The sequence below is a fragment of the Protomyctophum bolini genome (assembly GCF_963924005.1).
Source record: "Protomyctophum bolini genome assembly, contig: SCAFFOLD_327, whole genome shotgun sequence".
NCBI classification, from domain to species: domain Eukaryota; kingdom Metazoa; phylum Chordata; class Actinopteri; order Myctophiformes; family Myctophidae; genus Protomyctophum; species Protomyctophum bolini.
In genome coordinates, this window is record NW_027665599.1 from 1 (window position 1) to 72,089 (window position 72,089).

The window sequence follows — 72,089 nt, forward strand, 5'->3', positions numbered from 1 at the left end:
TGACGTCGGCTATGGCTAAGACTGTCTACATAATTCATGAGTGAAAAACATTGTATGGGTATTATGAGGGCCCTCTCTCTCTCTCTCTCAATTCAATTCAATTCAATTCAATTCAATTCAACAGGCTTTATTGGCATGACGTTTTACAAGTGTTGCCAAAGCACACTCACAGATATTACAAATAACAACATAATATCAAAGACATGAAAAAATAAACTCTCTCTCTCTCTCACACACACACACACCGCGTCTCGCCGTTTTGCAGTTGCAATGGATGACGGATAGAGCCGATGCTCTTGGTAAATAAACAACTCTTCGCGTTCACAACAGCTATACACAGGCTAAAACATATCGATATAATCAACTTGGTATGATTGCTCAGATGCCCCGCGCACTTTACCCGCGCACAGAATCTGTGCCTTTCAATTCAATTCAAAGGGCTTTATTGGCATGAGAAAACATACGTTTACATTGCCAAAGCAGAAAGAACAATACAGCAATACAATCAAAACAAAAATTATGTACTTTGAAGGTCAAATCTTCAATAGATCAACTTCTATGTACCAAGATCACTCGATGCAGGTATAGTGCAGGAATATACACAATGATTAGTCTTTATCTCCATAGAAAAGTAAGGGCTTACAGCACACATTTTTTTGTACAGTATTTCACAAAGCCCACGTTGGAACAGATATTATACTCTTACTAGATCAAGTGGGGTGACGTTCATTTTAATACAAATGGATATATCGATATGTTTTAGCCTGTGTATAGCTGTTGTGAACGCGAAGAGTTGTGTTTATTATTTACAAAGCTTTGTCAAATTGTCACCCATGCGATCCTCCCTGAACCTGTGTGTGTGTGTGTGTGAGAGAGAGAGAGAGAGACCGCCCCCATATCGGTGTGTGAGAGAGAGAGAGAGAGAGAGAGAGAGAGAGAGAGAGAGAGAGAGAGAGAGAGAGAGAGAGAGAGAGAGAGAGAGAGAGAGAGAGAGAGAGAGAGAGAGAGAGAGAGAGAGAGGAGATGTGAGTGAGTGAGTGAGTGAGTGAGTGAGTGAGTGTGTGTGTGTGTGTGTGAGAGGGCTCAGGTAGCCTGGCGCAGTCACAGTGCCCGCTAGACAGGCAGACCAGTGTAAACTGGCTGTGAAGCTCCAGGGCTCCCGGCTCAGCACTTAGCCGTGGTTACGCATGGGGAGCGGGGAGACAGATAGACAAGATAGGTACAATGGAACCCGTCACGCGAAATTGCGATTATGCAACAGTTTTCCCTAAAACTTACACGTCAACTCGGTATCATTCTAAGAAGATTTTGGAAAAAAATTATAATTTTTCCACCAAACTTTTACCCAGCTATGAAGCTAAAAGTGACCTCAAAACCACTAGCATGAGTTGATAGCCACCAGGAACGCTAACTCGCAGAGCCCAGAGCCGCTCTGACATTTAGACCAGATACAAGATCAATTTTATTGGTCAAATTGAGCTGGCCCGACTTGACGTCACAATCTAGATGCTAGCGTTAATAGCCTTAATAGCTTCCCGAGAGGCGTGTCAGTCCCGCTTTAAGTCATCATTGAGAGCTAGTTATACATATAGGCCTACTATGTATATCATTTGCTGGGACGGTGCATACGCATCAAAATTGGCGGGACGGCTGGGACGGTGCATACGAGTCCCGGGCGAAACTAGTACTTGCACGCTCTTTGCTTGCGCAAGTAATGAAGGACCCCCAGTGGTCCTTCAGGGGGTCCCCAGTTAAACCCTTATGGGTCTATAACTCCGGGTCTACAATTGGACCAAAATGGACCCTTACGGCCGGATGTGTAACTCTGAGAGTGTACAAATGGACCGGCTAGATCGTTACGCATGATCCAAATGACACTGACCACATGCTGGATCATTACACACATGCCAGAAATGTGATCCCATAACCGTCAGTGCGCTGCATTAGTGTAGACAAATGACATGTACATGTGTCTTAACTATAGCGGCACTTATCATGAACCTCAAATATCATATCCCCCGTTGGTTTCACAATGAGCATTCCATCATTTACACCCAAATGAATGCAGTCACAGTGATCATGCAACACGGCATATAACACCACCCCTGTTATTATTTCCCTGTGATTAATTGCATTGTGTCTGGAGAGCGTAAATGCGCCATCAATAAAGCCCACTGCATGTGAACTTAAAACTCTGCCGCTCGTCCGTGTCGAGTGTGTGTGTGGGGGGGGGGGGGGGCGAGAGAGAGAGAGAAAGAGAGAGAGGGGAAAAGCCCAACACGCACATGCGTACCGTTCCGCGCGTCGATCCGATCCTAGGCTACAGTCCTTATCACTAACTCACCGATTTACTCGCCGGCATTCAAATCGTGTCTGGGGTAATCGTTACAAATAAAGCAGCGCGGCACGACAGCTTAAAATAATTTGTTATGTATACACTGTGTGTGTGTGTGTGTGTGTGTGTGGGGGGGGGGGGGTTGAAAAGTTCATTTAGCCCATTTACGCCGGGAACGCATCTGTGTTATTGTTTTAGACTTTAGGCGATATTTGACACCAATTGTCTTATACACTTTGGCTGTTAAGAAAATAGCAGAACTGTACAAGCTCATATCGGCGGCCGAGATACTACTATACTATATTTTTGGGGTGGTCCTCGACATGAAATGGTTTGAGGGGGGGGTTGGGGGCATGTGTTAGTCCGACTTCCCGTCTGACTGCGTGGCCGGTTAAGACTCGCCCGTGGCTTTTTCGAAACGTTATATGGGTAAGGGTTTGGGAATAGGGTTCCTGTGGTCGGAGTATTGGGTATAGTCGGACTTATGGGGTGTCGGATTATTGGGATGTCGGACTGACGCTGCACGTTTGAGAACCAGTTTCTGAACCACTGATGTTGCATATATAGCGTCAGGATTTAGAAGACGTTTCGTATATAGACTGCAGGGGTCTCCTCGGGTCTTAAGGGGTTAGGTCTATAGCTAGGCTCTCTCTCTCTCTCTCTCTCTCTTGCGGATCGCAACGGTACTGGATGTGCGGACCCACCGGGGGATACGGGGGGTGGGGGTGTGGGGGGGGAGCAGGAGAGGAGGGAGCTGGGTGGGGGGGGGGGGGGGGGGTGTTCGTGAGCCAAACCAAACAGCCACGCTGTTTTCCTTCAAGCTTGTGGTAGACTTGGCTCGCTTCCAGCTGAAATTAGGAAATATGATGGAAAGCGCAGATAAAGGGCTGGTATACTCGCATAGCGTCGGAGCCCAGGAATGGCTGTTTGCCAGCGAACAGGTTCCGTGGAGACCTGTATGTGTGTGCTGTAGTGTAGTGTAGTGTAGTGTAGTGTAGTGTAGTGTAGTGTAGTGTAGTGTAGTGTATTCATAATGGACTGGAAGACATGGAGGAAAGGAGAGGTCCGCTTTTTATTTGATCATTCAGCGACCCACGTGTTAAAGCCTCATGTGGTTCTCAAACTTTTTCATGCCCCCAAAGGACCTCCAAATTGATATATAAATACGTTTGGCCGCGGACCCGCATCTAACAATGTTTTGTGCCAAGAAACCCCCAGGAGAGATTTTATTTTGTGTGCGTTTGTACACTCTCAGAGTTTAAGGGGTCTTTGCAAATAAAACATTTGAGAACCACTAGTTGGACTCCAATAGAGTGTGTCGCAGTCCCGCCCCCTCGAGAGACCCGGAAAATAAATCGCCGTTCATTTTCCTCATAGGCATTTCTTTAAAGTATTTTTTTAAAGACAGTTACGCCGCGGACAAAGCCAACTCGGATCGTGACAAATCATGACAATGAACACAATATTTTGGGCCGATCAAATCATTAGAAAGAAGAAAATAAAGGCAGGAGACAACACTCTTTGTTTTGTTTTTCTTCTTATAAATTATTTGATCGGCCCAAAACATTGTGTTCATTGTCATGATTTGTCACGATCCGAGTTGGCTTTGTCCGCGGCGTAACCGTCGTTAAATAAATACTTTAAGAAATGCCTATGGGAAAAATGCATTGGGATTTATTTCCTGGGCCACTCGTTGTTCTGAAAGGGGGAGGGACGTCGCAGTCCCGCCCCCTTTCATGACGACGCCAGGCCCAGAAGAAAAACAAACAAAGAAAAGTGTTGTAACCTGCCGTTTTGTTCTTCTTTCCAATTATTTGTTCGGCCCAAAAAATTGTGTTTGTTGTCATGATTTGTCACGCCAAGAGTTGGCTTTGTACGAGGCTTAAAGGGACACTTCACCCTTTTTGCAAAAATATATATGTTAATGACGTTTAGAAGCTTTAGAACACTTTCCTGGGGGTCTTTATGTGTGGAATATGTGGTTTTAGATATTTTAGATTGTAGCAGTGAGCCTGTTGTCTCTGATGTCATGGACACTGGGCTCACTTCCTTCCTGGACTACATGTTGTCTCAGTAAGACAGCTCTCCCCCCTATCCACAAGGAGGAGCAGTGCACCAAAGAATTATGGGAATTGTAGTCCAGGAAGGTAGTGAGACCAGTGTTGATGACATCAGAGACAACAGGCTCACTGCTACAATCTAAAATATCCACATATTACACACATAAATACCCCCAGGAAAGTGATCTAAAGCTTCTAAACGTCATTAACATATATTTTTTTGCAAAAAGGGTGAAGTGTCCCTTTAAAAGGTCGTTAAATAAATACTTTTTGAAATGTCTATGTGGAAAATGAACGGAGAATGTCTTTTCAAATGGGGGTCCGCGGGCAAATAATTGTTCAGTTGGGGGTCCTTGACATGAACAAGTTGTCTAGAGGACTGGAGCTCCTCCACACAGCTGTGTTTTCACTGGGCCAGGAGGACGGGGCTCCTGGAGGGACCAGGCAGGCAGGCGGACCATTCTGACAGTGGTACTATATAGGACCCTTTCTGTCAGTAAGACAGTGCTTCCCAAACCTTTTTAACATAACTCCAAAATGATACTCATTATAGGGAACCTAGTGATATACGCTGTCATAGCACCCGTTTTAACTGTCAGCCGGTGTATGTACGTATGTGCCTGTGTGTGAAGACTGCAATCTGAAAACGTGTACTTTGGCAATCAATTCGGCCCAGTGGCAGAGCCTGATTGGTTGAGCCTCAATTGGCTAAGGCAGAGGCTGGAAATTGCACAGGTGCAAAGGCGTTGGCCTCATAAGGCCCACTGGCAGAGCCTGGCCCAGGTGAAAGGAGTTGGCCTCATTAGGCCCACTGCCAGAGCCATGGCCCAGGTGAAAGGAGTTGGCCTCATAAGGCCCGCTGGCAGAGCCTGGCCCAGGTGAAAGGAGTTGGCCTCATTAGGCCCGCTGGCAGAGCCATGGCCCAGGTGAAAGGAGTTGGCCTCATTAGGCCCACTGCCAGAGCCATGGCCCAGGTGAAAGGAGTTGGCCTCATAAGGCCCACTGCCAGAGCCTGGCCCAGGTGAAAGGAGTTGGCCTCATTAGGCCCACTGGCAGAGCCTGACCAGAGCCTTTTGTGGTGGTTCTGGAGAACCAGGGGTCCGACCGACTCGATACCTGGTGCACAAGTAGGGCCATGTATACAGTATGGCCTACTTGTGTGCAAGGCGCACGTTGGCACCTCGACAGAGTGCATTTCTAGTTGTCTATTGCTTCATTGTTAATGGGAATGTAACGTGTAGAACCGAAATAGCCAAAAAGTACAATATTTGCCTTGCAAATGTAGTGGAGTAGAAGTATTCATACGTAAGTTACTTTCCACCACCCACTGCTGAGGGGGGGTCACCTCCCATCTTTATTTACTCTCCCATCACAATGCTCCCTGCGCGGCTGCAGCCGGCCGCTCGGCGCAGAAGCAGTCAGCTGACCCCCTCCCCCCTGGTGTATACGTGCACCCCCCCCCTTCCCCCCCATCCGTCTGCAGATGTGTCCGGAGGTTTATTAGTGTTTAGAGAGCCTTTGTTTTGTTCAGTTGCATCGGGAAGCTGTGTGTCTCGACCAGAGGCATCGCATGCTGTGTTTTTTGTTGTTTTTTTAAGAGGGACAGCTGTCCCTGATGGGGCTCCTTACTGCGCCAGGAGGCCCCTGCGTGCGGGCCCTTTGCTGCTGCCTGTGTTCCAGGCCAGGCCAGGGGCCCCGCGGGGGGCCCTTTGCTCCATAATAGGCAGCCCTTTGCTGCCTGTGTGTTGCGCCAATCCAACATGACATCTCAACCTCCTAGACTCATGCAACTTTGGCTCGAATCAAAAACACTCCCTGACACCTGCGCCTTTCAAGGACGATTACTTCGTCTTCGTCGTCACACTTATCGTTGACACTGTCCTGGTTAAGGTATCTGATGTTTCTCTCTCACACACACACACACACACACACACACACACACACACACACACACACACAGGAACGCTTTCGATTCCCCCACAGTGAATTACACAAGTCTATGAAGACAGCACGATCTGCTACAAATTATGACGGAGCATCTGCCATTCCCTTTGAGGACGACGAGCTGTTGTCATTTTTGAGCAATGTTGACGTCCGGTGCACTCCAGTCCAGACTAGAGCAAGGACTTCTCCGACAGCGGGCCGTAGCCAATGACACGGTGAGGCAGGTGTACTGTCAGCCGCTGTTGATTTTGACATTGAGTTTTTGAGACTTTGCGGAAATCATCTCATTGATTGGTTTCAGGTGCGCTTCAGAGCAATGCCGGACTTAAGAGCCCTATATGCTTTTCTGGCCTGTTATGACCTGTCTGGCTCTTCTTATAGGCCATAACAAAAAGGAGGAAGTGTACACAAGCATACATTTATTTACAACATAACTTAATTGAAATATTCATCAAATGTGGTGTGCGTTAATCAGTAGATCAGAGTTTCAGAGTGTAAGTGAGTGGATGCGTGGTGTGGGCTGTTGAATGGTGCCAATCAAAGTGCTGCTGCTCTCAGGAAAGGAGAGACTGAGTGTGGCCACATCCGGCCTTTTATGTCTTGGGAACACTGGCCAGGTGCTTACAATGCACCTGATTGGCAACTCAGCAGAATCTGTGGGAAGCACATAACAAGACTATATAGGTCTACATAACCAACCACACAGGCCAACTAGCAACTACAGGGGCTGTGACAGGCCCTAATAGTAGGGCAACTACAGGGGCTGTGACAGGCCCTAATAGTAGGCCAACTACAGGGGCTGTGACAGGCCCTATAGTAGGCCAACTACAGGGGCTGTGACAGGCCCTAATAGTAGGCCAACTACAGGGGCTGTGACAGGCCCTGATAGTAGGCCAACTACAGGGGCTGTGACAGACCCTAATAGTAGGCCAACTACAGGGGCTGTGACAGGCCCTAATAGTAGGCCAACTACAGGGGCTGTGACAGGCCATAGTAGGCCAACTACAGGGGCTGTGACAGGCCATAGTAGGACAACTACAGGTTCTGTGACAGGCCCTATAGTAGGCCAACTACAGGGGCTGTGACAGGCCCTATAGTGGGCCAACTACAGGGGCTGTGACAGGCCCTATAGTAGGCCAACTACAGGGGCTGTGACAGGCCATAGTAGGACAACTACAGGGGCTGTGACAGGCCCTATAGTAGGCCAACTACAGGGGCTGTGACAGGCCCTATAGTGGGCCAACTACAGGGGCTGTGACAGGCCCTATAGTAGGCCAACTACAGGGGCTGTGACAGGCCCTATAGTGGGCCAACTACAGGGGCTGTGACAGGCCATAGTAGGCCAACTACAGAGGCTGTGACAGGCCCTATAGTGGGCCAACTACAGGGGCTGTGACAGGCCCTATAGTGGGCCAACTACAGGGGCTGTGACAGGCCCTATAGTGGGCCAACTACCATACACATAGACATATAAAGGTAGACGCCTTTTCCGCCTCTGGGCCGTCTGTATCTCAACGGAAAGCAACACGGAGGCAACGGAAGGCGACGGCGATGCGTGATTGGATTGCATTGGCAAGCTTTCCCGAGATTCCTTGCAAAGCATAACGGAAGGGGACGTTCGGTATAGGCCAATCCCTCTTTCCCGCAGCAGCACTTTGCCTTCCGAGATTCCGCTTGACTTCGTCCTCCTCCCGTTGGAGTCGGTCGGGTCTCTCCAGCGAAAGGGCAGCGACCAATAAGGCATCTATTATGTTTTTTCATGGCTGCGACAGGGCATAGAGGGGGGCGGGACAAACAACGACTGACGCCGACTTCCTATTGGTTTCCCACAACCATGCAGGCATGAGGTTTCCGACGGCGTCCGCACACAAACACCTCGCGTTCCGTCCCGTCCCGTCGCCCCGGGCGCGGGACGCCCCGCCACTGCCTCATGGGAACTGGAAGTCACACAATGTTTGAAGTTTATCCACCTGCCCCCGTGTTTCTGCCGGGACGACCCCCCCCCCACCGCTCTGCTGACAGGAGGCAAAGACCAGAGACTCAGAGAGAGGAGGGGGGGTTGGTTGTTGATTCAGCTTCGCCACTATAGCTAAACCGCAGATCTAGCATGGGGGTAAGTGTGTGTGACTGTGTGTGACTGTGTGTGACTGTGTGTGCGTGCGTGCGTGCGTGCGTGCGTGGATCAGACGGTGTCCTCGCCACAGGGGCTATACAGGTCAAGAGGTTTTAGGAGTCGGAGAGAATGAACTGACATTATGTTGTAGAGACACTGACTGCACTTCTTAACTCATTTACTGGCAGGTTGAGTTCTCGCTGCGTTTATGCAGTCACTTGTGTTTAATGTTAAATGTTGCTCTTTTTTTCAAGTCCATGCGTTTTAAACAAAAAATATGCATATAGATTTTTATTATCATGTGAATGATGGCTTCCATTTTTGCATTGAAACTTTTCTGGAATAGAAAGCCTGTACTTTCTATTATGGCTTGGATTCCCCATCGATGATGTCACTGGAGCACTGGCCCACAGCCCTCCTATGAGACACAGACTGGTTTCTGAACTGCCCACAGCCCTCCCATGAGACACAGACTGGTTTCTGAACTGCCCACAGCCCTCCCATGAGACACAGACTGGTTTCTGAACTGCCCACAGCCCTCCCATGAGACACAGACTGGTTTCTGAACTGCCCACAGCCCTCCCATGAGACACAGACTGGTTTCTGAACTGCCCACAGCCCTCCCATGAGACACAGACTGGTTTCTGAACTGCCCACAGCCCTCCCATGAGACACAGACTGGTTTCTGAACTGCCCACAGCCCTCCCATGAGACACAGACTGGTTTCTGAACTGCCCACAGCCCTCCCATGAGACACAGACTGGTTTCTGAACTGCCCACAGCCCTCCCATGAGACACAGACTGGTTTCTGAACTGCCCACAGCCCTCCCATGAGACACAGACTGGTTTCTGAACTGCCCACAGCCCTCCCATGAGACACAGACTGGTTTCTGAACTGCCCGTAGCCCTCCTATGAGACACAGACTGGTTTCTGAACTGCCCACAGCCCTCCCATGAGACACAGACTGGTTTCTGAACTGCCCACAGCCCTCCCATGAGACACAGACTGGTTTCTGAACTGCCCACAGCCCTCCCATGAGACACAGACTGGTTTCTGAACTGCCCACAGCCCCCCCATGAGACACAGACTGGTTTCTGAACTGCCCACAGCCCTCCCATGAGACACAGACTGGTTTCTGAACTGCCCACAGCCCTCCCATAAGACACAGACTGGTTTCTGAACTGCCCACAGCCCTCCCATGAGACACAGACTGGTTTCTGAACTGCCCACAGCCCTCCCATGAGACACAGACTGGTTTCTGAACTGCCCACAGCCCTCCCATGAGACACAGACTGGTTTCTGAACTGCATGCCCACAGCCCTCCCATGAGACACAGACTGGTTTCTGAACTGCCTACAGCCCTCCCATGAGACACAGACTGGTTTCTGAACTTCCCACAGCCCTCCCATGAGACACAGACTGAGTATAGATTATTTCATTATATTTATTTTTCTATTTTATCATGATTATTAGTAAGGATCAATTTATTTGAAGATAGGTGTCACAGTCCCAGGCAGGGCTGTGTTTTTCTTGTCTGTCTCTGTCTTGTCAGTGTCTGTGCTATGTGTGGGCGTGTGTGTGTGTGGGCGTAGGCTGGGCTCCATTTACCTCTTGGCTCACCTGTTTCCAGTCCCTTCATTCCAATCTACGCTCCTGCCTGCCATCAGCTCATCAACTCCAGCCTATAAAGACCCGGCCTTCCCACATCACCAGCGCCAGATTGTTAAATCAACCACAGTGGTATAGTAGAAGCTTCTAGCCAGTATACCAGTGTTTGTTCCCACCCAGTCACTATATTTTGAAATGGGGGGGTCAGCAGGCCCATTTTGGGGGGTCCTTGACATGAAAACGTTTGGGAACCACTGATCTAGCCAGCACGTTAACCTTTATGCGATAATCAGGCTTTGGCAGTACGAGTCCATTTTAAGACAAAAAAATCACATTGTCATTGAGAACACCTGCAGACAGCACCGAATCTCTTTGCCTATAAAACAGGAGATCTATACAAGATTTAATACGATTGGCTCAGGGTGACGTTGGGGGTGGATGACGACACTCGTCAGGAGCGTTTATATAACGCGGGTGGTGCGTCTGTTCCTGCTGGGGGTGAAGGAGGAGGGGGAGGAGCCTGTCGGTGGCGCCCTGGAGCAGGAGAGCCGGAGGCACGGCGACATCCTGCAGCAGGACTTCGTGGACTCTTACCGCAACCTGACCGCCAAGACGCTGATGGGCCTCAACTGGGTGGCGCGCCACTGCCCGCGCGCCGCCTACGTCATGAAGACCGACAGCGACGTCTTCGTCAACACCGAGTACCTCGTGCACGAGCTGCTCCGCTGGCGCCCCGACGGCGTGAGGCCCCGGAGGAGGAACGTGTTCACGGGCCACGTCATGAAGGGCGGGCCGCACCGAAACAAAGGCAGCAAGTGGTACGTGTCCGAAGTGGAGTACCCCTACTACTGCTCCGGGACGGGCTACGTGCTCTCGGGGGAGCTGGCGGCGCGGATCTACGGCGGCTCACTGGGCGTCCCCCACTTCCCCTTCGAGGACGTGCACGTGGGCATGGCGCTGGACAGGCTGCGTGTCCCCGTCACGCCGCCGCCGAGTCCCTCGCTGTTCCTCTACGAGGGACGTGGGCCCGTCGACGGCTACAGCCGCCTGGTCACCGCTCACCGCGTCACGCCCCACCAGATGCTGGACTTCTGGCGCCGCCTGCGCCCGGCGGCGGAGGCCCGATACCGCCGCAGCAGCGTCCTCGCTCAAAAACGCCACACGCTGACCTGAGGACGGACCCTGACCACACACCACGTCTGGGGTGTGACCCGAAGGACGGACCTGACCCCACCACGTCTGGGGTGTGACCCGAGGACGGACCTGACCACATACCACGTCTGGGGTGTGACCCGAGGACGGACCTGACCACATACCACGTCTGGGGTGTGACCCGAAGGACGGACCTGACCACACCACGTCTGGGGTGTGACCCGAGGACGGACCTGACCCCACCACGTCTGGGGTGTGACCCGAAGGACGGACCTGACCACACCACTTCTGGGGTGTGACCCGAGGACGGACCTGACCCCACCACGTCTGGGGTGTGACCCGAGGACGGACCTGACCCCACCACGTCTGGGGTGTGACCCGAGGACGGACCTGACCACATACCACGTCTGGGGTGTGACCCGAAGGACGGACCTGACCACACCACGTCTGGGGTGTGACCCGAGGACGGACCTGACCACACCACGTCTGGGGTGTGACCCGAGGACGGACCTGACGACACCACGTCTGGGGTGTGACCCGAGGACGGACCTGACCCCACCACGTCTGGGGTGTGCCGATATATCGTTGCTGTCGGGAGGAAACCTCGTAACTCCCTTTTTGAGGTTTGTGATATTTTTTTTTGTGGCATAAATCAGTGCTATTGAACATAACACCCTTCACGGTCTGTGTGTTGTCTCGAAAATATTAAACCAATGGAAAGTAGTATAAAAAGTGCTTTGTTTTATATGTTCTCTTGAATTTTATACGATTGAATTGCTTAATTTTATGTCAGTGTCCAGATTATTCCATAGATTCACCCCAAACAATGGCAGATAGACTGCTACAGTATAGGCCAGTGGTTCCCATACTTTTTCACGTCAAGGACCCCCCATTTGAAAAGATATGCCATGCAAGGACCCCCATAAGAGAAGATGTTTTTTTTTTTTATTACAACTCAGCAGTGTTTCTCAACCCCTTTTAATTTCAAGAACCCCCAGTTTGACATGCATTATGGCCCCCATTTAATTATATGACTTTCTATCTCACAATGCGTCAAACGCGACGCATTGTGAGCTTGTAGATTGGCTATTTGCAATAGCTTTTGTACACATTTTGAACTTGTGAAATGGGACATTCTGCAATATGACTACTATAGGTACATTTTGATGCCGATACTTTTGTACTTTTACTCAAGTACTTTTTCAATTATGTTGAGCCCTGTATGTCTTTTTGCATGTTGTTTGTGTATACTGACAGGCGGAAACGTGATGTTATGGCGCCCCCTACTGTTAACATAAAGCAGGTACAGTGTAAGTAAGTTGACTTTAATAACACAATTATAAAACACAAGTTACAACAGAGCAACATGAGAGCAGAAAAGGCGTCACAATGTGCAAATAAACAAGATAAAACATTGTTGTGATGTGGCTGAGTAGTTAAATGTTTTAAAAATACTATAACATCTATGAAAAGGTTTAATCTGCAACAAAACATTTATACAATATATAGTGGGGGTCCCTGCTGCATCTCTCTCTCTCTCTCTCTCTCTCTCTCTCTCTCTGAGCTTTTATACACTCTCATGAGTTCACCAATCATTTAAGCTGGGGACCCCCTACTAGCTGGGACCACTGGTCAGCAGTGTGTTAGATTAGAACAGTGGTTCCCAAAGTGGGGACCCCAGAGGTCCTTGAGGGAGTTCCAGGGGGTCCCCAATGCTAAATGATACTTTGGAACTAAATAGAGCCTTATATGGGTCTGTAACTCTGAGAGTTAAATTAACATTGATTTTACAATAATTATATACCAGAGATAGAAATGCCACTAAATGGGGGTCCGTATGACTAATATGCATGTCAAACTGGTCGGTCCTTGAAATTAAACTGCATGGTTGAGAATCTGTGCTAGAGCCGTGGAAATCTTCTCTTATGGGTCCCTGCATGGCACATCTTTTCAAATGGGGGGGTTCCACGGGCTATAGTTAGTGTCAATGTGGGGGTATACTTGACGTGAAAAGGTTTGGGAACCACTGGATTTAGAAGACAGTGAGCAGGGCGAACACGCCATACAGCAGGGCACAGGGGTACGCCACCAGCAGCTGCTGGTCCGTCATGGCCAGCGTGCTGATGAAGATCTTGGAGGCCGAGAGACTGCACCACGCTATCACCAACGCGGCTAGCAGGGTGCCCTGGTAGCCCCTGTTGAAAAGATGCAACAAGACTATCACGAACACAGCTATTAGCAGAGTGCCCCATGGTTAACCTGACTCCGCCAGATTGCAGTATAGTTCAGTAGTAACGTGAAATAAACAACAGTTCACTTGCCCAGCCGTGTTGCATCCTTTAATAACCCCTAGACACATAAGGGAATGTAACAAACATATTTTCGGATGGGGGTCGGCAGCCAATTACATAATATGTTTTGGGGGGGGGTCCTTATTAACATGAAAATGTTTGAGAACGACCGACATGGAAACATATGCGTGGCGTTTGTAGAATCGTCCTCATGGGTCTAAACATGTGCTATAAATAATGCCTATCCACACTTTTCCTGGGCTGTGTGTGCTCCAGTTCCTGTTGATTTCATTGGATATCATTGGTCATCTGACCAGTTTCATTGGCTTTCATTGGATCAAAGCGACAGGAACTGGAGCACACACAGCCCAGGAAAAGTGTGGATACATTGTAAATGATAATATACTCACTGTAGGGAGAAGAAGAGCGCAGAGCCAGCCAGCGCCACCATGGGCAGCAGGCAGTATCCCAGGACGCTGGCCACGCAGCCGAAGGACACGGCCAGGGGACACATGAGGTTGAGGAGGCTGTACAGGCCCGTGCAGCCCATGGCGCTGATCCCGTAGATGTAGCCAAAGTGGGCTTTACCTGCCTGGGTGGCGGCCGGGGCATGTGAGAGAAGCAGCTTCGTTTATTTACACATGACACATGAGAGACTCTATACGTTAAAGCTGTTTATATCCAGTGGTGGAGAGAAAAAAAAGTACTCAATAGTTTTACTTAAGTAAAAAGTACCAATACTGCAATTTAGAACTATTGTCTACTTCGTTACAAGTAAAAGTATGGAATTGAAAATGTACTTGAGTAAAAGTACAAAGGTATCGGCATCAAAATGTACTTAAAGTACTAAAAGTAAAAGTGCTCATATTGCAGAATGGGACATTTTCACAAGTTCAAAATGTGTGGAAAATCTATAGAAAATAGCAGATCTACAACTGACTGACTCACCATCAGTAAGGTGGCTCCCAGTGCCACACAGAACAGGAAGGGTCCTGTCAGGTCTGTCTCGTTCATGATGCTGCCATCTGCTGGCTTAAAAGGGTTCAGCACCGTCAGGGTCTTCTGCCAGATGTGGTCGAAATTGATGCCAAGCTCTGGAACATTTCAAGATTGCCAGAGTGTTTGTGACATTACATTTGTTTTGTCCTTTTTTAATACATATTTGAACGTTTACAGAATACTTGGGTCATGATTTAGGCCCGCCAAAAGACATTTTAGTCTACTAGAATCTTATGAGATTTAGTCGACTAAAACTAGACTAACACTAAAACATTCCAAGTGACCAAAATGTGACTAAAACTAAATAAACTATTCAAGAGACTATGACCAAATTTAAAAAAGAAATGTGCTGCAAAAAACAAACACTGCCTCACACGTCTCAATCATTTGCCATTGGCAATGAAATGAAAGGAGAAATTAGGTCAAATGTCCGCCAAATATGACGTAAATCTGTGGCAACACAAACATTAAATGCCATGGACAATGAAGGGAGATTTTACGTCATATGTCGGCGAGCAAATCGCCTAACCAATCGCATAAATGCAGTTGTTCATGAGATGATGTATGACTGTTGTATAATGATAAGAGCGCCCCTCTTATTATATATATTTTTTTACCTTCCATGAGCGGAGGCTCGTCTTCGTAGCCAGCGGTCCCTGCAGCGTCCCCAGGAGTCCCAGGGCTCATGGTAGGCTGGTAGATGTGGCCGTGGTAGGCCTGTCCCAGGGAAGGGTCATACATGCCAGGCATGGCTGCATCATCCATCTCCCTACACACCCACGGTAGCAAGAGAGGCACGTGTTTGTTAGCACCCAACAAACCTCACTTATACTTCATTGAGTTAAGGGCCTTGCAAACGGGGAGCGAGAAAACGCGCCTATAGTTCCTTTTCAATGAGACCTGCGCTTTTGCTCTGAGAAGTCGCGGTGCGACAACGCAAGCGTATTTACGTGAGCGCGGTCCCGTGAAATTGTTGTGCACAGTACGCCCGCGACTCACCAGACCTGGATTCTGTTTGGCTTTTTTTGTACGCTTGCCTTGTTGCAACCCTCTTCAACAGACCTGGAGGAGACGTGTGTTGATCCAGGCAACAACGCCTGCGTTCCTCGCTTCACGTTTGCAAGGCCCTTTACACTGAAAAATCACACCTGTGTGAACCAAGTGGTGCAACTCCCCTCTCTCTCTCTCTCTCTCTCATTAGAGACACAGCACTACCCCTCTCTCTGTTTCTGGCGCCCCCTACTGCTATTAATAAGTAACATACTCATGCTCATTGACACACATAAACACGTACACAAACAGGTACATGGACATTGCAAGCTGGTTGTAGAAGTGGTTGCACCACTTAAAAATCTGTGATAATTTTTTCTGTGCAATTGTGTTTTGGATATTATTATTACAGTATATTATTATCATAATAAAGACCAATCACAAGCCAATGTTTGTGTTCACACAGACCCAGAAAGCTGGGCATAGGAGGGGCTATAGCATCACTCAAAAACGGTGCTATGTTGTCCTTTAATGTCCAGGCGGACACCGTCTCATAGTGGTACTCAGGGCTGTGGGTGCTGAAAGGGTCACAGCTATAGAGCGTCGCAGTCCCGCCCCCTACCAGGGCCCAGGAAATGATACCCCGTTCATTTTCCTCATAGACATTTCAAAAGGTATTTATTTAAAGACCTTTTAAGCCTCGTACAAAGCCAACTCGAGTTGTGAGAAATCATGACAACAAACACAATGTTTCGGGCCGAACAAATAATTAGAAAGAAGAAGGAAACGGCAGGTTATACAACACTTTTTTTGTTGTTGTTTTTCTTCTTTGTAATTATTTGTTTGGTCCAAAATATTGTGTTTATTGTCATGATGTGTCAGTCACAACTCGAGTTGGCTTTGTACGACGCTTAAAAGGTCTTTAAATAAATACTTTTTAAAATGTCTATATGGGGAAAATGCACTGGGAATTATTTCCTGGGCCTGGCGTTGTCATGAAAGGGGGTGGTCACAGCTATACGAGTATATAATTATACTCACTCATGCTGGTACTCTGGGCTGTAGGGGGCGCTGTAAGGGTCACATCTATAGGAGCATATTAGTGATGGGAGATTAATCGTCAAACACTTCGGTATCGGCCAATTTTAGTCGTTTTTAGATTAATCGGCATCGGTTCGATTAATCGTCTTTACAGATAAACAAGCCCAAAGTAACAGCTTGAACAGATCTACAAGCTCACAATATTAAATATAAAGGTATTAAAGTTCAAATCTGACTTGCCTATGAGCATGCAGTGCAGACACCATGTCACACGCATTTTTCAGAATGGACATAAATTATTGTAATCTTTCAATACAGATCATATCGACATTGGTAATATCATAACCATAACAGCAATTAATTATATTGGATATCGATATCGGCCAAAATGTCTCATCGGCACATCCCCTAGAGCAGGGGTGCCCAAAAGGTAGATGGTGATCTACCAGTAGATCACAAGGGCTGTGCAGGTAGATCACATGACATGCCCCTTAAAAAAGTATAAAAAACATATTTTCGGCATCTGCTACTTGAATTAATGTGACTTGATTCATTGATTGATATAAAAAAAGGGCCTGTCAGCTTAAACCCACAATGCAATATTGTATAGTGTTGACTGTAATAGTGTTGCTGTGCACAAACATCAGTAGCATTACAGATTAAATACAAACTACCTAATACCTATTCCATTTCTCCATTCCAAGTGCATTTGTCTTATATGTAACACCAGCGCCACTATTCCATATATTGAAACTATTTTCAGCAATGGTATAATATTCTTTTTTCGGTAGGTAGATCTAGTCATTTTGAAAGTAGCTCTCAAGTCAAAAAAGTGTGGGCACCCCTGCCCTAGAGTATAGTATATACTTACTCATGCTGGTACTCTGGGCTGTAGGCGCTGTAAGGGTCAGAGCTATAAGAGACGGGGTTTCCCTGGTCATCCACATAGTATCCAGACTGGTAGAAGTCCTGCTCAAACTGCTGAAAGTCCCCCATCGATCCTGAGAGGAAAGCACAAGCACTGATCAACATCCTTTAAAATCATTCACATTGGCTCGAGTCGTCACAGTTAGGCCTAACGTTCAATGTTAAAATAAAAACAGTTCCATCTCAATCCGTAACAGGCCTGCTCCGGATACCCCCCTTTTCCCCCCTCACTGTATACGTTTATTTCCCCTTTTTACCTCCTTTATGATGAATTCCTGTTCTGTTCTTTGACTATAATATATAGTCTTCTATATTATAGAAGTGTCTATTTGTACGTCTCTAAATGTTTTGATGAATTGAACACGGTGGACCTACTGTATATTGTAAACAAGTGTAATGCTTAATTGGGTCGTCCACTCACAGTTAAGTGCAAAAGGTCTAGTGATTTTTTATCGCTGTATAATTGAAAGTGTCTTAACTGGCTGTATCACAGTGTGGTACGGTAACACGACCGCTCAGGATTGCAATAGGTTGCAGACGACCATTAAAACAGCAGCTAAAATCATCGGCACTACAGAATTACCCAGTCTCCATAACATCTACACCACGCGCTGTATGAAAAAAGCCCATAACATCATGGAAGACACCAGCCACCCCGCAAATACCCTGTTCAAACTACTCCCTTCCAAAAAACGCTACCAGAGCATCAAATCTCGTAGGCTACCACCCATCTCAGTAACAGTTTTTACCCCCAGGCAGTCAGGCTGCTGAACAGCTGACCTCGAACTGTATTGCACTTCACTTCACTTGCACTTTTCTTTTCCTGTTTTTTGTCTTTTTCTTGCACTATAGATGAGACTCACCGCTCACCCAAACACATCTCTCTGTTTTTACTAAAACTTCAACTTGATGTCACTGAGCCGTGGTGGTAAGAGACTCACCGCTCACCCCAAACACATCTCTCTGTTTTTACTAAAACTTCAACTTGATGTCACTGAGCCGTGGTGGTAAGAGACTCACCGCTCACCCCAAACACATCTCTCTGTTTTTACTAAAACTACAACATGACGTCACTGAGCCGTGGTGGTAAGAGACTCACCGCTCACCCAAACACATCTCTCTGTTTTTACTAAAACTTCAACATGATGTCACTGAGCCGCGGTGGTAAGAGACTCACCACTCACCCAAACACATCTCTCTGTTTTTACTAACCAACGTTTAGATGGTCACCTTATCACCTAAAACTGGAGTATGAATAGGCCTTTGAGCCCTGCGTGTGTGTGTGTGTGTGTGTGTGTGTGTGTGTGTGTGTGTGTGTGTGTGTGTGTGTGTGTGTGTGTGTGTGTGTGTGTGTGTGTGTGTGTGTGTGTGTGTGTGTGTGTGTGTGTGTGTGTGTGTGTGTGTGTGTGTGTGTGTGTGTGTGTGAGAGACAGAGAGACAGAGAGAGAGTAATGCCTTTGGGTATGCCGACTATGCCGCTGTGATGAATTGGTTAGATCTGGGACATTGCATGGTGATAGCCTACTTTTAATAAGAGCAGCTAATATCAAAGCTTCAGCAATTGTTGCTAGTATAAACTTAAAGACTATACAATAGCTCTTATGATTATAAGTCGCACAATAACTCAAGCGTATAGCCTACACTATAATGCAGTTTCTATAGGCCTACCTTCACACACAGCCTGTCCACAGCGAGTTGGGTTGTTGTCAGTCTGTGTGTGTGCGTGTGCGTGTGTGTGCGTGTGTGTGTGCGTGCGCGCTGACGTGCTATTAATAGATGCCTGTATTTATATCTTGGTCTTGCCGGGCACTCATGCACCGGTGGAATGTAACTATAAGTAGGCCTACATTGACTATACTGCAGTTAAGAATAACGTTGAGGTATTGAGTATCTCCCATTTCCAATACTTTTACTTCCACTCCACTACGTCTCAGAGGCAAAGAGATCAGCCGGAGAATGGGAGGTAGCAGGGGGCGGTATTGCAGTCGCTGTATACCGCACTGTTGTGACGAAAAGAGAGTTGAGCCAGAAGGCAAAGCTCTCTGTCTATCGATCAATCTTCGTTCCTATACTCTCACCTATATGGTCATCAAGTGTGGGGCATGACCGCAAGAATGAGGTCGCGAATACAAGCGGCCAAAATGTGTTTTCTTCAACGGGTGAGTGGCATCTCCCTTAGAGATAGTAGGGTGAGAAGTTCAGTCACACGAGAGAGACTTGGAGGTGGTTTGGGCATCTGGTTAGGATGCCTCTCGGGCGTCTCCCTAGGGAGGTCCTCGGCTCGAGGCACGTCCCACTGGGAGGAGACCCCCGGGGGGGCAGACCGAGGCGCAGTTGAAACACATCGACTCACTGACCTTGGAGCGTTTCGGGATCCCCCAGGAGGAAGTCACTGATGTTGCTCTGGAGAGGGAAGGCTGGAACACTGGTGGAGCTGTTGCCCCCGCGACGGTGCGACCCGACTACGGATAAGTGGTTGAAGATGGATGGATGGATGGATACTAGAGTTATTTGAAAACTTTAGTTACTAGTTACTTTGTAGAGGCTTTTCAAAAGATTTATATACATTTGAAATGGGAGATTCTGCGTAATGAGTGCTTGATTGATTGATTGATTGATTGATTGATTGATTGATTGATTGATTGATTGACACAAAAAGTACAGTTCAATACAAGGTTTGCTATGAAGAGGATTTAAAACCCAAGAAAGCCTATATGGCTTGTTTCCATTGGGGTCCTTCATATTCACTTCATAGGAACATTTAATGACATATACAAACTAACTATAGGCCTATACTACTACACAGAGCAAATGTACAATGTTGATATAGTAATGATTAGTGTGTATTACACATAATTATATTGCAGCTGTTTTCTAAAATATATTTGACATGGTGTTTTCTTTTTTTTTAAATGCACCTAAACAAACAGGACATCATGCAGTGGTTTTCAACCAGTGGTCCTGGGAGGGTTCCAGGTTGTCCCCAGCTACATGATGGATTGGTAACCAAAAGGACCCTTATAGATCTTTAACTCTTGAAACCAAATGGACCCGTCCGGTTGCATTTGGTTTCATTTTACACTCTCAACGAGTTAGATTATTGTTAAACATCTGCATTAATTAATTTACAAGAAGTCTACACAATTTGAGAATGAAGAATAATTGTTATTTTGATCAACGTTTGCCTGTTATCTCTCCCTAAGGACAGTACCAACATCAATACAGCATGGGATTGTGGACAACATTTTATCCAAACAAAATATTTGTTAGATTTGGGTCTGAGAGGCTAAATGTCATCAAATGGTGGTCCGTTGGCGTCAAAATGGGCCTTGATATGAAAAGGGTTGAAAACCCACTGTCATAATGCGTTACAATGCGCCGACAGTGCGCAGTGTTGACGTGCACTCAGCACTCAGCGAACGCCCTCTTTAAATTCCGTGTTGCGTAACGACGAAAACTGCTCCCCGTTTAATTCTGTTACCGTATCCCGGCTAACCCAACCTCGCACCTCCGGGCTTCTCCTCTCCGGCGCCCCCTGGAGTCACGGGAATCTACAGGGCACCGATGTCTGTGTACCACATGGGGGAAATAAACAGCTGTCATGTGACTGCGTGCTTGTGTGTAAAAGTAGAGTAGATAGAAGAGGAACCACAGGAAGGTTTTTAAAAGCGTCCTGACGAGGTATTGAATTATCTGTAATGTTTGTTATTAGTGTCATTGTCTTATTGTGGCCATGTGCACTTAAATAACTACATCTGTAGTTGTGTCGTTACGATTTACAACGTCGTTTATTAGCAGCATGCTAAGTCAACATGGAATGGACGTGTGTATGTGTGTGTGTTGGAGGAGACATGCTAATAAGTTAGCCTCCCCTACAACTAGTTTAAAAAAAATACAGTGGTTTTCAACCCTTTCTGATGAATTGAAAATGGTGTACCCTAGCTGTTGTAAACAAGTGTAATGCTTTATCAGTGTGTCGTCAACAGTAACGGTCTTTGTATTGAGTTGTGCTTTCATGTGAATTTGATGTATAGTGCAGTACCCATGCATTCTGCAAACTGTTAAATACTTCGTTCAAATCAATCAATCATTCAATCCTTTTCATATCGTCCATTATTTATTCTTCATTTGAGCCACGGACCACCATTTGATGACATTTAGCCTCTCGGCCCCTTTTGAGCCACGGGCCACCATGCATTTGATGACATTTAGCCTCGATCAGACCCAACAATTTGAATATTTTGTTATCGTTGGATAGGATTTGAATTGTCCTCACTCAATTCCATGTTCTATTGATGTTGGTACCATTAGGAGAGAGAGCAGGCAAACGTTGATCAAAATAACAATTCTCCTACATTCTCTAATTGTGTAGACTTCTTGTAAATTAAGTAATGCAGATGTTTAACAATAATTTAGCTCTTGGGAGTATGAAACCACATGGTTTCACTCGAGAGTTAAAGATCAAAAAGGGTCCATTTGGTTACCAATAACTCCATCATTTAGCTGGGGGACCACCTGGAACAACCCTCAAGGACCACTGGTTGAAAACCACTCAGTTAAAACATGTGAATCATATATTTATCTACTCTTAATTATTATTAATTTAAACCATGTGTCTTCCTTCTCAGGTGTGGACTTTGTTGACAAGACAGAACACACATTGGCCAGCATGGCTGACGTAAGTATCACAATCTCTTAAATACATGAATTGTCTATTATTCCCTTAACAATAATGAATGTATTTCTTTATTATGTATATATATATTATTTTTTTAATTCACTTATTCTTGACTTGACAGTAACCTTGAGCAAGTAAACATATAACAATTTGAATTATGGTTGGAATTTGCCCTAGGACGTTGTTTCATTTGAGATTTCGGGATTCACAAAATTCTCAAAGTGCTTTCGGCAGGTTCCAGGGGGTCCCCGGGTGGGTTCCATAATTATAGTGCTTTTCTCATGAGTACCCAAAGACGCTTTACATGGGGGCAAGAGGAAGCATACTATAGGTTGGGTTCTAAGGTTTATGATCCTAGATAACTATCTCCGTAGAGAGAGAGTGACTCGGGGACAAGGAGATGTATTTGTGTATATCTTTTGTCATATTTTATAGTATATGTTTCAGTAAACAAACTCCTTTTAACACTCATTTCTTACAGGACTTGAAAAGATACCTGTACAAGCAGCTGCCCAGGTGAGTGTCCGTTAACTACAGTACGTGTGATATTATTAAACGTACTCCGCCAGATGCAGTGTCGTTTTTGGCAGCAAATTTCTATTTTAGTTTTAGTCCTAGTCTTTGGAATGAAACTGACAGTCTCTGACACATCTAGGGTCTGCAATCTGCATTCAAAGATGTTCCTAGAAGCTTTGTCATTTGTCAATTTGCCTGTCTACTTCCTGATTGGTTAGTCATTTCGACCGTTTTATTTTTTTTTATTTATTTTTTACCAATGACAAAGCTTCTAGGAACATCTTTGAATGCAGATTGTGGCCCCCTAGACGTGTCACAGAGTCATAGACTAAAACATTTTGGGAGCGTTTTACTCATTACGACTTGACATATTATTGCTTATAGCTACTTCATTGTGATTAGGAAAAACACTTGGTGTGGAGAGGTAGGTCTTCAAACGTGACTTTAAACAGAGGCACTGATGTTGCTAACCTCAGCTCACCGGCAGGGAATTCCACAGCCTGTGTGCCCGGGCAGCAAAGGCCCTGGTAACCCAGCCTGTGTGCCCGGGCAGCAAAGGCCCAGGTAACCCTAGGTTCGTCATAGAAACCTCCAGGAGGGCCTTATCTGAGGATCTAAGGATGCGCTCAGACTTACGAGGGGACAGCATAGAGCGCCGAAGTCTGACGTCAATATCGGTTAGAAGTCCACTGGTCTATGCACTTTTATTTATTTGCATTGTAATCCCAATTTAGATCGCCTGGCTGTGAGCTGTGTTTGAAAAATAAACAAATCATCCTGGCCGTTTCACTCATATGGATATGACTGAGAGAAAAACGCTAATGTTACTGCTGCTGGATTAGTTACATTTTCGCTAGAGACAGACTGTATTAAAAATGAGGCACTGACTGTCGTAAACGATACAGAGCCAGAGCCACCACCCCGACAATTTCGCGGAGACACTTTTGTTTATTGTTAGACCACAATTCTTATATGGGACGATTTTAACTTCCATGAACCAGGGGACGTCAGGACTTCGGTGCTCTATTTCAATGATATATAAGTAGGTGTCAACCCATTCAGACCAGGGCTTTATAGGTAATAAGTAAACGTTTAAAATGGCTCCTGGAGCTCACAGGCAGCCAATGAAGAGCGGATAGTATGTGTGCGTGATTAAGGTCCGGTTCCTTTGTGTTGGTGAGCACTAGTCCAGCAGCAGAGTTCTGTACCGACCTGCAGGCGGGAAATTTGGATTCACAAATGTGTTGTATAATATTGGACATTAGACAACATTTTACACTAATAAAAAGTATATTTATACCAAATTCCCACTCCACGCCACCACCTGCCTGACTATACTGTGTGTGTTTGTCTCTGTCTCTGTCTCTCTCTCTCTACAGTGTTGAAGGTCTTCATGCCATCGTGGTGACGGACAGAGACGGTGTTCCTGTCATCAAAGGTACAGTGACATGATGACATCACACCGGCCTTTGCTGCTTCTCTGCCGGTTTCATTACATTAATCTACACACGGTTTACTTCCATGACCTACCCGGGATTTGAACCCGGACTCCGTGCTTGAGCGCAGGCTTATTATTTAATGTTGTATGGCAGGGGTGGGCAACTGGTGGCCCGGGGACCACATGTGGCACCCCGGCCCCCACCTTCACGTATTGCGGCCCACAGGTTAATATTGGAATACTGATATATTATTGATTTCAGCTGTTACACTTCCAATCATGCAAACATGACTGGCTTTCATTTACTAAAGCCTTACTTCTAAATTAGCAGCTTAATGAGTAGTATTAAGATGCTTTTGTCTTTTTTTGTGTCCAATGTATTTGTGTTTAGTTCATAAAGTTAACATTACTATAATTATAGGCATTTGAAAATAAATTAAAATGTTAGTTTTTCAGGATTCCAATTCCAAAATAGCAAAAAAAATATTTCAAATATAGCAAAAACAGACGATCTACAAGCTCGAGCTTTGAGCTTGTAGATCAGCATTTTTTTGCTAAGACAGTAATATGCAACATGACCTCTGGAGTGAGTGTGGAACTATGTGTGCAGTACCTTGTGTCAACCAGTAGATGTCCTACCTTACCACAGAACTTAAAATGTAGCAGGAAGACCAACTACAGTGACTACAAGCCCTATTTTCGTCTTTGACAATTCAAAGTTGGCCAATCTACAAATTCACAACGGGTCCAGTATTTTTTATTTTATTTTGGATTAAAAAAAAAATCATGTAGTTTTAGTTATATTTTAGTCATCTGAAATGTTTTCAATTAGTGTTAGTCTAGTGTTCGTGTTTAGTCGACTAAATATCATACGGTTTTAGTCGACTAAATCTACAAATGATTTAGTCGACTAAATTGTATTTTGGCGGTGCCTTGCTGGCTGATTTTAACCTTGGTTTCATGCTGAAAATAGCCGATCTACAGTACAAGCTCACAACGTGTCGCAGCCTTGTATGTCAGCTATTTTCAGAACGCAACCAAGAATACAGTACAATTACTTTTTTTTTTTTTGTTCTACTAGATCTCTTCTCCACCAGTCCCTCCCTAACATTTTAGTCTAGTTTTTATATATTGACGAAATTGTCCATCTATTTAGTCTCAGTTTTAGTCGTCATAGCTTAGTTTTTATTTAGTTTTCCTCAGTGGACGACGAACCTTTTTCGTCAGATGTAGTCGACGAAATCAACACCACTCTGAAGAAGGATTATACTTTGACGCATGCCGGCATGGTGAAAATAGCTGATCTACAAGCTCACAGTCGCAGCACGACAATGGATATTTGAATTGGTCAAACTAGCACTAGAATATATGTTCAGTTCACTGTCCATCTTCCATGCAGCCCTGACGGTCTTGGGACATTACATAAAAGCATGGATTAACCCATTATGTTATACTTTACTAATGTAAATAGGTTTTCAATTTAACGAGGCCCGGGATGCAGGGATAGTCTTTTAGATGAGTCCCCAGGGACATTTTATGAGTCCCACCCTTTTGCCATTTTTACAAATTGCAGCATTTAACTCTCATTTGATTTTATATGGTTATAATGTGGTTATATTCATGTAGAAAACGGAAGAAGACATTATTATTTTAAGTAAAGCTAGCAAAATATCGCGTTTTATTTTTGACGTGTATTATTTTTACTGTACATGCTGAGTACAGTAGTGCATCCAGATGTGGATGCAGAGGTTGTTGTTTTATTGCGTCCCTTAACTATAAACTATACACTGTGCTGTCATCGTCAGTTGCTATCTGACCACTGTGCTGTCCTCGTCAGTTATTATCTGACCACTGTGCTGTCCTCGTCAGTTATTATCTGACCACTGTGCTGTCCTCGTCAGTTATTATCTGACCACTGTGCTGTCCTCGTCAGTTATTATCTGACCACTGTACTGTCCTCGTCAGTTGCCAACGACAACGCACCGGAGTACGCCTTGCGACCTGGCTTCCTGTCAACGTTCGCCCTGGCCACGGACCAGGGCAGCAAGCTGGGCCTGTCCAAGAACAAGAGCATCATCTGCTACTACAACACATACCAGGTGAGCATCATCTGCGACTACAACACAGACCAGGTAAGCTCTATCTGCTACTACAACACATACCAGGTGAGCTCCATCTGCTACTACAACACAGACCAGGTGAGCTCCATCTGCTACTACAACACATACCAGGTGAGCATCATCTGCTACTACAACACATACCAGGTGAGCATCATCTGCTACTTCAACACAGACCAGGTGAGCTCCATCTGCTACTACAACACATACCAGGTGAGCTCCATCTGCTACTACAACACATACCAGGTGAGCTCCATCTGCTACTACAACACAGACCAGGTGAGCATCATCTGCTACTACAACACATACCAGGTGAGCTCCATCTGCTACTACAACACATACCAGGTGAGCATCATCTGCTACTACAACACATACCAGGTGAGCATCATCTGCTACTACAACACATACCAGGTGAGCATCATCTGCTACTACAACACATACCAGGTGAGCATCATCTGCTACTACAACACAGACCAGGTGAGCATCATCTGCTACTACAACACATACCAGGTGAGCATCATCTGCTACTACAACACAGACCAGGTGAGCATCATCTGCTACTACAACACAGACCAGGTGAGCATCATCTGCTACTACAACACATACCAGGTGAGCTCCATCTGCTACTACAACACAGACCAGGTGAGCATCATCTGCTACTTCAACACAGACCAGGTGAGCTCCATCTGCTACTACAACACATACCAGGTGAGCTCCATCTGCTACTACAACACATACCAGGTGAGCATCATCTGCTACTACAACACATACCAGGTGAGTTCCTTTTCACCTGTTGTTACAACACAGACCAGTTGAGCATCATCAAATAAAATGGCTTCTAAATCCTAACAGTTTTCTGAAAATGCTATTGCTATATCAGTAGTTCTCAAATTTTTTCAAGAACCCCAGAAATTATATATACTAGTCCTTACCCGTTCTGAATATATGAACAGCAAATTATGTTCAGTGTGGGTAATTGTTTACAGATGGTCTTGGGAAGTTGGGTTGGGCACAAAAGTAGGCTAATAGAGATGGATGGATGGATATGTTGCTGGGTGTCCAAGCGATAACCCTAATGGCTACTGGTGAACCGTGCAAATAAAAACAAAAGCAAATTCCGAGGGAAAAGTACCTGAAATGGAGTGTTTGGTTTTCCTAGTGAAGTCAATGGGAAAAATAATAAATGTAGGCCTATGTAAATTAAACGTTTTAGAGATCCATATAAGCTACTGGTATTAAACTCTGAGGTTGACTTTTGGGGCTTCAAAGCAAGTTGTAGTTTGTTCGTGCAAAGGACAGCAGCCAGAGGGGGAGGGGCCTGAGGTGGTGTGGAGCAGATCAGCGAGTTTTGAGGGGGTTGGAAATATCCCGGTCACTGTGAAGGCCGTAGTACTGTAAATATGACCTGAATATGAATGCAAAGTAGTGGATGATGTGTGGACAGGCTAGCTGTTGCTGTTGTGCATGGTGAGATGTGTGCAAACGGTGTAGTTTAGTAGGAGAAGACGGCCAAAGGATGCAACACACACACACACACACACAGTCAGCAGTGCCAAATTGTATAGGGCACTCTTTGTTGTGTTGTGGCGGTAGCTAGAGGAAGCATGCCAGTGGGGTAACGGTGAGAACGGTGGCCTGTGATGCAGGTGTCGCTAAGGGGCGGAGGTGTGTGAGGGTGCGAGGTTAATTCACTAATAAATTCATTATTAATGTGTGTGTGTGTGTGTGTGTGTGTGTGTGTGTGTGTGTGTGTGTGTGTCCGTCCAACAGATCGTGCAGTTCAACAGGTTACCTCTGGTCATCAGTTTCATCGCCAGCTCCAATGCCAACACAGGTGAGAAGAACCAGCAGTCATGCACTGGATGGGCCCTCTTCTCACGTTTTATCAGGACCATTGATTGGTCTCAAGTTAGGGATGTTAACTATGAATCGTTAATCGCCATTATAATAATGATTTATTTATGTGGCACCTTTTTAAAACAATGTTCCAAAGTGCTGCACAGAGCAGGGTAAAAAAAACATCGATGAATGAACACATCAAGTCAAAAACAAAAAGCACATACAGTAGAAATACAGTATGAATATTTAAATATGCACAGTCAAGTAAATAACAGATTTATAAAAAACATTTGGACTAGAGGTAGGTCTTCAAATAAGATTTAAATACAGGCACGGAAGGTGCTATAGGATAAGAAGAAGTGATAGGAAGTTCTTCAATTAAACATAACGGTTAACAATTAATTGAACATTCTACGGTTCGACGAGGAACATGTGGGCCGGTTACAAGAATCCCCACCTCGGTAGCCACAGAAACGCCTCTGCTTTTGCATGTGACAGACGGACAAAGGCAGTGCACTTTTCATTTAATTTCACTCCTCATTCAAAGATGCCATTGCCCTGGCCCTGTATCTCAAATAAATACCTAGTATTTGATTAAAAGGTCTTTATAATAAATACTTTCTGAAACGTCTATGGGGAAAATGAATGGGGAATTCTCTTCCGGTGCCCTCGTCGGGGGACTCTATATTGTTTAAGAATTGTTTTAAAATATTCTAGGGTAGATACCCTCACAAAAACATGCCGTAATCCTGGTCCCTAAAACTACCTCCTCCTGGCCAGCCGGGGCGCCTGATGTAGGGGAAAGGAACTGGTCGGAATAACGTGTCCCTTCCGCGCGCTACGTCCGGCCGGGGAAATTCCCCTCTGTCAGGTGAAAAGAAGCAGCTTGGACTCCTCATGCATAGAAGGAGTCAGTCCGCTGCCCCCCTCCAGGCAGAGGAAGTGTAGCGCCTAGGATTACATTAGATAATTGGCACTGGGTGAAAAGAAAACTGGGTTACAAAATCGTGGGATCATTTTTTTTCTCTAGTATAATAAAGCAAAGTAACTTTGGAGGGGGGGGGTGTGGAATCGCAATATCGAATCGCGATATAATTAAGAATCGTCAATCGGGGCGCTGTGGGTGCTGGCGGCGTGTTTCCTCCTCTGCGTGATCAATGCCCATAGCCGAAGGTGGGGCCTTTCTGTGTGGAGTTTGCATGTTCTCCCCGTGTCCCCTATAGGGTAGGTACCCTCACAAAAACATGCAGTAATCCTGGTCTCTAAACTGCCTCCCCCTGCCAGCCGGGGCGCCTGATGGAGGGGAAAGGAACTGGTTGGAATAACGTGTTCCTTCCACGCGCTACGTCCAACCAGGGAAACTCCCCCCTGTCAGGTGTAAAGGAGCAACTTGGACACTCAAGCATGAAGGAAGCATGAGTTAAGTCCGCTGCTCTCCCCAGGTTGGCGGAGGGTGTGTAGAGCCCAGGATCACATTAGATGATTGACACAGGGGTGAAAAATGGGTTACAAAATCGTGGGATAAAAAATATATTTGAAATAAGAATCGCCTAGGTATCTGGGAGGTAAGAGAATCTGTTTGTGCCACTGTAGGTCAGTGGAAAAAGGTAGTCGACAACATTTTTCGTCTTAAGTTTTAGTCTACGAAATCAACACTGTGCGTGTGTGTGTGTGTGTGTGTAGGTCTCATCATCAGCCTGGAGAAGGACCTGGCTCCGCTAATAGACGAGTTGAGGCAGGTGGTGGAGGTGGCCTGAATGTGACCCCATGAAGCTGCAGACGGTGCCACCTAGCGTCCTGGAGCAGCTCTGCAACGGGCGCTCCATGTTCCCCTTATAGACCGATTCAGAAACGGGTCTCGTGGTCGCAGCTCACATATTTCCTGTAGGTGAGAGACGACATGGCTGCGGTTTAAACACTGCACCTCATCTCAAACGTTACTCTTTTACCTGCTTTTTACTAACACTAACATTACAAAGATGCCCAGAACATCGGGATGAACCTGTGTAGTTTATGGCTGCTCCAACAGTAGTGGCAACATAAATAAAAAAAATAATGGAATGTCAAAATATCCGAGATCAAGTAATGGTTGAGACGAAAGATACATAACGTCAGTCTTACCCAATACCCAATCTTTCTGTTTTATGAACACAAGGCTGCTTTTTTTTTTAATGTTGCCTACTACTGTTGGAGCAGCCATAAACTACACACGTTCAAGTGTTAGCTGTCTGTTTATTTGTGTACACACATTGAGAACAGAACAGTTAGTAAAACTTTTAGTAAGTGTTAGTAAAAAGCAGGTAAAACAATAACGTTTGAGCAGACTATACGTGAGCTGCGACCATGAGACCCGTTTCTGAATCGGTCTATAGCCCGCAGTGGTTCCCAAACGTTTTCAGACCAAGGACCCCCAAATTGACACTAATTAGCCCCTCGGCGCCCCATTTGAAAAGGTATGACAGGGACCCCCATAAGAGACGATTTGTAAGTCTGTAGCAGAGATTCTCAACCCGGTTCATTTCAAGGAACTCCCCAGTTTGACATGCATTAGACTACGCTACGGGGAACCACTGCCCTAGCCTGCATAATGTCAGCCTGTTTGGACTTCCAACACACACACACACACACACACACACACTGTCTATGACCGTGTCTATGTTGGAGATGCTGAGTTGAATCTGTCAAATTCTCCAATATTATTTGACTGTTTTTGGGTGCTTATTCTTTTTCTCTCTTTTTCTTTTTTTAAACAAATTTGTCATTTGTATGGTTCATTTGTGTATTATTTATGAAAATAAAGTTCAGCTTTGGCCCACGAGAAATTTAAATGATTATATATATACACACACTGGAAAAGGATTAAACTATATGCAATCGATCGGGGACCACCTGTGGTCCTTTTCGTTTTACGGAGTTCCAGTTGAGTGTTGAAGGGACTAGAGACGGACCCAGAACTCTTTGGAGACAACCTCCATTTATTCTGACAAGAGATGACAAATAATCACGTCTCCTGCAAGGACTCCTCTCTGAACGGAGTTAAACAAACACTGTATAAATCATTTTGCAAGTACAATTCTTATTTCGTTATACAGAGTTAACAAAAGTTTACAATTGTGCTCGATTTGGCACCTGCCCACAGAGCCAAAACTACCAGTAAATTAATTTACGGCTGTTATCAAAGAACCTGGGCTCAACAGTGCCACCGGCTGATCACCTCCATGCCACGCCCCATTGCTGAAATAATTTGTTCAAAAGTAACCCAGACCAAGTATTAACTGCATACATTAATATACTTTTCATATGGTCGACATTTCTTGTTTAAAAAAATCATTTTTTTTAGTGGTCTCGTAAAATATTCTAATTCCTTGGGATGGGATTTTTTGATTTTCATGAGCTGTACGCCATAATCATAAAGATTAAAACAAAAAAAGTTTTATAATACTTCACTTTATGCACAATTAATTGAGAATATATGAAACTTTCACTTTTTAAATTATATTACGGATGAAAATTAACTTTTACATAATATTATTAATTAAATGGGATGGACCTGCACGCGCACACACGTGTGCTGTTATGTATGTTTTTAAACGTGTTCTGTAATCAGAATAGACCAACTACACAAGCAGTCTTTATTACTAATGCTACCGTGATGCACCGATGTATCGGCCACATAATCGCTACCGGACGATATTCGCTGTCCGATATCAGTCGGTATCGGCAAATAAAACCGACGTTTACCGATGGCAGTAGCCGAGTAGCCTGTTGTTGACGCATACATTTTGCATTGGCTATGTTGGTTTGGTTGGTGTGTCTACCAAGCTGTAGATTCAGCACATGTGTTTCTTGCATTAGGAACCAGTATCTTAGAGGCCTTCGAATACCTATAGGCCTATAGGTCAATTGACCTTTTTACCAATGTAGATGTAAATGTATTGATCGCCTCTTGTCTTGATTGTTTAAACATGACGTCATGGGCCGTTATGCTTGAGAAGGCTTGAGAAGCCTAAATCTTATTGATGCCGGGTACTCAATAAGCTTGTTATCGAATTTTTCCGGGTATAGGTTATCGAGCTCCATCCCTACCAAGGACCACTGCTGGGGACCCCCTGGAACCTCCCCAATGACCCCTTCGTTTGAAATGTATCCATTCTACAAACGATACATTTTTCAATCAATCAAACCTAACATACATTATAATTTGACGACTGGATAATCCAACACTGTATCTCCTTTTCAGACTCATGAAATGAAGGAAATTGACCCCATGTTTTGTGTATTGTGTACATTTTATTTTAATCATTTACAGTACATATATTGCAAGACAGGGTGAACCTGCTGGTTCAAATCATGTCATTTTTTGACGTGCCAAAATCTTCCATTGACCCCCAATATACATTTCTCAAATTTGAAAGCACTATAGGCCCTATTTCTAAAACTGGAACATTTCAAAGATTAATTTTCAGTGAAACATGCCCACCGTAAGATGAATATTTTGAATGGGGGTTCTACGTTTAAGAAGCTTTTATTTTATTTTATCCCACGATTTTGTAACCCATTTTTCACCCCTGTGTCAATTATCTAATGTGATCCTGGGCTCTACACACCCTCCGCCAACCTAGTCCCCATATATGGGGGACATGGGGAGAGCAACGGACTTTAACTCATGTTTCCAAGTTGCACCTTTACACCTGATGGTTTCATTGTACGCTCTCAAGAGTTAAAAATCTATAAGGCTCCATTTGGTTACCAACTCTCCATCATGTAGCTGCATCTGGACCACCTGGAACCCCCTCAAGGACCACTGGGGGTCCCCGGACCACATGGGGACCACCTGGAACCCCCTCAAGGACCCCTAGCTGGTTGAAATCCACTGCTCTATGACAATAAGCAATATAGAGCTATTTATGTAACGTGAAATCACTTCAAGTAGTTAATGCTACCAGTGGCCAGCAGAGGGAAGTGCAGTCCTGTTGTGAGAGTATAGAGGCTGAGAAGTTCAATACGACAGTCATTCCAAAACTCTGACCAATGACGGACGGACTTTCATGTGACGTAGAAGGTTTAAATAGGGACACGGAAATGCACACAGATCATGTTTGGGGCTGAGCTGCGGCAAGGTATGTTTGTTTGATAAAACACACGGTTTTATCCACCGCTATCGTTTAAACATTTGTGGTTTTATACTTTTATAGTACTGTTTATTGTTTATTGTGGCAGAAAATGGACAGCAATGTGTTGAATGTTTGTTATTGAGAAGGAAACAAACAAACGCAAACAAACAAACAAACAAACAAACAAACAAACGGTGTTCTAAACAGACAGGTGGAAAGTTAATGATTACATTTCAATACTGACATAGTGTGGAAAATATACCCCATTATTTGGAAACTTTGAACTACTAGCTACTTCTGTAGATTTGGATTTATTTCAAAACATACTAGCCTACATTTCTTTTTATTTTACCACTACAGCCATACATTTGAAAATGGCTGATCTACAAGCACATAATCGTGAATGATACAATGCTACACATTGTGACCTTTTAGATCTGACAATTTATTTTTTTGTGAAACATTTCAAATGGGACATTCTGCATAATCATTTTGATGCCAATACCTCTTTACTTTTACTCAAGTTGTATAATTAATATATATAATATAGTTTTGAAGATCTTCTCCCTTTTTTTGTAACGGTTTTATTTCACTTTAAAAAACACTCATTATCTACTCTGGCTTATGTGAACACCCCAGACAGTTTTTAAGTTGCTTGATTCAGTAATTGGCTTTGATATAATTTTTTGCTGCCCCTTCCTATACACACCCATTTTAACTTCAAAATCCTTTTTTTTTTTTTTACCATGATAGATTCATCAAACAAATACCCAACCTTTTCTCTGGTGACTGTATTGTGTTCTGCCACTCAGACCTTGACTGTGACAATCCTATATGGGCTAGGCATTAGTTTTGGAGCTAAATAAATACCAAAAAAAGATCTACATTCTTGGACTGTCAATTCTTGGAGACTGGACCATTCGGCCAACTCTACAGGCCTACTTAAAAACGGTCTGCTGTGTTCACATAAGCCTGAGTAGACAATAAAATTAAAGTGAAATATCCCTTTCAATATTGTATGAATTTGACACTGTATAAAATCTGGATAAAGAGTAATGTTGGTTTTATGTCTGTCTTGCAGGTTAATCATGTGACCTTGGATGCAGTCATCAGGAGATGGCTGGTATTGGTAATGGAGTGTCTACTCGGCTGAGCTGAAACGAATAACGGTGTCAACGAACGCTCGCTGAGATTACGAGGCGTACGGTGCTCGGGACGTATTGTGCCATACAACCTACGCGGCTCTATTAATACCGGCTATCTTCAACCGAGCGACGGAAGCCCCCACACGGTACGTACCTGGATTACATGGGTTTTATGTGGGTAATGTGCCCATGATGTCATGGACACTGGGCTCTCTTCCTTCCCAGACTACAATTCCCATTGTGTGTGTGTGTGTGTGTGTGTGTGTGTGTGTGTGTGTGTGTGTGTGTGTGGACATATTACTGACATAAACCCCAGGAAAGTGCTTCTTGTCTCCCCAACGGCATCAAAATAAGAGCTGGTTGCAAAAGGGGTGAAGTGTCCCAATTGACCTCGTTAAGACTGCGGCCATCTTCCCAGCAAGGTGCTACAGTACCTAGCTGCAACTTCCCATAGACAGCCCGTTCATCCAAACAGAAAAGTCCCATCTGATCGTATTAAACAACATCAAACTCGCCAGCATTGCAGCTGTATGGAAAGCTTGAATTATCCTTTCTCTCTGCAAAGTGTTTGTTTCATAAAAATCCACCGTAGACATGTTATGAGCTACTTCTTGTCAATAAATGTGATTGGATTTTAGTGTGTTAGAGTTTGGAAGCGCTCGTTGACTATCACTCAACAGCCCAGGCGCACCACCTGTTTTGACTGTGCACATCATGCAGGAGGCAGCAGGAGGTTGCTTTACTGATAACGAGTGCTTCCAAACTTCTGATAATTAGAAAATAATCATATGGAAGTAGCTCATAACATGTCTACGGTGGATTTTTATTAAACAAGCACTTTGCAGATAGAGGATAATTCAAGCTTTTTGTACAGCTGCAATGTTGGTGAGTTTGACATTGTTTAATGCCATTGGATAGGACTTTTTCTGTTTGGATGACTGGGCTGTCAATGGGAAGTTGCACCTTGCTGGAAAGATGGCCGAGGTCTGAATATAGTCAAATTAGCAGAGTGGAAATGGCCGATGTACAAGCTAAAAACTTGAGCGGGTAGATCTGCTATTTCCATCTATGTTTTTAATGTTTGACCTTGCTTTTAAAGGCTTATAATTCAGAGTATACAAATTGAACCACAGATCTGTAACTCTGTGTACAATTGGAACAAAGTTACAGGTCCATTTCGTGTCACAATTAAATAAATTGTCCCTTTTATTTATTTTTAAAGGGACATTGACTGCAATTTCTTCCAGCAGTGAATAGTATTTTTAGTAGATAAGCACAATTTGAAATTTGCGCGCTATGGCCAGAGTGTGTTTGACTGGATTGCTGAATTCCTATAATGCTTTAGTGCACTTTCCCTCCTTGTGGAGGCTGCATGGAGTGTGGATTTGTAGTCCAGGAAGGAAGTGAGACCACATTTTCATGGCATGTTTTTGGTCATGAACATGGCATGACAAAGAAACGTAATGCCCTGTCAGTGACTGTTATGACTTCCAAAATGTCATCCTGTAGGCCGACAACTAAAATTGTGTTTATTTCTTCCCCTGTCATTTCAGAACTTGAAGCTGACAGTTTGTACCCCAATACCGATGTCTTCCTCTGCTGCTGCTGCTTGCTGTTAACAGTGAAGGTTAGTATTTAACCTTTTGATTCCTGCTGATTGTGTAAGTGGGCTACATGCTACCATACCGTATGTTGTCGAATGCTATATGTATCGTTTCACACCGTGTGTGTATAATGCCTAGGCATTATACACACATTATACATACACCTCACTTTCATCTCTTCTTTGCTTATAATAAAGTTATCTATTTCAGTTGTCTGAGTTTTTAATCGCATTTCGCTTTATTTTATAAGTAATTTCTTTCTTCTTGCCTATCTATTGCCCTAGTTCTTCACTAGTGGACTTTGTGTGATGTGGAGGTATGTGATTTATGTCTGTATCATTATGGTAGCATGTAGCCTGCTCAACACCGTTTACTAGGGGTGTAACGATATAGTAACTGCATCGAAAAATTTAATTTCAAGAATCTAAGCATATCTAAATGAAAACGGCAACATTGACTATATATTGTTTTGCAGTGGAAATAATCGGTATCGAATCGTTTTGCTATGCAATTAATCTATTGTATCAATACTACATTTGTGGTATCAATACTACATTGTGTGGTATTTGTTTAAAAAGAAAAACTATATATTTTAAATAGTTACTGTATCGTGATTCGTATCGCTGTTCAAATGTATCGTTACACCCCTACTGTTTACAGCCTTCTATGCTGTAGATCTGTGCAAACTAACGGGAACAAAATGATGGATGTGTCATTTTGTTCCTCGTTAGTGTGCGTTTTGTTTAGTGCTGATATTCAAGGTAAGTGATCGTAGTTTATTATCTTTGGCTGTCGGGCAGAAACCTTGTATATCCATAGTTCAACCTTTTGCAAATTAACTTCCTTACTTGGTCATGCTACAGTGTCAAACACTAAAGTAGCAAAAATAGCCGATCTACAAGCTCACGATGTAAAGATAATCCATTATTGAATATTTTGTTTTAATACATTTTAATATATTATTTTGGTCATACAAGGTTTCTACCCGACCTTCATATTTTCTCTTCTCTATTCTTTGCTTTAATAAAGTTATTTGTTTTTGTGGTCTGAGTATTTAATCGCATTTTTTAATAACTAATTTCTTTCTTCTTGCCTTTCTATCACTAGTGTATGTGGTTCGGGTCGCGTCTCGAGCACAGTTTCTTAATTGATTGGAACTGTATCGTTTTACATTTCGTCATCCCATCAGTTCACATCACATATGAACACAGGCCGGTATGTGATGTGCATTTATGTGATTTTATTTTGGTGATTATTTCACAGCAATTGCGGATAGCTCGCCATTCACGTCGGTCTGCCTCATTTTATTTAGGTGAGGTACAGAACGGCCCGGGAAATGATGTAGGCACATCATTCACGCCATATGACATTTGTTTATTGCTGTTGTGTTGTGTGTTGTGTACTAATGTTCATAATGTTGCTGTATTGTTGACAAATACAGGGGCACAAAGAACATTAAGCATGCTGAATGCTGCTTCCATTGCATAATTTGCGCCTTGTATAATTCATGTCAATCATCCACAAATGGCATAATGGCATAAATTCTTTCTCTCTTTCTCATTCACTTATTTCTGTGAATGTTATTTTAAAATTGATATGTAGGAAACAATGGGACAACTGGCTGGAAAAAATACTCGCGCCACGAAAACCTAATGACGACTACTTGGGCAGAGACCAAGACAATCTATTTATTTTATTGTTTATGTTCATTAAGTGCTCAAAGTCAACAGTGCAGCAGCAAACATCTAGGTCATAAGACCATTGTCTGCTATATCATCAGATCTAATTTGTGTAAAGCTGCTTCATGTCATCCCCACATCACATAATGCACGCAGGGTTAGGTTAGGGTTAGGTATGTGATGTGGATTGATGTGATGTATGTCTTTTATAATGTGCGAGTGAAGCTTCATTGCGTCTTTACACATACCATATGAACACGGCCCCGGTATGTGATGTGTATTGATGCGATTTATGCTTCTCTTTGCAGTTAAAACTTCATCATTCACGCCGGTCAGTAGGCGAGGCACTGGCGATGGGGATGACCCAAACGTTTTCTGCTGCACTTTTCACTTTTAGCACTTTGCAGCACTTTATGAGCATGAACAAATGCAATTAATATATTTTCTTAGTTGACGTCTAGGAGTTTTCCTTAAGGTATTTGTGGAGTGAGTCTTCCAGTTTCCAACAACAGTCTCATGGTAATGAATTAAAAAAAAACACAAAACGAGGCACAGGCATGGCGCTTCTGGTTTACTGGAATGGGGTTCGATTCCCTGCTGCGCTCTAATCATTGTGTTTTGGCATTTATTCCCATGTCTTAATGACTGTCGGTAGGGCGTTCCACATTTTGGTGGCATAGGAGCGAAAATAATTTAGTCCCTTGTTTGTGCCGAATCTGGGTTGTACATGGTTTGTTGCACTCCCTCTGGTGTTGCGGGTTTGGACTTTGTTTACATTAAGGAAGTATTTAGACGGGTACATGGGTAAGGGTATCTTGGTGTGTCGAATCTTGTGGACCAGACCCATTGCAAGATGCTGTACTCTGTCGTCGACCCTAAGCCATTCCAGCCTGCCAAAGTGGGCAGGGGTGAGGTGGGGTCATAACTTAACCTATGAAGAATCTGTTGTACACACTTTTAGAACATGCATGTGGTCATTATGAGGATTATATCAATCATTGGATGCCCCAAAATGACCTTTGTAGATCTATTTTATTTACTAGTAGTATGCTGGTGAATGATACAATTTAGGCATTTAGCAGACTCTCTTAATCCAGAGCATGCTTACATTAAGCAATATCAAAGCGTGGCAATGCATCACAAAGTAGTTATCATGAAACATGCATAAGCTAAGAACGTAACAGTGGAATATTTATATAATGAAACTATACACTATGCTATACTACAAAGTGTTAGGACTACATAAAATGCAATTCTAGTGCTGTCTAGGTAACATGCTGTAAGTGGACATAAAGTGCTCTCTAAGGGGCTATGATTGTATTGTAGTGTGGGGTCACAACCTACAGTCACTGGCAACTCAGACACTGATGGGACTGCATCTTTCAAAAAGGGTTTGTATTCACGGAAAAGCGAAAGGCTATAGTCCATGGTCTAGGACGCGCTGCCGTCCACCTCCCATTATACAGGCTGACTAAAAAGCTGAATACGGTAACTCAATCTACGGAGGTGGTTTGGATAAAATGCGCAATGTTCGGAGGTCTTTGCTGATTTATCCAGTGGTTTAGATGGAAACATTGGCGCTTTCTAGAGCAAGGATGGCTTCATAACACTATTTATGTAGCATTAAAGATGAACGGCCAAAACAGGATGTGGGTCCAGCATGTGCATCATTGAAATGGGGTAGTCTGAGGTTGGCTGTGTCCAGCAGGTGGCAGTATATGGGTTAATTACAGCCTTACTGGGCCTCTACAGTGTTAATTACAAGCACTACTGGGAGACCAACACAACAAAGGTGAGGGGTCGGGTTTTTTCGGGTGACCGAGTACTGATGACTAGCTATAGCCTTTGTCGTAGAGATGTTTTTAATGGTCCTAAATGTGCAGAGCGTGTCAGCCCCACGGACCGAAGCCGGGAGAAGGTTCCACAGCTGAGGTGCCTGGGACTTAAACGCCCTGCCTCCTATTGTAACTTTTGATATTCCTGGGACAGTAAGCATTGTTGCATTCTGTGAACACACTCGTGTTGTGTTCAGGATTGTAGGGATCGATGCGTTCTTTGAGATATTGTGATGCCTGGCCGCTTTGTAGGTGAGGAGGAGGATTTTGAACTGTATTTAACCAGGAGCCAGTGATGGTTCTGATCACATGGTTTTGTATTTAACCAGGAGCCAGTGATGGCTCTGATCACATGGTCCAAAATGATTTCAAATCAGAAAATCAGAAATTTCAAAAAACATGGGCTATAGCCTATAACCCATCGTTTTTTTCATTTTATTCAAATCCTCAAAAAAGGCGTGCTATAGTATGCCGTACGATATGGCCTATAGCCCATCGTATTTTTCATTTATACTGGTCAAGGTCATTTACTAGTCTTATTGAAGGTCATTTATACTGCTCAAGGTCATTGATATTGGTCAAGGTCATTAAGTGGCATGCTATAGTGCGCGATTCTTCATCATTGTTTAGGATTTGAAATAAGGTGAAATCGCGGAAGGTCACGAGGGCATACTATAGTATGTTGTTTCATCGTTGGCATCCAGGGAGTGTGTGTGCAAAATTTGGCATCGACCGCGTTATTGGTGCTGGAGATTAGCTGTTAACAAACTGACGGACACGCGCGCGCGCGCACACACACACACTCAGAGTGCAAAACATACTCTCTCCCCATGGCTTTGGCCTGGTGCCATACCGCTATTAATTATTGCCTACAATGTCAAATTGTGAAATTACTTTACCGTTGAAATGCAAAATTTACATTTCAACGAATGGACCTCGTAAAACAAAACACAAACCAAGGCACTGGTTGTGGTACTTCTGGTTTACCGGAATGGGGTTCGACTCCCTGCAGTGCTCTGCTCAATGTGTTGTATTTACTGTACATGGTTCATTTTTATGTTCTGCTCATTGTGTTGCCTTTTTTTTACGGATACTATAGCACGCCGTTTTTCATCATTTTTGAGGATTTGGAAAAAATGAAAAAATGAAAAAAAAGATGGGTTAAAAAAAAAAAAAAAGTTATCCTCGTTTCGCATCATTTTGGACCGTGGGCTATAGCCCATATGGTACGGCATACTATAGCACGCAATTTTTCATCCTTTTTGACGATTTGACAAAAATGACAAAATGAAAAAAACGATGGGTTATAGCCATGTTTTTTGAAATTTTGAAAAAAAAAGTTATCCTCGTTTCTCATCATTTTGGACCATGGGCTATAGCCCATATGGTACGGCATACTATAGCACGCCGTTTTTCATCCTTTTTGACGATTTGACAAAAATGACAAAATGAAAAAAACGATGGGTTATAGCCCATGTTTTTTTTAATAAAAAAAAAAAAGGTTATCCTCGTTTCTCATCATTTTGGACCATGGGCTATAGCCCATATGGTACGGCATACTATAGCACGCCGTTTTTCATCATTTTTGACGATTTGACAAAAATGACAAAATGAAAAAAACGATGGGTTATAGCCCATGTTTTTTGAAATTTTGAAAAAAAGATTATCCTCGTTTCTCATCATTTTGGACCATGGGCTATAGCCCATATGGTACGGCATACTATAGCACGCCGTTTTTCATCATTTTTGACGATTTGACAAAAATGACAAAATGAAAAAAACAATGGGTTATAGCCCATGTTTTTTTAAATTTAGGAAAAAAAAGTTATCCTCATTTTTCATCATTTTTGAACATGGGCTATAGCCCCTACCGTACGGCATACTATAGCACGCCGTTTTTCATCATTTTTGAGGATTTGAAGAAAATTCAAAATTTCAAAAAACATGGGTTATAGCCCATCGTTTTTTGAATTTTTGAAAAAAATGTTATCCTCATTTTTCATCATTTTTGAACATGGGCTATAGCCCCTACCGTACGGCATACTATAGCACGCCGTTTTTCATCATTTTTGAGGATTTGAAGAAAATTCAAAATTTCAAAAAACATGGGTTATAGCCCATTGTTTTTAGAATTTTTGAAAAAAAAATTATCCTCATTTTTCATCATTTTTGAACATGGGCTATAGCCCCTACCGTACGGCATACTATAGCACGCCGTTTTTCATCATTTTTGAGGATTTGAAGAAAATTCAAAATTTAAAAAAACATGGGTTATAGCCCATCGTTTTTTGAATTTTTGAAAAAAATGTTATCCTCATTTTTCATCATTTTTGAACATGGGCTATAGCCCCTACCGTACGGCATACTATAGCACGCCGTTTTTCATCATTTTTGAGGATTTGAAGAAAATTCTAAATTTCAAAAAACATGGGTTATAGCCCATCGTTTTTTGAATTTTTGAAAAAAATGTTATCCTCATTTTTCATAATTTTTGAACATGGGCTATAGCCCCTACCGTACGGCATACTATAGCACGCCGTTTTTCATCATTTTTGAGGATTTGAAGAAAATTCAAAATTTCAAAAAACATGGGTTATAGCCCATCGTTTTTTGAATTTTTGAAAAAAATGTTATCCTCATTTTTCATCATTTTTGAACATGGGCTATAGCCCCTACCGTACGGCATACTATAGCACGCCGTTTTTCATCATTTTTGAGGATTTGAAGAAAATTCAAAATTTCAAAAAACATGGGTTATAGCCCATCGTTTTTTGAATTTTTGAAAAAAATGTTATCCTCATTTTTCATCATTTTTGAACATGGGCTATAGCCCCTACCGTACGGCATACTATAGCATGCCGTTTTTCATCATTTTTGAGGATTTGAAGAAAATTCTAAATTTCAAAAAACATGGGTTATAGCCCATCGTTTTTTGAATTTTTGAAAAAAATGTTATCCTCATTTTTCATCATTTTTGAACATGGGCTATAGCCCCTACCGTACGGCATACTATAGCACGCCGTTTTTCATCATTTTTGAGGATTTGAAGAAAATTCTAAATTTCAAAAAACATGGGTTATAGCCCATCGTTTTTTGAATTTTTGAAAAAAATGTTATCCTCATTTTTCATCATTTTTGAACATGGGCTATAGCCCCTACCGTACGGCATACTATAGCACGCCGTTTTTCATCATTTTTGAGGATTTGAAGAAAATTCAAAATTTCAAAAAACATGGGTTATAGCCCATTGTTTTTAGAATTTTTGAAAAAAAATGTATCCTCATTTTTCATCATTTTTGAACATGGGCTATAGCCCCTACCGTACGGCATACTATAGCACGCCGTTTTTCATCATTTTTGAGGATTTGAAGAAAATTCAAAATTTCAAAAAACATGGGTTATAGCCCATCGTTTTTTGAATTTTTGAAAAAAATGTTATCCTCATTTTTCATCATTTTTGAACATGGGCTATAGCCCCTACCGTACGGCATACTATAGCACGCCGTTTTTCATCATTTTTGAGGATTTGAAGAAAATTCTAAATTTCAAAAAACATGGGTTATAGCCCATCGTTTTTTGAATTTTTGAAAAAAATGTTATCCTCATTTTTCATAATTTTTGAACATGGGCTATAGCCCCTACCGTACGGCATACTATAGCACGCCGTTTTTCATCATTTTTGAGGATTTGAAGAAAATTCAAAATTTCAAAAAACATGGGTTATAGCCCATCGTTTTTTGAATTTTTGAAAAAAATGTCATCCTCATTTTTCATCATTTTTGAACATGGGCTATAGCCCCTACCGTACGGCATACTATAGCACGCCGTTTTTCATCATTTTTGAGGATTTGAAGAAAATTCTAAATTTCAAAAAACATGGGTTATAGCCCATCGTTTTTTGAATTTTTGAAAAAAATGTTATCCTCATTTTTCATCATTTTTGAACATGGGCTATAGCCCCTACCGTACGGCATACTATAGCACGCCGTTTTTCATCATTTTTGAGGATTTGAAGAAAATTCAAAATTTCAAAAAACATGGGTTATAGCCCATCGTTTTTTGAATTTTTGAAAAAAATGTTATCCTCATTTTTCATCATTTTTGAACATGGGCTATAGCCCCTACCGTACGGCATACTATAGCACGCCGTTTTTCATCATTTTTGAGGATTTGAAGAAAATTCAAAATTTCAAAAAACATGGGTTATAGCCCATCGTTTTTTGAATTTTTGAAAAAAATGTTATCCTCATTTTTCATCATTTTTGAACATGGGCTATAGCCCCTACCGTACGGCATACTATAGCACGCCGTTTTTCATCATTTTTGAGGATTTGAAGAAAATTCAAAATTTCAAAAAACATGGGTTATAGCCCATCGTTTTTTGAATTTTTGAAAAAAATGTTATCCTCATTTTTCATCATTTTTGAACATGGGCTATAGCCCCTACCGTACGGCATACTATAGCACGCCGTTTTTCATCATTTTTGAGGATTTGAAGAAAATTCAAAATTTCAAAAAACATGGGTTATAGCCCATTGTTTTTTGAATTTTTGAAAAAAATGTTATCCTCATTTTTCATCATTTTTGAACATGGGCTATAGCCCCTACCGTACGGCATACTATAGCACGCCGTTTTTCATCATTTTTGAGGATTTGAAGAAAATTCTAAATTTAAAAAAACATGGGTTATAGCCCATCGTTTTTTGAATTTTTGAAAAAAAATTTATCCTCATTTTTCATAATTTTTGAACATGGGCTATAGCCCCTACCGTACGGCATACTATAGCACGCCGTTTTTCATCATTTTTGAGGATTTGAAGAAAATTCAAAATTTCAAAAAACATGGGTTATAGCCCATCGTTTTTTGAATTTTTGAAAAAAATGTTATCCTCATTTTTCATCATTTTTGAACATGGGCTATAGCCCCTACCGTACGGCATACTATAGCACGCCGTTTTTCATCATTTTTGAGGATTTGAAGAAAATTCAAAATTTCAAAAAACATGGGTTATAGCCCATCGTTTTTTGAATTTTTGAAAAAAATGTTATCCTCATTTTTCATCATTTTTGAACATGGGCTATAGCCCCTACCGTACGGCATACTATAGCACGCCGTTTTTCATCATTTTTGAGGATTTGAAGAAAATTCAAAATTTCAAAAAACATGGGTTATAGCCCATCGTTTTTTGAATTTTTGAAAAAAATGTTATCCTCATTTTTCATCATTTTTGAACATGGGCTATAGCCCCTACCGTACGGCATACTATAGCACGCCGTTTTTCATCATTTTTGAGGATTTGAAGAAAATTCAAAATTTCAAAAAACATGGGTTATAGCCCATTGTTTTTTGAATTTTTGAAAAAAATGTTATCCTCATTTTTCATCATTTTTGAACATGGGCTATAGCCCCTACCGTACGGCATACTATAGCACGCCGTTTTTCATCATTTTTGAGGATTTGAAGAAAATTCTAAATTTAAAAAAACATGGGTTATAGCCCATCGTTTTTTGAATTTTTGAAAAAAATGTTATCCTCATTTTTCATAATTTTTGAACATGGGCTATAGCCCCTACCGTACGGCATACTATAGCACGCCGTTTTTCATCATTTTTGAGGATTTGAAGAAAATTCAAAATTTCAAAAAACATGGGTTATAGCCCATCGTTTTTTGAATTTTTGAAAAAAATGTTATCCTCATTTTTCATCATTTTTGAACATGGGCTATAGCCCCTACCGTACGGCATACTATAGCACGCCGTTTTTCATCATTTTTGAGGATTTGAAGAAAATTCTAAATTTCAAAAAACATGGGTTATAGCCCATCGTTTTTTGAATTTTTGAAAAAAATGTTATCCTCATTTTTCATCATTTTTTAACATGGGCTATAGCCCCTACCGTACGGCATACTATAGCACGCCGTTTTTCATCATTTTTGAGGATTTGAAGAAAATTCAAAATTTCAAAAAACATGGGTTATAGCCCATCGTTTTTTGAATTTTTGAAAAAAATGTTATCCTCATTTTTCATCATTTTTGAACATGGGCTATAGCCCCTACCGTACGGCATACTATAGCACGCCGTTTTTCATCATTTTTGAGGATTTGAAGAAAATTCAAAATTTCAAAAAACATGGGTTATAGCCCATCGTTTTTTGAATTTTTGAAAAAAATGTTATCCTCATTTTTCATCATTTTTGAACATGGGCTATAGCCCCTACCGTACGGCATACTATAGCACGCCGTTTTTCATCATTTTTGCGGATTTGAAGAAAATTCAAAATTTCAAAAAACATGGGTTATAGCCCATTGTTTTTTGAATTTTTGAAAAAAATGTTATCCTCATTTTTCATCATTTTTGAACATGGGCTATAGCCCCTACCGTACGGCATACTATAGCACGCCGTTTTTCATCATTTTTGAGGATTTGAAGAAAATTCAAAATTTCAAAAAACATGGGTTATAGCCCATCGTTTTTTGAATTTTTGAAAAAAATGTTATCCTCATTTTTCATCATTTTTGAACATGGGCTATAGCCCCTACCGTACGGCATACTATAGCACGCCGTTTTTCATCATTTTTGAGGATTTGAAGAAAATTCAAAATTTCAAAAAACATGGGTTATAGCCCATCGTTTTTTGAATTTTTGAAAAAAATGTTATCCTCATTTTTCATCATTTTTGAACATGGGCTATAGCCCCTACCGTACGGCATACTATAGCACGCCGTTTTTCATCATTTTTGAGGATTTGAAGAAAATTCAAAATTTCAAAAAACATGGGTTATAGCCCATCGTTTTTTGAATTTTTGAAAAAAATGTTATCCTCATTTTTCATCATTTTTGAACATGGGCTATAGCCCCTACCGTACGGCATACTATAGCACGCCGTTTTTCATCATTTTTGAGGATTTGAAGAAAATTCAAAATTTCAAAAAACATGGGTTATAGCCCATCGTTTTTTGAATTTTTGAAAAAAATGTTATCCTCATTTTTCATCATTTTTGAACATGGGCTATAGCCCCTACCGTACGGCATACTATAGCACGCCGTTTTTCATCATTTTTGAACATGGGCTATAGCCCCTACCGTACGGCATACTATAGCACGCCGTTTTTCATCATTTTTGAGGATTTGAAGAAAATTCAAAATTTCAAAAAACATGGGTTATAGCCCATCGTTTTTTGAATTTTTGAAAAAAATGTTATCCTCATTTTTCATCATTTTTGAACATGGGCTATAGCCCCTACCGTACGGCATACTATAGCACGCCGTTTTTCATCATTTTTGAGGATTTGAAGAAAATTCAAAATTTCAAAAAACATGGGTTATAGCCCATCGTTTTTTGAATTTTTGAAAAAAATGTTATCCTCATTTTTCATCATTTTTGAACATGGGCTATAGCCCCTACCGTACGGCATACTATAGCACGCCGTTTTTCATCATTTTTGAGGATTTGAAGAAAATTCAAAATTTCAAAAAACATGGGTTATAGCCCATCGTTTTATGAATTTTTGAAAAAAATGTTATCCTCATTTTTCATCATTTTTGAACATGGGCTATAGCCCCTACCGTACGGCATACTATAGCACGCCGTTTTAAAATCATTTTTGAGGATTTGAAGAAAATTCAAAATTTCAAAAAACATGGGTTATAGCCCATCGTTTTTTGAATTTTTGAAAAAAATGTTATCCTCATTTTTCATCATTTTTGAACATGGGCTATAGCCCCTACCGTACGGCATACTATAGCACGCCGTTTTTCATCATTTTTGAGGATTTGAAGAAATTTCAAAATTTCAAAAAACATGGGTTATAGCCCATTGTTTTTTGAATTTTTGAAAAAAATGTTATCCTCATTTTTCATCATTTTTGAACATGGGCTATAGCCCCTACCGTACGGCATACTATAGCACGCCGTTTTTCATCATTTTTGAGGATTTGAAGAAAATTCAAAATTTCAAAAAACATGGGTTATAGCCCATCGTTTTTTGAATTTTTGAAAAAAATGTTATCCTCATTTTTCATCATTTTTGAACATGGGCTATAGCTCCTACCGTACGGCATACTATAGCACGCCGTTTTTCATCATTTTTGAGGATTTGAAGAAAATTCAAAATTTCAAAAAACATGGGTTATAGCCCATCGTTTTTTGAATTTTTGAAAAAAATGTTATCCTCATTTTTCATCATTTTTGAACATGGGCTATAGCTCCTACCGTACGGCATACTATAGCACGCCGTTTTTCATCATTTTTGAGGATTTGAAGAAAATTCTAAATTTAAAAAAACATGGGTTATAGCCCATCGTTTTTTGAATTTTTGAAAAAGAAATTATCCTCATTTTTCACCATTTTTGAACATGGGCTATAGCCCCTACCGTACGGCATACTATAGCACGCCGTTTTTCATCATTTTTGAGGATTTGAAGAAAATTCAAAATTTCAAAAAACATGGGTTATAGCCCATCGTTTTTTGAATTTTTGAAAAAAATGTTATCCTCATTTTTCATCATTTTTGAACATGGGCTATAGCCCCTACCGTACGGCATACTATAGCACGCCGTTTTTCATCATTTTTGAGGATTTGAAGAAAATTCAAAATTTCAAAAAACATGGGTTATAGCCCATCGTTTTTTGAATTTTTGAAAAAAATGTTATCCTCATTTTTCATCATTTTTGAACATGGGCTATAGCCCCTACCGTACGGCATACTATAGCACGCCGTTTTTCATCATTTTTGAGGATTTGAAGAAAATTCTAAATTTCAAAAAACATGGGTTATAGCCCATCGTTTTTTGAATTTTTGAAAAAAATGTTATCCTCATTTTTCATCATTTTTGAACATGGGCTATAGCCCCTACCGTACGGCATACTATAGCACGCCGTTTTTCATCATTTTTGAGGATTTGAAGAAAATTCAAAATTTCAAAAAACATGGGTTATAGCCCATCGTTTTTTGAATTTTTGAAAAAAATGTTATCCTCATTTTTCATCATTTTTGAACATGGGCTATAGCCCCTACCGTACGGCATACTATAGCACGCCGTTTTTCATCATTTTTGAGGATTTGAAGAAAATTCAAAATTTCAAAAAACATGGGTTATAGCCCATCGTTTTTTGAATTTTTGAAAAAAATGTTATCCTCATTTTTCATCATTTTTGAACATGGGCTATAGCCCCTACCGTACGGCATACTATAGCACGCCGTTTTTCATCATTTTTGAGGATTTGAAGAAAATTCAAAATTTCAAAAAACATGGGTTATAGCCCATTGTTTTTTGAATTTTTGAAAAAAATGTTATCCTCATTTTTCATCATTTTTGAACATGGGCTATAGCCCCTACCGTACGGCATACTATAGCACGCCGTTTTTCATCATTTTTGAGGATTTGAAGAAAATTCAAAATTTCAAAAAACATGGGTTATAGCCCATCGTTTTTTGAATTTTTGAAAAAAATGTTATCCTCATTTTTCATCATTTTTGAACATGGGCTATAGCCCCTACCGTACGGCATACTATAGCACGCCGTTTTTCATCATTTTTGAGGATTTGAAGAAAATTCAAAATTTCAAAAAACATGGGTTATAGCCCATCGTTTTTTGAATTTTTGAAAAAAATGTTATCCTCATTTTTCATCATTTTTGAACATGGGCTATAGCCCCTACCGTACGGCATACTATAGCACGCCGTTTTTCATCATTTTTGAGGATTTGAAGAAAATTCAAAATTTCAAAAAACATGGGTTATAGCCCATCGTTTTTTGAATTTTTGAAAAAAATGTTATCCTCATTTTTCATCATTTTTGAACATGGGCTATAGCCCCTACCGTACGGCATACTATAGCACGCCGTTTTTCATCATTTTTGAGGATTTGAAGAAAATTCAAAATTTCAAAAAACATGGGTTATAGCCCATCGTTTTTTGAATTTTTGAAAAAAATGTTATCCTCATTTTTCATCATTTTTTAACATGGGCTATAGCCCCTACCGTACGGCATACTACAGCACGCCGTTTTTCATCATTTTTGAACATGGGCTATAGCCCCTACCGTACGGCATACTATAGCACGCCGTTTTTCATCATTTTTGAGGATTTGAAGAAAATTCAAAATTTCAAAAAACATGGGTTATAGCCCATCGTTTTTTGAATTTTTGAAAAAAATGTTATCCTCATTTTTCATCATTTTTGAACATGGGCTATAGCCCCTACCGTACGGCATACTATAGCACGCCGTTTTTCATCATTTTTGAGGATTTGAAGAAAATTCAAAATTTCAAAAAACATGGGTTATAGCCCATCGTTTTTTGAATTTTTGAAAAAAATGTTATCCTCATTTTTCATCATTTTTGAACATGGGCTATAGCCCCTACCGTACGGCATACTATAGCACGCCGTTTTTCATCATTTTTGAGGATTTGAAGAAAATTCAAAATTTCAAAAAACATGGGTTATAGCCCATCGTTTTATGAATTTTTGAAAAAAATGTTATCCTCATTTTTCATCATTTTTGAACATGGGCTATAGCCCCTACCGTACGGCATACTATAGCACGCCGTTTTAAAATCATTTTTGAGGATTTGAAGAAAATTCAAAATTTCAAAAAACATGGGTTATAGCCCATCGTTTTTTGAATTTTTGAAAAAAATGTTATCCTCATTTTTCATCATTTTTGAACATGGGCTATAGCCCCTACCGTACGGCATACTATAGCACGCCGTTTTTCATCATTTTTGAGGATTTGAAGAAATTTCAAAATTTCAAAAAACATGGGTTATAGCCCATTGTTTTTTGAATTTTTGAAAAAAATGTTATCCTCATTTTTCATCATTTTTGAACATGGGCTATAGCCCCTACCGTACGGCATTCTATAGCACGCCGTTTTTCATCATTTTTGAGGATTTGAAGAAAATTCAAAATTTCAAAAAACATGGGTTATAGCCCATCGTTTTTTGAATTTTTGAAAAAAATGTTATCCTCATTTTTCATCATTTTTGAACATGGGCTATAGCTCCTACCGTACGGCATACTATAGCACGCCGTTTTTCATCATTTTTGAGGATTTGAAGAAAATTCAAAATTTCAAAAAACATGGGTTATAGCCCATCGTTTTTTGAATTTTTGAAAAAAATGTTATCCTCATTTTTCATCATTTTTGAACATGGGCTATAGCTCCTACCGTACGGCATACTATAGCACGCCGTTTTTCATCATTTTTGAGGATTTGAAGAAAATTCTAAATTTAAAAAAACATGGGTTATAGCCCATCGTTTTTTGAATTTTTGAAAAAGAAATTATCCTCATTTTTCATCATTTTTGAACATGGGCTATAGCCCCTACCGTACGGCATACTATAGCACGCCGTTTTTCATCATTTTTGAGGATTTGAAGAAAATTCAAAATTTCAAAAAACATGGGTTATAGCCCATCGTTTTTTGAATTTTTGAAAAAAATGTTATCCTCATTTTTCATCATTTTTGAACATGGGCTATAGCCCCTACCGTACGGCATACTATAGCACGCCGTTTTTCATCATTTTTGAGGATTTGAAGAAAATTCAAAATTTCAAAAAACATGGGTTATAGCCCATCGTTTTTTGAATTTTTGAAAAAAATGTTATCCTCATTTTTCATCATTTTTGAACATGGGCTATAGCCCCTACCGTACGGCATACTATAGCACGCCGTTTTTCATCATTTTTGAGGATTTGAAGAAAATTCAAAATTTCAAAAAACATGGGTTATAGCCCATCGTTTTTTGAATTTTTGAAAAAAATGTTATCCTCATTTTTCATCATTTTTGAACATGGGCTATAGCCCCTACCGTACGGCATACTATAGCACGCCGTTTTTCATCATTTTTGAGGATTTGAAGAAAATTCAAAATTTCAAAAAACATGGGTTATAGCCCATCGTTTTTAGAATTTTTGAAAAAAATGTTATCCTCATTTTTCATCATTTTTGAACATGGGCTATAGCTCCTACCGTACGGCATACTATAGCACGCCGTTTTTCATCATTTTTGAGGATTTGAAGAAAATTCTAAATTTAAAAAAACATGGGTTATAGCCCATCGTTTTTTGAATTTTTGAAAAAAAAATTATCCTCATTTTTCATCATTTTTGAACATGGGCTATAGCCCCTACCGTACGGCATACTATAGCACGCCGTTTTTCATCATTTTTGAGGATTTGAAGAAAATTCAAAATTTCAAAAAACATGGGTTATAGCCCATCGTTTTTTGAATTTTTGAAAAAAATGTTATCCTCATTTTTCATCATTTTTGAACATGGGCTATAGCCCCTACCGTACGGCATACTATAGCACGCCGTTTTTCATCATTTTTGAGGATTTGAAGAAAATTCAAAATTTCAAAAAACATGGGTTATAGCCCATCGTTTTTTGAATTTTTGAAAAAAATGTTATCCTCATTTTTCATCATTTTTGAACATGGGCTATAGCCCCTACCGTACGGCATACTATAGCACGCCGTTTTTCATCATTTTTGAGGATTTGAAGAAAATTCAAAATTTCAAAAAACATGGGTTATAGCCCATCGTTTTTTGAATTTTTGAAAAAAATGTTATCCTCATTTTTCATCATTTTTGAACATGGGCTATAGCCCCTACCGTACGGCATACTATAGCACGCCGTTTTTCATCATTTTTGAGGATTTGAAGAAAATTCAAAATTTCAAAAAACATGGGTTATAGCCCATTGTTTTTAGAATTTTTGAAAAAAAAATTATCCTCATTTTTCATCATTTTTGAACATGGGCTATAGCCCCTACCGTACGGCATACTATAGCACGCCGTTTTTCATCATTTTTGAGGATTTGAAGAAAATTCAAAATTTCAAAAAACATGGGTTATAGCCCATCGTTTTTTGAATTTTTGAAAAAAATGTTATCCTCATTTTTCATCATTTTTGAACATGGGCTATAGCCCCTACCGTACGGCATACTATAGCACGCCGTTTTTCATCATTTTTGAGGATTTGAAGAAAATTCAAAATTTCAAAAAACATGGGTTATAGCCCATCGTTTTTTGAATTTTTGAAAAAAATGTTATCCTCATTTTTCATCATTTTTGAACATGGGCTATAGCCCCTACCGTACGGCATACTATAGCACGCCGTTTTTCATCATTTTTGAGGATTTGAAGAAAATTCAAAATTTAAAAAAACATGGGTTATAGCCCATCGTTTTTTGAATTTTTGAAAAAAATGTTATCCTCATTTTTCATCATTTTTGAACATGGGCTATAGCCCCTACCGTACGGCATACTATAGCACGCCGTTTTTCATCATTTTTGAGGATTTGAAGAAAATTCAAAATTTCAAAAAACATGGGTTATAGCCCATCGTTTTTTGAATTTTAGAAAAAAATGTTATCCTCATTTTTCATCATTTTTGAACATGGGCTATAGCCCCTACCGTACGGCATACTATAGCACGCCTTTTTTCATCATTTTTGAGGATTTGAAGAAAATTCAAAATTTCAAAAAACATGGGTTATAGCCCATTGTTTTTTGAATTTTTGAAAAAAATGTTATCCTCATTTTTCATCATTTTTGAACATGGGCTATAGCCCCTACCGTACGGCATACTATAGCACGCCGTTTTTCATCATTTTTGAGGATTTGAAGAAAATTCAAAATTTCAAAAAACATGGGTTATAGCCCATTGTTTTTAGAATTTTTGAAAAAAAATTATCCTCATTTTTCATCATTTTTGAACATGGGCTATAGCCCCTACCGTACGGCATACTATAGCACGCCGTTTTTCATCATTTTTGAGGATTTGAAGAAAATTCAAAATTTCAAAAAACATGGGTTATAGCCCATCGTTTTTTGAATTTTTGAAAAAAATGTTATCCTCATTTTTCATCATTTTTGAACATGGGCTATAGCCCCTACCGTACGGCATACTATAGCACGCCGTTTTTCATCATTTTTGAGGATTTGAAGAAAATTCAAAATTTCAAAAAACATGGGTTATAGCCCATCGTTTTTTGAATTTTTGAAAAAAATGTTATCCTCATTTTTCATCATTTTTGAACATGGGCTATAGCCCCTACCGTACGGCATACTATAGCACGCCGTTTTTCATCATTTTTGAGGATTTGAAGAAAATTCAAAATTTCAAAAAACATGGGTTATAGCCCATCGTTTTTTGAATTTTTGAAAAAAATGTTATCCTCATTTTTCATCATTTTTGAACATGGGCTATAGCCCCTACCGTACGGCATACTATAGCACGCCGTTTTTCATCATTTTTGAGGATTTGAAGAAAATTCAAAATTTCAAAAAACATGGGTTATAGCCCATCGTTTTTTGAATTTTAGAAAAAAATGTTATCCTCATTTTTCATCATTTTTGAACATGGGCTATAGCCCCTACCGTACGGCATACTATAGCACGCCTTTTTTCATCATTTTTGAGGATTTGAAGAAAATTCAAAATTTCAAAAAACATGGGTTATAGCCCATTGTTTTTTGAATTTTTGAAAAAAATGTTATCCTCATTTTTCATCATTTTTGAACATGGGCTATAGCCCCTACCGTACGGCATACTATAGCACGCCGTTTTTCATCATTTTTGAGGATTTGAAGAAATTTCAAAATTTCAAAAAACATGGGTTATAGCCCATCGTTTTTTGAATTTTTGAAAAAAATGTTATCCTCATTTTTCATCATTTTTGAACATGGGCTATAGCCCCTACCGTACGGCATACTATAGCACGCCGTTTTTCATCATTTTTGAGGATTTGAAGAAAATTCAAAATTTCAAAAAAATGGGTTATAGCCCATCGTTTTTTGAATTTTTGAAAAAAATGTTATCCTCATTTTTCATCATTTTTGAACATGGGCTATAGCCCCTACCGTACGGCATACTATAGCACGCCGTTTTTCATCATTTTTGAGGATTTGAAGAAAATTCAAAATTTCAAAAAACATGGGTTATAGCCCATCGTTTTTTGAATTTTTGAAAAAAATGTTATCCTCATTTTTCATCATTTTTGAACATGGGCTATAGCCCCTACCGTACGGCATACTATAGCACGCCGTTTTTCATCATTTTTGAGGATTTGAAGAAAATTCAAAATTTCAAAAAACATGGGTTATAGCCCATCGTTTTTTGAATTTTAGAAAAAAATGTTATCCTCATTTTTCATCATTTTTGAACATGGGCTATAGCCCCTACCGTACGGCATACTATAGCACGCCGTTTTTCATCATTTTTGAGGATTTGAAGAAAATTCAAAATTTCAAAAAACATGGGTTATAGCCCATCGTTTTTTGAATTTTTGAAAAAAATGTTATCCTCATTTTTCATCATTTTTGAACATGGGCTATAGCTCCTACCGTACGGCATACTATAGCACACCGTTTTTCATCATTTTTGAGGATTTGAAGAAAATTCAAAATTTCAAAAAACATGGGTTATAGCCCATCGTTTTTTGAATTTTTGAAAAAAATGTTATCCTCATTTTTCATCATTTTTGAACATGGGCTATAGCTCCTACCGTACGGCATACTATAGCACGCCGTTTTTCATCATTTTTGAGGATTTGAAGAAAATTCTAAATTTAAAAAAACATGGGTTATAGCCCATCGTTTTTTGAATTTTTGAAAAAAAAATTATCCTCATTTTTCATCATTTTTGAACATGGGCTATAGCCCCTACCGTACGGCATACTATAGCACGCCGTTTTTCATCATTTTTGAGGATTTGAAGAAAATTCAAAATTTCAAAAAACATGGGTTATAGCCCATCGTTTTTTGAATTTTTGAAAAAAATGTTATCCTCATTTTTCATCATTTTTGAACATGGGCTATAGCCCCTACCGTACGGCATACTATAGCACGCCGTTTTTCATCATTTTTGAGGATTTGAAGAAAATTCAAAATTTCAAAAAACATGGGTTATAGCCCATCGTTTTTTGAATTTTTGAAAAAAATGTTATCCTCATTTTTCATCATTTTTGAACATGGGCTATAGCCCCTACCGTACGGCATACTATAGCACGCCGTTTTTCATCATTTTTGAGGATTTGAAGAAAATTCAAAATTTCAAAAAACATGGGTTATAGCCCATTGTTTTTAGAATTTTTGAAAAAAATGTTATCCTCATTTTTCATCATTTTTGAACATGGGCTATAGCCCCTACCGTACGGCATACTATAGCACGCCGTTTTTCATCATTTTTGAGGATTTGAAGAAAATTCAAAATTTCAAAAAACATGGGTTATAGCCCATGGTTTTTTGAATTTTTGAAAAAAATGTTATCCTCATTTTTCATCATTTTTGAACATGGGCTATAGCCCCTACCGTACGGCATACTATAGCACGCCGTTTTTCATCATTTTTGAGGATTTGAAGAAAATTCAAAATTTCAAAAAACATGGGTTATAGCCCATCGTTTTTTGAATTTTTGAAAAAAATGTTATCCTCATTTTTCATCATTTTTGAACATGGGCTATAGCCCCTACCGTACGGCATACTATAGCACGCCGTTTTTCATCATTTTTGAGGATTTGAAGAAAATTCAAAATTTCAAAAAACATGGGTTATAGCCCATCGTTTTTTGAATTTTAGAAAAAAATGTTATCCTCATTTTTCATCATTTTTGAACATGGGCTATAGCCCCTACCGTACGGCATACTATAGCACGCCTTTTTTCATCATTTTTGAGGATTTGAAGAAAATTCAAAATTTCAAAAAACATGGGTTATAGCCCATTGTTTTTTGAATTTTTGAAAAAAATGTTATCCTCATTTTTCATCATTTTTGAACATGGGCTATAGCCCCTACCGTACGGCATACTATAGCACGCCGTTTTTCATCATTTTTGAGGATTTGAAGAAAATTCAAAATTTCAAAAAACATGGGTTATAGCCCATCGTTTTTTGAATTTTTGAAAAAAATGTTATCCTCATTTTTCATCATTTTTGAACATGGGCTATAGCCCCTACCGTACGGCATACTATAGCACGCCGTTTTTCATCATTTTTGAGGATTTGAAGAAAATTCAAAATTTCAAAAAACATGGGTTATAGCCCATCGTTTTTTGAATTTTTGAAAAAAATGTTATCCTCATTTTTCATCATTTTTGAACATGGGCTATAGCCCCTACCGTACGGCATACTATAGCACGCCGTTTTTCATCATTTTTGAGGATTTGAAGAAAATTCAAAATTTCAAAAAACATGGGTTATAGCCCATCGTTTTTTGAATTTTTGAAAAAAATGTTATCCTCATTTTTCATCATTTTTGAACATGGGCTATAGCCCCTACCGTACGGCATACTATAGCACGCCGTTTTTCATCATTTTTGAGGATTTGAAGAAAATTCAAAATTTCAAAAAACATGGGTTATAGCCCATCGTTTTTTGAATTTTAGAAAAAAATGTTATCCTCATTTTTCATCATTTTTGAACATGGGCTATAGCCCCTACCGTACGGCATACTATAGCACGCCTTTTTTCATCATTTTTGAGGATTTGAAGAAAATTCAAAATTTCAAAAAACATGGGTTATAGCCCATTGTTTTTTGAATTTTTGAAAAAAATGTTATCCTCATTTTTCATCATTTTTGAACATGGGCTATAGCCCCTACCGTACGGCATACTATAGCACGCCGTTTTTCATCATTTTTGAGGATTTGAAGAAAATTCAAAATTTCAAAAAACATGGGTTATAGCCCATCGTTTTTTGAATTTTTGAAAAAAATGTTATCCTCATTTTTCATCATTTTTGAACATGGGCTATAGCTCCTACCGTACGGCATACTATAGCACGCCGTTTTTCATCATTTTTGAGGATTTGAAGAAAATTCAAAATTTCAAAAAACATGGGTTATAGCCCATCGTTTTTTGAATTTTTGAAAAAAATGTTATCCTCATTTTTCATCATTTTTGAACATGGGCTATAGCTCCTACCGTACGGCATACTATAGCACGCCGTTTTTCATCATTTTTGAGGATTTGAAGAAAATTCTAAATTAAAAAAAACATGGGTTATAGCCCATCGTTTTTTGAATTTTTGAAAAAAAAATTATCCTCATTTTTCATCATTTTTGAACATGGGCTATAGCCCCTACCGTACGGCATACTATAGCACGCCGTTTTTCATCATTTTTGAGGATTTGAAGAAAATTCAAAATTTCAAAAAACATGGGTTATAGCCCATCGTTTTTTGAATTTTTGAAAAAAATGTTATCCTCATTTTTCATCATTTTTGAACATGGGCTATAGCCCCTACCGTACGGCATACTATAGCACGCCGTTTTTCATCATTTTTGAGGATTTGAAGAAAATTCAAAATTTCAAAAAACATGGGTTATAGCCCATCGTTTTTAGAATTTTTGAAAAAAATGTTATCCTCATTTTTCATCATTTTTGAACATGGGCTATAGCCCCTACCGTACGGCATACTATAGCACGCAGTTTTTCATCATTTTTGAGGATTTGAAGAAAATTCAAAATTTCAAAAAACATGGGTTATAGCCCATCGTTTTTTGAATTTTTGAAAAAAATGTTATCCTCATTTTTCATCATTTTTGAACATGGGCTATAGCCCCTACCGTACGGCATACTATAGCACGCCGTTTTTCATCATTTTTGAGGATTTGAAGAAAATTCAAAATTTCAAAAAACATGGGTTATAGCCCATCGTTTTTTGAATTTTTGAAAAAAATGTTATCCTCATTTTTCATCATTTTTGAACATGGGCTATAGCCCCTACCGTACGGCATACTATAGCACGCCGTTTTTCATCATTTTTGAGGATTTGAAGAAATTTCAAAATTTCAAAAAACATGGGTTATAGCCCATTGTTTTTTGAATTTTTGAAAAAAATGTTATCCTCATTTTTCATCATTTTTGAACATGGGCTATAGCCCCTACCGTACGGCCTACTATAGCACGCCGTTTTTCATCATTTTTGAGGATTTGAAGAAAATTCAAAATTTCAAAAAACATGGGTTATAGCCCATCGTTTTTTGAATTTTTGAAAAAAATGTTATCCTCATTTTTCATCATTTTTGAACATGGGCTATAGCCCCTACCGTACGGCATACTATAGCACGCCGTTTTTCATCATTTTTGAGGATTTGAAGAAAATTCAAAATTTCAAAAAACATTGGTTATAGCCCATCGTTTTTTGAATTTTTGAAAGAAATGTTATCCTCATTTTTCATCATTTTTGAACATGGGCTTTAGCTCCTACCGTACGGCATACTATAGCACGCCGTTTTTCATCATTTTTGAGGATTTGAAAAAAATTCAAAATTTCAAAAAACATGGGTTATAGCCCATCGTTTTTTGAATTTTTGAAAAAAATGTTATCCTCATTTTTCATCATTTTTGAACATGGGCTATAGCCCCTACCGTACGGCATACTATAGCACGCCGTTTTTCATCATTTTTGAGAATTTGAAGAAAATTCTAAATTTCAAAAAACATGGGTTATAGCCCATCGTTTTTTGAATTTTTGAAAAAAATGTTATCCTCATTTTTCATCATTTTTGAACATGGGCTATAGCCCCTATCGTACGGCATACTATAGCACGCCGTTTTTCATCATTTTTGAGGATTTGAAGAAAATTCAAAATTTCAAAAAACATGGGTTATAGCCCATCGTTTTTTGAATTTTTGAAAAAAATGTTATCCTCATTTTTCATCATTTTTGAACATGGGCTATAGCCCCTACCGTACGGCATACTATAGCACGCCGTTTTTCATCATTTTTGAGGATTTGAAGAAAATTCAAAATTTCAAAAAACATGGGTTATAGCCCATTGTTTTTAGAATTTTTGAAAAAAATGTTATCCTCATTTTTCATCATTTTTGAACATGGGCTATAGCCCCTACCGTACGGCATACTATAGCACGCCGTTTTTCATCATTTTTGAGGATTTGAAGAAAATTCAAAATTTCAAAAAACATGGGTTATAGCCCATCGTTTTTTGAATTTTTGAAAAAAATGTTATCCTCATTTTTCATCATTTTTGAACATGGGCTATAGCCCCTACCGTACGGCATACTATAGCACGCCGTTTTTCATCATTTTTGAGGATTTGAAGAAAATTCAAAATTTCAAAAAACATGGGTTATAGCCCATCGTTTTTTGAATTTTTGAAAAAAATGTTATCCTCATTTTTCATCATTTTTGAACATGGGCTATAGCCCCTACCGTACGGCATACTATAGCACGCCGTTTTTCATCATTTTTGAGGATTTGAAGAAATTTCAAAATTTCAAAAAACATGGGTTATAGCCCATTGTTTTTTGAATTTTTGAAAAAAATGTTATCCTCATTTTTCATCATTTTTGAACATGGGCTATAGCCCCTACCGTACGGCATACTATAGCACGCCGTTTTTCATCATTTTTGAGGATTTGAAGAAAATTCAAAATTTCAAAAAACATGGGTTATAGCCCATCGTTTTTTGAATTTTTGAAAAAAATGTTATCCTCATTTTTCTTCATTTTTGAACATGGGCTATAGCTCCTACCGTACGGCATACTATAGCACGCCGTTTTTCATCATTTTTGAGGATTTGAAGAAAATTCAAAATTTCAAAAAACATGGGTTATAGCCCATCGTTTTTTTAATTTTTGAAAAAAATGTTATCCTCATTTTTCATCATTTTTGAACATGGGCTATAGCTCCTACCGTACGGCATACTATAGCACGCCGTTTTTCATAATTTTTGAGGATTGTAAGAAAATTCTAAATTTAAAAAAACATGGGTTATAGCCCATCGTTTTTTGAATTTTTGAAAAAAAAATTATCCTCATTTTTCATCATTTTTGAACATGGGCTATAGCCCCTACCGTACGGCATACTATAGCACGCCGTTTTTCATAATTTTTGAGGATTTGAAGAAAATTCAAAATTTCAAAAAACATGGGTTATAGCCCATCGTTTTTTGAATTTTTGAAAAAAATGTTATCCTCATTTTTCATCATTTTTGAACATGGGCTATAGCCCCTACCGTACGGCATACTATAGCACGCCGTTTTTCATCATTTTTGAGGATTTGAAGAAAATTCAAAATTTCAAAAAACATGGGTTATAGCCCATCGTTTTTTGAATTTTTGAAAAAAATGTTATCCTCATTTTTCATCATTTTTGAACATGGGCTATAGCCCCTATCGTACGGCATACTATAGCACGCCGTTTTTCATCATTTTTGAGGATTTGAAGAAAATTCAAAATTTCAAAAAACATGGGTTATAGCCCATCGTTTTTTGAATTTTTGAAAAAAATGTTATCCTCATTTTTCATCATTTTTGAACATGGGCTATAGCCCCTACCGTACGGCATACTATAGCACGCCGTTTTTCATAATTTTTGAGGATTGTAAGAAAATTCTAAATTTAAAAAAACATGGGTTATAGCCCATCGTTTTTTGAATTTTTGAAAAAAAAATTATCCTCATTTTTCATCATTTTTGAACATGGGCTATAGCCCCTACCGTACGGCATACTATAGCACGCCGTTTTTCATAATTTTTGAGGATTTGAAGAAAATTCAAAATTTCAAAAAACATGGGTTATAGCCCATCGTTTTTTGAATTTTTGAAAAAAATGTTATCCTCATTTTTCATCATTTTTGAACATGGGCTATAGCCCCTACCGTACGGCATACTATAGCACGCCGTTTTTCATCATTTTTGAGGATTTGAAGAAAATTCAAAATTTCAAAAAACATGGGTTATAGCCCATCGTTTTTTGAATTTTTGAAAAAAATGTTATCCTCATTTTTCATCATTTTTGAACATGGGCTATAGCCCCTATCGTACGGCATACTATAGCACGCCGTTTTTCATCATTTTTGAGGATTTGAAGAAAATTCAAAATTTCAAAAAACATGGGTTATAGCCCATCGTTTTTTGAATTTTTGAAAAAAATGTTATCCTCATTTTTCATCATTTTTGAACATGGGCTATAGCCCCTACCGTACGGCATACTATAGCACGCCGTTTTTCATCATTTTTGAGGATTTGAAGAAATTTCAAAATTTCAAAAAACATGGGTTATAGCCCATTGTTTTTTGAATTTTTGAAAAAAATGTTATCCTCATTTTTCATCATTTTTGAACATGGGCTATAGCCCCTACCGTACGGCATACTATAGCACGCCGTTTTTCATCATTTTTGAGGATTTGAAGAAAATTCAAAATTTCAAAAAACATGGGTTATAGCCCATCGTTTTTTGAATTTTTGAAAAAAATGTTATCCTCATTTTTCTTCATTTTTGAACATGGGCTATAGCTCCTACCGTACGGCATACTATAGCACGCCGTTTTTCATCATTTTTGAGGATTTGAAGAAAATTCAAAATTTCAAAAAACATGGGTTATAGCCCATCGTTTTTTTAATTTTTGAAAAAAATGTTATCCTCATTTTTCATCATTTTTGAACATGGGCTATAGCTCCTACCGTACGGCATACTATAGCACGCCGTTTTTCATAATTTTTGAGGATTGTAAGAAAATTCTAAATTTAAAAAAACATGGGTTATAGCCCATCGTTTTTTGAATTTTTGAAAAAAGAATTATCCTCATTTTTCATCATTTTTGAACATGGGCTATAGCCCCTACCGTACGGCATACTATAGCACGCCGTTTTTCATAATTTTTGAGGATTTGAAGAAAATTCAAAATTTCAAAAAACATGGGTTATAGCCCATCGTTTTTTGAATTTTTGAAAAAAATGTTATCCTCATTTTTCATCATTTTTGAACATGGGCTATAGCCCCTACCGTACGGCATACTATAGCACGCCGTTTTTCATCATTTTTGAGGATTTGAAGAAAATTCAAAATTTCAAAAAACATGGGTTATAGCCCATCGTTTTTTGAATTTTTGAAAAAAATGTTATCCTCATTTTTCATCATTTTTGAACATGGGCTATAGCCCCTACCGTACGGCATACTATAGCACGCCGTTTTTCATCATTTTTGAGGATTTGAAGAAAATTCAAAATTTCAAAAAACATGGGTTATAGCCCATCGTTTTTTGAATTTTTGAAAAAAATGTTATCCTCATTTTTCATCATTTTTGAACATGGGCTATAGCCCCTACCGTACGGCATACTATAGCACGCCGTTTTTCATCATTTTTGAGGATTTGAAGAAAATTCAAAATTTCAAAAAACATGGGTTATAGCCCATCGTTTTTTGAATTTTTGAAAAAAATGTTATCCTCATTTTTCATCATTTTTGAACATGGGCTATAGCCCCTACCGTACGGCATACTATAGCACGCCGTTTTTCATCATTTTTGAGGATTTGAAGAAAATTCAAAATTTCAAAAAACATTGGTTATAGCCCATCGTTTTTTGAATTTTTGAAAGAAATGTTATCCTCATTTTTCATCATTTTTGAACATGGGCTATAGCCCCTACCGTACGGCATACTATAGCACGCCGTTTTTCATCATTTTTGAGGATTTGAAGAAATTTCAAAATTTCAAAAAACATGGGTTATAGCCCATTGTTTTTTGAATTTTTGAAAAAAATGTTATCCTCATTTTTCATCATTTTTGAACATGGGCTATAGCCCCTACCGTACGGCATACTATAGCACGCCGTTTTTCATCATTTTTGAGGATTTGAAGAAAATTCAAAATTTCAAAAAACATGGGTTATAGCCCATCGTTTTTTGAATTTTTGAAAAAAATGTTATCCTCATTTTTCTTCATTTTTGAACATGGGCTATAGCTCCTACCGTACGGCATACTATAGCACGCCGTTTTTCATAATTTTTGAGGATTTGAAGAAAATTCAAAATTTCAAAAAACATGGGTTATAGCCCATCGTTTTTTTAATTTTTGAAAAAAATGTTATCCTCATTTTTCATCATTTTTGAACATGGGCTATAGCTCCTACCGTACGGCATACTATAGCACGCCGTTTTTCATAATTTTTGAGGATTGTAAGAAAATTCTAAATTTAAAAAAACATGGGTTATAGCCCATCGTTTTTTGAATTTTTGAAAAAAAAATTATCCTCATTTTTCATCATTTTTGAACATGGGCTATAGCCCCTACCGTACGGCATACTATAGCACGCCGTTTTTCATAATTTTTGAGGATTTGAAGAAAATTCAAAATTTCAAAAAACATGGGTTATAGCCCATCGTTTTTTGAATTTTTGAAAAAAATGTTATCCTCATTTTTCATCATTTTTGAACATGGGCTATAGCCCCTACCGTACGGCATACTATAGCACGCCGTTTTTCATCATTTTTGAGGATTTGAAGAAAATTCAAAATTTCAAAAAACATGGGTTATAGCCCATCGTTTTTTGAATTTTTGAAAAAAATGTTATCCTCATTTTTCATCATTTTTGAACATGGGCTATAGCCCCTAACGTACGGCATACTATAGCACGCCGTTTTTCATCATTTTTGAGGATTTGAAGAAAATTCAAAATTTCAAAAAACATGGGTTATAGCCCATCGTTTTTTGAATTTTTGAAAAAAAAATTATCCTCATTTTTCATCATTTTTGAACATGGGCTATAGCCCCTACCGTACGGCATACTATAGCACGCCGTTTTTCATCATTTTTGAGGATTTGAAGAAAATTCAAAATTTCAAAAAACATGGGTTATAGCCCATCGTTTTTTGAATTTTTGAAAAAAATGTTATCCTCATTTTTCATCATTTTTGAACATGGGCTATAGCCCCTACCGTACGGCATACTATAGCACGCCGTTTTTCATCATTTTTGAGGATTTGAAGAAAATTCAAAATTTCAAAAAACATGGGTTATAGCCCATCGTTTTTTGAATTTTTGAAAAAAATGTTATCCTCATTTTTCATCATTTTTGAACATGGGCTATAGCCCCTACCGTACGGCATACTATAGCACGCCGTTTTTCATTATTTTTGAGGATTTGAAGAAAATTCAAAATTTCAAAAAACATGGGTTATAGCCCATTGTTTTTAGAATTTTTGAAAAAAATGTTATCCTCATTTTTCATCATTTTTGAACATGGGCTATAGCCCCTACCGTACGGCATACTATAGCACGCCGTTTTTCATCATTTTTGAGGATTTGAAGAAAATTCAAAATTTCAAAAAACATGGGTTATAGCCCATCGTTTTTTGAATTTTTGAAAAAAATGTTATCCTCATTTTTCATCATTTTTGAACATGGGCTATAGCCCCTACCGTACGGCATACTATAGCACGCCGTTTTTCATCATTTTTGAGGATTTGAAGAAAATTCAAAATTTCAAAAAACATGGGTTATAGCCCATCGTTTTTTGAATTTTTGAAAAAAATGTTATCCTCATTTTTCATCATTTTTGAACATGGGCTATAGCCCCTACCGTACGGCATACTATAGCACGCCGTTTTTCATCATTTTTGAGGATTTGAAGAAAATTCAAAATTTCAAAAAACATGGGTTATAGCCCATCGTTTTTTGAATTTTTGAAAAAAATGTTATCCTCATTTTTCATCATTTTTGAACATGGGCTATAGCCCCTACCGTACGGCATACTATAGCACGCCGTTTTTCATCATTTTTGAGGATTTGAAGAAAATTCAAAATTTCAAAAAACATTGGTTATAGCCCATCGTTTTTTGAATTTTTGAAAGAAATGTTATCCTCATTTTTCATCATTTTTGAACATGGGCTATAGCCCCTACCGTACGGCATACTATAGCACGCCGTTTTTCATCATTTTTGAGGATTTGAAGAAAATTCAAAATTTCAAAAAACAATGGTTATAGCCCATCGTTTTTTGAATTTTTGAAAGAAATGTTATCCTCATTTTTCATCATTTTTGAACATGGGCTTTAGCTCCTACCGTACGGCATACTATAGCACGCCGTTTTTCATCATTTTTGAGGATTTGAAAAAAATTCAAAATTTCAAAAAACATGGGTTATAGCCCATCGTTTTTTGAATTTTTGAAAAAAATGTTATCCTCATTTTTCATCATTTTTGAACATGGGCTATAGCCCCTACCGTACGGCATACTATAGCACGCCGTTTTTCATCATTTTTGAGAATTTGAAGAAAATTCTAAATTTCAAAAAACATGGGTTATAGCCCATCGTTTTTTGAATTTTTGAAAAAAATGTTATCCTCATTTTTCATCATTTTTGAACATGGGCTATAGCCCCTACCGTACGGCATACTATAGCACGCCGTTTTTCATCATTTTTGAGGATTTGAAGAAAATTCAAAATTTCAAAAAACATGGGTTATAGCCCATCGTTTTTTGAATTTTTGAAAAAAATGTTATCCTCATTTTTCATCATTTTTGAACATGGGCTATAGCCCCTACCGTACGGCATACTATAGCACGCCGTTTTTCATCATTTTTGAGGATTTGAAGAAATTTCAAAATTTCAAAAAACATGGGTTATAGCCCATCGTTTTTTGAATTTTTGAAAAAAATGTTATCCTCATTTTTCATCATTTTTGAACATGGGCTATAGCCCCTACCGTACGGCATACTATAGCACGCCGTTTTTCATCATTTTTGAGGATTTGAAGAAAATTCAAAATTTCAAAAAACATGGGTTATAGCCCATCGTTTTTTGAATTTTTGAAAAAAATGTTATCCTCATTTTTCATCATTTTTGAACATGGGCTATAGCTCCTACCGTACGGCATACTATAGCACGCCGTTTTTCATCATTTTTGAGGATTTGAAGAAAATTCAAAATTTCAAAAAACATGGGTTATGCCCATCGTTTTTTTAATTTTTGAAAAAAATGTTATCCTCATTTTTCATCATTTTTGAACATGGGCTATAGCTCCTACCGTACGGCATACTATAGCACGCCGTTTTTCATCATTTTTGAGGATTTGAAGAAAATTCTAAATTTAAAAAAACATGGGTTATAGCCCATCGTTTTTTGAATTTTTGAAAAAAATGTTATCCTCATTTTTCATCATTTTTGAACATGGGCTATAGCCCCTACCGTACGGCATACTATAGCACGCCGTTTTTCATCATTTTTGAGGATTTGAAGAAAATTCAAAATTTCAAAAAACATGGGTTATAGCCCATCGTTTTTTGAATTTTTGAAAAAAATGTTATCCTCATTTTTCATCATTTTTGAACATGGGCTATAGCCCCTACCGTACGGCATACTATAGCACGCCGTTTTTCATCATTTTTGAGGATTTGAAGAAAATTCAAAATTTCAAAAAACATGGGTTATAGCCCATCGTTTTTTGAATTTTTGAAAAAAATGTTATCCTCATTTTTCATCATTTTTGAACATGGGCTATAGCCCCTAACGTACGGCATACTATAGCACGCCGTTTTTCATCATTTTTGAGGATTTGAAGAAAATTCAAAATTTCAAAAAACATGGGTTATAGCCCATCGTTTTTTGAATTTTTGAAAAAAATGTTATCCTCATTTTTCATCATTTTTGAACATGGGCTATAGCCCCTACCGTACGGCATACTATAGCACGCCGTTTTTCATCATTTTTGAGGATTTGAAGAAAATTCAAAATTTCAAAAAACATGGGTTATAGCCCATTGTTTTTAAAATTTTTGAAAAAAATGTTATCCTCATTTTTCATAATTTTTGAACATGGGCTATAGCCCCTACCGTACGGCATACTATAGCACGCCGTTTTTCATCATTTTTGAGGATTTGAAGAAAATTCAAAATTTCAAAAAACATGGGTTATAGCCCATCGTTTTTTGAATTTTTGAAAAAAATGTTATCCTCATTTTTCATCATTTTTGAACATGGGCTATAGCCCCTACCGTACGGCATACTATAGCATGCCGTTTTTCATCATTTTTGAGGATTTGAAGAAAATTCAAAATTTCAAAAAACATGGGTTATAGCCCATCGTTTTTTGAATTTTTGAAAAAATGTTATCCTCATTTTTCATCATTTTTGAACATGGGCTATAGCCCCTACCGTACGGCATACTATAGCACGCCGTTTTTCATCATTTTTGAGGATTTGAAGAAAATTCAAAATTTCAAAAAACATGGGTTATAGCCCATCGTTTTTTGAATTTTTGAAAAAAATGTTATCCTCATTTTTCATCATTTTTGAACATGGGCTATAGCTCCTACCGTACGGCATACTATAGCACGCCGTTTTTCATCATTTTTGAGGATTTGAAGAAAATTCAAAATTTCAAAAAACATGGGTTATAGCCCATCGTTTTTTGAATTTTTGAAAAAAATGTTATCCTCATTTTTCATCATTTTTGAACATGGGCTATAGCCCCTACCGTACGGCATACTATAGCACGCCGTTTTCATCATTTTTGAGGATTTGAAGAAAATTCAAAATTTCAAAAAACATGGGTTATAGCCCATTGTTTTTAGAATTTTTGAAAAAAAAATTATCCTCATTTTTCATCATTTTTGAACATGGGCTATAGCCCCTACCGTACGGCATACTATAGCACGCCGTTTTTCATCATTTTTGAGGATTTGAAGAAAATTCAAAATTTCAAAAAACATGGGTTATAGCCCATCGTTTTTTGAATTTTTGAAAAAAATGTTATCCTCATTTTTCATCATTTTTGAACATGGGCTATAGCCCCTACCGTACGGCATACTATAGCACGCCGTTTTTCATCATTTTTGAGGATTTGAAGAAAATTCAAAATTTCAAAAAACATGGGTTATAGCCCATCGTTTTTTGAATTTTTGAAAAAAATGTTATCCTCATTTTTCATCATTTTTGAACATGGGCTATAGCCCCTAACGTACGGCATACTATAGCACGCCGTTTTTCATCATTTTTGAGGATTTGAAGAAAATTCAAAATTTCAAAAAACATGGGTTATAGCCCATCGTTTTTTGAATTTTTGAAAAAAATGTTATCCTCATTTTTCATCATTTTTGAACATGGGCTATAGCCCCTACCGTACGGCATACTATAGCACGCCGTTTTTCATCATTTTTGAGGATTTGAAGAAAATTCAAAATTTCAAAAAACATGGGTTATAGCCCATTGTTTTTAAAATTTTTGAAAAAAATGTTATCCTCATTTTTCATAATTTTTGAACATGGGCTATAGCCCCTACCGTACGGCATACTATAGCACGCCGTTTTTCATCATTTTTGAGGATTTGAAGAAAATTCAAAATTTCAAAAAACATGGGTTATAGCCCATCGTTTTTTGAATTTTTGAAAAAAATGTTATCCTCATTTTTCATCATTTTTGAACATGGGCTATAGCCCCTACCGTACGGCATACTATAGCATGCCGTTTTTCATCATTTTTGAGGATTTGAAGAAAATTCAAAATTTCAAAAAACATGGGTTATAGCCCATCGTTTTTTGAATTTTTGAAAAAATGTTATCCTCATTTTTCATCATTTTTGAACATGGGCTATAGCCCCTACCGTACGGCATACTATAGCACGCCGTTTTTCATCATTTTTGAGGATTTGAAGAAAATTCAAAATTTCAAAAAACATGGGTTATAGCCCATCGTTTTTTGAATTTTTGAAAAAAATGTTATCCTCATTTTTCATCATTTTTGAACATGGGCTATAGCTCCTACCGTACGGCATACTATAGCACGCCGTTTTTCATCATTTTTGAGGATTTGAAGAAAATTCAAAATTTCAAAAAACATGGGTTATAGCCCATCGTTTTTTGAATTTTTGAAAAAAATGTTATCCTCATTTTTCATCATTTTTGAACATGGGCTATAGCCCCTACCGTACGGCATACTATAGCACGCCGTTTTCATCATTTTTGAGGATTTGAAGAAAATTCAAAATTTCAAAAAACATGGGTTATAGCCCATTGTTTTTAGAATTTTTGAAAAAAAAATTATCCTCATTTTTCATCATTTTTGAACATGGGCTATAGCCCCTACCGTACGGCATACTATAGCACGCCGTTTTTCATCATTTTTGAGGATTTGAAGAAAATTCAAAATTTCAAAAAACATGGGTTATAGCCCATCGTTTTTTGAATTTTTGAAAAAAATGTTATCCTCATTTTTCATCATTTTTGAACATGGGCTATAGCCCCTACCGTACGGCATACTATAGCACGCCGTTTTTCATCATTTTTGAGGATTTGAAGAAATTTAAAAATTTCAAAAAACATGGGTTATAGCCCATCGTTTTTTGAATTTTTGAAAAAAATGTTATCCTCATTTTTCATCATTTTTGAACATGGGCTATAGCCCCTACCGTACGGCATACTATAGCACGCCGTTTTTCATCATTTTTGAGGATTTGAAGAAAATTCAAAATTTCAAAAACATGGGTTATAGCCCATCGTTTTTTGAATTTTTGAAAAAATGTTATCCTCATTTTTCATCATTTTTGAACATGGGCTATAGCCCCTACCGTACGGCATACTATAGCACGCCGTTTTTCATCATTTTTGAGGATTTGAAGAAAATTCAAAATTTCAAAAAACATGGGTTATAGCCCATCGTTTTTTGAATTTTTGAAAAAAATGTTATCCTCATTTTTCATCATTTTTGAACATGGGCTATAGCTCCTACCGTACGGCATACTATAGCACGCCGTTTTTCATCATTTTTGAGGATTTGAAGAAAATTCAAAATTTCAAAAAACATGGGTTATAGCCCATCGTTTTTTGAATTTTTGAAAAAAATGTTATCCTCATTTTTCATCATTTTTGAACATGGGCTATAGCCCCTACCGTACGGCATACTATAGCACGCCGTTTTCATCATTTTTGAGGATTTGAAGAAAATTCAAAATTTCAAAAAACATGGGTTATAGCCCATTGTTTTTAGAATTTTTGAAAAAAAAATTATCCTCATTTTTCATCATTTTTGAACATGGGCTATAGCCCCTACCGTACGGCATACTATAGCACGCCGTTTTTCATCATTTTTGAGGATTTGAAGAAAATTCAAAATTTCAAAAAACATGGGTTATAGCCCATCGTTTTTTGAATTTTTGAAAAATTATCCTCATTTTTCATCATTTTTGAACATGGGCTATAGCCCCTACCGTACGGCATACTATAGCACGCCGTTTTTCATCATTTTTGAGGATTTGAAGAAAATTCAAAATTTCAAAAAACATGGGTTATAGCCCATCGTTTTTTGAATTTTTGAAAAAAATGTTATCCTCATTTTTCATCATTTTTGAACATGGGCTATAGCCCCTACCGTACGGCATACTATAGCACGCCGTTTTTCATCATTTTTGAGGATTTGAAGAAATTTAAAAATTTCAAAAACATGGGTTATAGCCCATCGTTTTTTGAATTTTTGAAAAAAATGTTATCCTCATTTTTCATCATTTTTGAACATGGGCTATAGCCCCTACCGTACGGCATACTATAGCACGCCGTTTTTCATCATTTTTGAGGATTTGAAGAAAATTCAAAATTTCAAAAAACATGGGTTATAGCCCATCGTTTTTTGAATTTTTGAAAAAAATGTTATCCTCATTTTTCATCATTTTTGAACATGGGCTATAGCCCCTACCGTACGGCATACTATAGCACGCCGTTTTTCATCATTTTTGAGGATTTGAAGAAAATTCAAAATTTCAAAAAACATGGGTTATAGCCCATTGTTTTTAGAATTTTTGAAAAAAAAATTATCCTCATTTTTCATCATTTTTGAACATGGGCTATAGCCCCTACCGTACGGCATACTATAGCACGCCGTTTTTCATCATTTTTGAGGATTTGAAGAAAATTCAAAATTTCAAAAAACATGGGTTATAGCCCATCGTTTTTTGAATTTTTGAAAAAAAAATTATCCTCATTTTTCATCATTTTTGAACATGGGCTATAGCCCCTACCGTACGGCATACTATAGCACGCCGTTTTTCATCATTTTTGAGGATTTGAAGAAAATTCAAAATTTCAAAAAACATGGGTTATAGCCCATCGTTTTTTGAATTTTTGAAAAAAATGTTATCCTCATTTTTCATCATTTTTGAACATGGGCTATAGCCCCTACCGTACGGCATACTATAGCACGCCGTTTTTCATCATTTTTGAGGATTTGAAGAAAATTCAAAATTTCAAAAAACATGGGTTATAGCCCATCATTTTTTGAATTTTTGAAAAAAAAATTATCCTCATTTTTCATCATTTTTGAACATGGGCTATAGCCCCTACCGTACGGCATACTATAGCACGCCGTTTTTCATCATTTTTGAGGATTTGAAGAAAATTCAAAATTTCAAAAAACATGGGTTATAGCCCATCGTTTTTTGAATTTTTGAAAAAAATGTTATCCTCATTTTTCATCATTTTTGAACATGGGCTATAGCCCCTACCGTACGGCATACTATAGCACGCCGTTTTTCATCGTTTTTGAGGATTTGAAGAAAATTCAAAATTTCAAAAAACATGGGTTATAGCCCACCGTTTTTTGAATTTTTGAAAAAAATGTTATCCTCATTTTTCATCATTTTTGAACATGGGCTATAGCCCCTAACCTGACGCTGCCAGATGAGGGCGGTATTGGGCAAACATATTCCCCAACACAACACTCATCTGGGATCTCTGACGGAGTTGAGCCCTGAGTCAGATCTGCTTCGTACCGAACCAATCAGCGTGAGCTAAAGGCGGGATGCGGATGTGACGGTATATAGACACGTCGATATGATTGGTTGTGTTTGCACGCCCACACGGTGATAGTCAGACGCTCCCATCCAATCATCTACCATGTATCTTGAAAAAAAGGAACAG

At 39.3% G+C, this 72,089-nt stretch overlaps 2 protein-coding genes across 3 annotated transcripts; one reads left to right on the forward strand and one right to left on the reverse strand.

Annotated features, from left to right (window-relative positions):
- Window positions 1-12,020: 12,020 nt before the first annotated feature.
- On the reverse strand, window positions 12,021-19,213 carry LOC308312230 (protein YIPF7-like). Of its 2 annotated transcripts, XM_080794612.1 has the most exons (7): window positions 19,130-19,213; window positions 17,406-17,535; window positions 16,535-16,579; window positions 15,121-15,272; window positions 14,453-14,598; window positions 13,915-14,096; window positions 12,022-13,408 (listed from the first exon to the last, which is right to left on the reverse strand). In XM_080794612.1, exons 2-7 carry the CDS (start codon window positions 17,528-17,530, stop codon window positions 13,246-13,248), a joined length of 813 nt encoding a protein of 270 aa, XP_080650738.1. In that variant the 5' UTR covers window positions 17,531-17,535; window positions 19,130-19,213; the 3' UTR covers window positions 12,022-13,245. The 2 variants fall into 2 exon arrangements, with proteins under 2 accessions (XP_080650739.1, XP_080650738.1); XM_080794613.1 differs by lacking the exon at window positions 16,535-16,579 and having other exon boundaries at window positions 12,021-13,408.
- Window positions 19,214-21,035: 1,822 nt separating this feature from the next.
- Window positions 21,036-30,871, forward strand: lamtor3 (late endosomal/lysosomal adaptor, MAPK and MTOR activator 3). Its single transcript, XM_080794611.1, has 7 exons — window positions 21,036-21,142; window positions 22,090-22,139; window positions 22,621-22,655; window positions 24,035-24,093; window positions 26,059-26,192; window positions 27,981-28,044; window positions 29,733-30,871. Exons 2-7 carry the CDS (start codon window positions 22,131-22,133, stop codon window positions 29,804-29,806), a joined length of 375 nt encoding a protein of 124 aa, XP_080650737.1. The 5' UTR covers window positions 21,036-21,142; window positions 22,090-22,130; the 3' UTR covers window positions 29,807-30,871.
- The last annotated feature ends 41,218 nt before the right edge of the window (window positions 30,872-72,089 follow it).

Coding starts and splice junctions, on each gene's coding strand:
- LOC308312230 (XM_080794612.1), bottom strand. CDS start 17,530: ATGGGGGACTTTCAGCAGTTTGAGCAGGACTTCTACCAGTCTGGATAC. Junction 16,580..17,405: donor AGCCCAGAGTACCAGCATGA/GTAAGTATATAC, acceptor ATGCTCCTATAG/ATGTGACCCTTACAGCGCCC. Junction 15,273..16,534: donor AGCCCAGAGTACCAGCATGA/GTGAGTATAATT, acceptor GTGGGTGTGTAG/GGAGATGGATGATGCAGCCA.
- lamtor3 (XM_080794611.1), top strand. Junction 24,094..26,058: donor CGGTGTTCCTGTCATCAAAG/GTACAGTGACAT, acceptor TGTCCTCGTCAG/TTGCCAACGACAACGCACCG. Junction 28,045..29,732: donor CAGCTCCAATGCCAACACAG/GTGAGAAGAACC, acceptor GTGTGTGTGTAG/GTCTCATCATCAGCCTGGAG.